A 72,089-nucleotide genomic window follows, 5' to 3' on the forward strand; every position below is an offset into this window, starting at 1 on the left:
CGGGAATGAGTGGGTTAACATATGATGAGCGTTTGACAGCACTAGCCCTGTACTAGCTGGAGTTTAGAAGGATGAGGGGGGGACTTTATTGAAAATTATCGAATAGTGAAAGGCCTGGTTAGAGGTGATGTAGAGGAAGTTTCCATTAGTGGGAGAGTCTAGGACCAGAGGTCATTGCCTCTGAATAAAAGGACATTCCTTTAGGAAGGAGACGAGGAGGAATTTCCTTAAGGGTGGTGAATCTGTGGAATTCATTGCCACAGAAGTCTGCAGAGGTCAAGTCAATGTATATGTTAAGGCAGAGATAGATGCATTCTTGTATAGTACAGGTGGTAGGGGTTATGGGGAGAAGACAGGAGGAAGGGGTTGGGATGGAGGGAGAGATAGATCAGCCATGACTAGACTTGATGGGCTGAATGGCCTCATTCTGCTGCTGTCATCTGTGGCCATGTGATTGTGTCGCGGCTTCGCTCACAATCGACCATTGTTCAATCAGCTGATCCGAGACAATCGGGGCCTCGCGCCGCTGTTGCTGCCCGAGCCACTGCCTGTGCTTTAACGCACCCTCGCCCGCCCGCTGTCTGTCCGCGGCTGTGCCGGCGGCTCCTCCCTCCCCCTCCCTCCCCCCCCCCCTCCCCCCGCTGTTGCTGCGCCGCTCGACGCGTGCGCGGGCGCGCGGGGTCCTGAGCAGCGGCTGGCGCGGTGAGTGAGGCCATGGAGGAGGAGCGGCGGCGGCGGCCGCGGCCATCGGCCCAGTGACCCACCCACCCGCTCCGCTCAGCACAGCAGCAGCAGCGGCGATCGGCTGCCCGGCAACATGATGCCCGGGGAATCGCGCTCGCAGGCGGCCGACACCGGGCCCGGCTCCGGGGACTCGGGTTCCGGGTCGGGCCCCGGCCCCTGTGGGAACTGTCAGAGCTTGCAGCAGGTAGCGGGGCCGAGCGGCCGGCGGGCGGGCGGGTCAGCGGGCGGGGATTGGGCCGGGCAGAGGGCACAGAGCGGGGGCCGGGCGGGCGAACAGGCGGAGAGGTGCCGGGGCTGCTGTGGTGTGAACCCACATTCGCATCGCCCGCCCTTCATGTCAGGTAACAGCACAGCACGTTCATCAGTTCGATCCTGTGATCAGTCTGAACATTTGATCAGTCTGAAGAAGGGTTCCGCCTGTCCATCTCCCTCCACAGATGCTGCCTGACCCGCTGAGATCCTCCAGCAATTTGTGTTTTGCTCATCTGCAGTTCCTTGTGTCGCTGTGAGCTTCCGCTATCCGCCCACTCCAGCAGGTTGTTTTGGTTGATGGTGCGGCGTCTTACAACGTCTTCGCCCTGTGTACAAACATTTTATTTTCTACACGGGATAGACAATAGGTGCAGGAGGACGCCATTCGGCCCTTCGAGCCAGCATTCAATGTGATCATGGCTGATCATTCTCAATCAGTACCCCGTTCCTGCCTTCTCCCCATACCCACTAACTCCGCTATCTTTAAGAGCTCTATCTAGCTCTCTCTTGAATACGTTCAGAGACTTGGCCTCCCCTGCCTTCTGAGGCAGAGAATTCCACAGATTCACAACTCTGAGTGAAAAAGTTTTTCCTCATCTCTGTTCTAAATGACCTACCCCATATTCTTAAACTGTGGCCCCTAGTTCTGGGCTCCCCCATCATTTGGGAACATGTTTCCTGCCTCTAACGTGTCCAATCCCTTAATAATCTTGTATGTTTCAATAAGATCCCCTCTCAACATACAACAGTCCCGCCATTCCGGGAATTAACCTAGTGAACCTCCGCTGCACGCCCTCAATAGCAAGAATATCCTTCCTCAAATGTGGAGACCAAAACTGCGCACAGTACTCCAGGTACTGTCTCACTAGGGCCCTGTACAACTGCAGAAGGATCTCTTTGCTCTTATACTCAACTCCTCTTGTCATAAAGGCCATTCATGTCGAGTAGGTGACTCAGTGGACCAAGGAGGACGTGAATAGGCGACGTATCCTTTTGGGACCTTCAGACTAAAATCCCATAACGACCATGTCCTTCAGAGATTCTGCCTGGCCCACTGAATTGCTCCAGCACTTTGTGTTCTCTACAGTCCTGAACTACTATCTACCTCATTGGAGACCCTTGGATTATCTTTGATTGGACTTTACTGGCTTTATCTTGCATTAAACGTTATTCACATTATTCCCTTTATCACGTCTCTTTACACTGTCTTTCTGCTGACTAGTTAGCATGGAACACAAGCTGCATTTGCAGTTCCTTGTATGGCCAAGCATGCAGCCTGTTTCTACCAACATCATTAATTAGCCCTGCGTGATCAACGGATGTGAGGATACTACATTCTTATGGTCAGGTCTCATCCCCTAAATCTGGAGCTGCATTAGATTGATCTCTGCCGTAGATTAGTCCAGCATTGTTTTTGAAGGCTGTCTTTGCAACTGCTGTTGAGGTAGCCCTGTTATTTCCATGTATAACAACACAGAGGCAATTTTGACAGTGTAGCTTTTGTTGTTCTTGATCATTTCATGGTATATCAACCTTGCTTTTTTTTTTGCTAATTTATCAAAAGTTGTGCAGCTAACAATTTCCCAATTGTTAACTTCCCAGATTGCCCCAAGCTCTATTTAAAATATAAAAGATTCACCTGCTGCCAAGACCAAATGGAATCTACTCCACAAAGAACAACAGATGCTGGTTTACAAAAAAAAGATACAAAGTGCTGGAGTAACTTAGAGGGTCAGGCGGCAGCATCTCTGTAGAACATGCGGGGACTGTGCGGGTCGGTCGGGGACGAGCTGTCTGTCCGTGGGCGTGGGGAAGAGAGTGGAAGTTTTGTTGCCTCCATCACAGTGAGGGGGTGTTTGGAATCACTGTGATGGACGTTTGTGTTGGGGTTATGTGTCTTGTGTTCTTTTTTTGTATGACTGCTATGTAGTTTCGTTCGGTACCTCGGTACCGAATGACAAATAAAGCTCTGTTATACTGTTATACTGTTATGTATAGGTGATGTTTCATACTGATTGTAGTGGGGGGGGGGGGGGGGGACATAAGGCCTGGTAAGAGAGGTGACAAGGATCTCGACCCGAAACATCACCCATTCCTTCTATCCAGAGTTGCTGCCTGTCCATCATTTTGTGTCTGTCTATCTTAAGTGAAAGGTGGGTACTGGTAGGGGGGGATCGATCAGCAGATTGTTGGACAAAGGCCACAGATGGTAAGATAAGGAGAAGAGGGTTGAAATGTGAATCCTGAGGAAGGGATATAGGTGGAAGGAGAGCACGATTGTGGGAGAAATGAGTGTGCATCCAAGTGAGACTCGGGGAAGAGGGGGAGGGGAGGCAGTCGCGTTGTTGGTTAGTTACTTAACATTGGAGATTGTAGTATTTATACTGTTGAGTTGTATGCAACCCAAGACGAATATGACATACCGTTCTTCCAGTTTGCATGTGGCCTCACTCTGGTAATGGAGGAGACACAGGGCAGAAAGGTTGTTATGGGAAGGGGAGGTTTTTTTTAAATTTTACTTGAGTACCAGCGGCCTCCCTCATGGGTTTGTTGCATTTGCTGACATGTCTCGTATTGGTCTGTTGGTCTAAAGTTCGTTCTTTGGCATAGTTAGTGTTTTTTGGTTTTTTTTTACTGTTAATTTCTCTATGGCTGGGGTGAGAGGGTCTGTCCCAGGATGAAAAGCTGATGTTTAACAAGTGGCTAAAGTTCTGAAGGGTCTCGACCCGAAACGTCACCCATTCCTTCTCTCCCGGGATGCTGCCTGACCTGCTGAGTTACTCCAGCATTTTGTGAATAAATACCTTCAATTTGTACCAGAATCTGCAGTTATTTTCTTATATATTATTTAACAAGTGGCTGATATATTGGGCCAACAGAAGGATCAGTCCATAGGAGAGATTCCATCAGTGCAGAGGCACGAGATCGTGATTTAGTTTATGCCATTCATCCATAGAAATAAAAAGTACAAACAAACCAAAACCTTTAAGTAAAGTTGTATTTTTGGATGAATTTAACTATTAAAGTATCAAAACCTTCAGTCAAGCCTGTAGCTCCTGGCAGTTTGACATTTCATCTAAGGCATGGTTTTATGGCTGCATTAAAATCCTGATATCAAGATGACTTTCATTGCAGTAAATCTGAACAATTGTGCAAAATGGTGGTTAGGCTGCACTAGGGATATTGTGCGTGTTCTGGATACCACTCTAAAGGAAGGATGTGCAGAAAAAGACGGGGCAGAAAAGGTTCACGAGGGTGGTGCCTGAACTGGAGAGCCTGACTTATTCGGAGAGATGGGACATGTTGGGATTGTTTTCCCTGCAGTGAAAGAAGCTGATGGGGTAATCTTAAAAGAGGTTTATAAATTTATAAGGGGAACAGTTTGGCTAGTCCGTTTATTTTCCCCACCGTAGGGGAATCGAAAACAAGAGGGCGTAGGTTTAAAGTGGGAGAGGAAAGAATAAAAGGAGACAGAAGGGGCAGGTTTTACAGAGTGTGGGTATATGGAACGAACTGCCAGTGGAGGTGGTAGACACAAGCCAGTTATCCAATTAAAAAAACCCATTTCAACAGGTACATGGATAGGGAAATATTTGAAGAGATAATAGGCCAAATTTAAGCAACTGTTCAGTTTAGTTTATTGTCACATGTAACGAGGTACAGTGAAACATTTTTGTGTGCTAACTGGTCAGCGGAAAGATAATACATGATTACAATTGATCCATTTACAGTGTAATGGGATTAGCTTAATAGGAATCTTGGGCAGTATGGGTGTTAAGACCGATGGGCCTGTTTCAATACCGTATAACTTGGACTATGAACTGAAATCATTAGAATGAGAGCCAAGGTTATGGAAAAGTATCAAAAACATTTTCCACTTTCTCCACCATTTAGTTGGCATTTTCTCCACCAGCTAGTTGGTATAAATAGGGTTTTTGTTTCTGAGAATGCAATTCTATAGTTGTAAGAACTCTGAATCAAAAATAGAAGCTACATCGTCTATTTTACTTCATGTTTCAAGTATCTGCAACGTTTTATTTCTAAATTACTTTCACTATTTTTTTTCAATTCTGTATATGGACATTGATTGTTAGTAAGCAGGGAGTAAGTTATCGAGCGTCTTGTACTTCCAACAGAGCTGACTGGATTGCACTGCTGATCTCTGGTGCATTTTCAGGAAGAGGAAAGATAAGTTTGGTTGAAGGGCTAGAGTTATCCCAATGTTTAAAATCTGATAGTCCCGTGAGAATGAGCTGCAGGAACAGTTTAAGAAATAACAATTAAGTAGTAACAATTACAGCATTTATCTGGGAGAAAGTCAGTTCGAGGGAAATATATAGGGGAATGGAAGTGATGGGAATGGTCCAAAATCCAGTATAAACTCAATGGCTGAATAATTTTAAAGCATGGATGTTATTGTGAATGGATTTTAGATAAAATATCAACAATGTCAGTTAGAAAACAGGGCATTTTGAGGAAAATTAGAGTTTAGTATGTTTTGACCTTGTTTACTTTCATGTGCCTGATCTTAAAGTATGAACATAATAAACCATTTCTGTATTTTCTGCATTTTGATCTATAGCTTTTGTTCTCTTACAGAATTTAAATGAATACGTAACTGCATTTATTGCACTGAAACAAAAAATTATTGATACAGAGTAAGTATATGAACTAACGGCTCAGATGATACTAAGATAGGTGGAGTAGTTGATAGTGAGGTAGATTTTCAAAGCCTGCAGAGAGACTTGGGCCTTTTGGAAGGGTGGGCTGAAAGATGGCAGATGGAGTTTAATGCTGATAAGTGTGAGGTGCTGCATTTTGGTAGGACAAATCAAAATAGGACGTACAGGGTAAATGGTAGGGAATTGAGGAATGCAGTGGAACAGAGGGATCTGGGAATAACTGTGCATTGTTCCCTGAAGGTGGAATCTCATGTGGATAGGGTGGTGAAGAAGGCGTTTGGTATGCTTGCCTTTATAAATCAGAGCATCGAGTATAGAAGTTGGGATGTAATGTTGAAATTGTACAGGGCATTGGTGAGGCCGAATCTGGAGTATGGTGTGCAGTTCTGGTCGCCAAATTATAGGAAGGATGTCGACAAAATGGAGAGGGTACAGAGGAGATTTACTAGAATGTTGCCTGGGTTTCAGCACTTAGGCTACAGAGAGAGGTTGAACAGGTTGGGTCTTTATTCTTTGGAGCGTAGAAGGTTGAGGGGGGACTTGATAGAGGTTTTTAAAATGTTGAGAGGGACGGACAGAGTTGACGTGGGTAGGCTTTTCCCTTTGAGAGTGGGGAAGATTCCAACAAGGGGACATAGCTTCAGAATTGAGGGACAAAGGTTTAGGGGTAACATGAGGGGGAACTTCTTTACTCAGAGGGTTGTGGCTGTATGGAATGGGCTTCCGGTGGAAGTGGTGGAGGCTGGCTCGATTTTATTATTTAAGAGTAAATTGGATAGGTATATGGATAGGAGGGGATTGGAGGGTTATGGTCTGAGTGCAGGTAGATGAGACTAGGTCAGGGAGAATGGTCGGCGTGGACTGGTAGGGCCAGACAGGCCTGTTTCCATGCTGTAGTTGTTATATGTTATATGTTATTATCAAATATTTCATTATTTTCATATCAAGAAAGAATATTTTAAAAGCCTCAATTATTTCCATTTCTACTTCTGCAATTGAGAATTGAAAGCTGCATCTTCAGTCTTCTGGCAGCTGTTCACTGATATATTTATGATATTGATGTACTTAAAATCTTATTTGCAATAGCACTGCGACTGCATGACTTCATCTCTACAACGCTGCCTAATTGCCTTCCACAGTAATCCACATCTTCCCCTTTGTTACCTTGTGCACTTGAGGCATTCTACTGGCTATTGATCACCTTTATCATCCATCCTACATAAACCTCAGCTCATTCAAAGCTCTGCGTGTATCTCATAGGTTGCAAAAAACATCCCATCAGTTTTAAAATTCTCACCTTTTAAATTCCTTCATAATCTTTTCATATTTATTTTTATTATTTTTTTTCAGATACAGCGCGGAAACAGGCCTTTTCGGCCCACCAAGTCCGCACCGCCCAGTGATCCCCGCACACTAACACTATCCTACACACACTGGGGACAATTTTTACATATACCCAGTCAATTAACCTACATACCTGTACGACTTTGGAGTGTGGGAAGAAACCAAAGATCTCGGAGAAAACCCACGCAGGTCACGGGGAGAACGTACAAACTCCTTACAGTACAGCACCCGTAGTCAGGATCGAACCTGAGTCCCCGGCGCTGCATTCGCTGTAAAGCAGCAACTCTACCGCTGCGCTACCGTGCCGCCACACACTATCTTGTCCCACACTATCTTCTAGACACACACACTTTTGAGAATTCTATCATTGTCCGATTCTGAATAGGTATGATGCAAATCAACTCTCATATTGAATGTTTCCTTTGAACGTACCTGTTTACCTCACAGTGGCGCAGCGTACAGTTGCTACGTTTCAGTGCCAGAGACTTGGGTTTGATCCTGTTTACAGGTGCTGTCTGTACAAGAGTTTGTACATTTTCCTGTGACCACGTGGGTGCTCTGGTATCCTCCTGCATTCCAAAGATGATCCTAAAAATGTTTGTAGGTTAATTGGCTTCAGTAAATAGTCCCTGGTGTGTAGGATAGAACCAGTGATCATTAGTTGGCACAGACTCGGTGGGCCAAAGGGCCTGTTTCAAGCTGTATCTCTAAAACTAAGAAAATGTGGTAATACCCCACTGAAACACCTTGAAACATTTTACTTTGTAAATGGCGCTGTCTCATATGCAAATTTTTCAGGTTTGTTTTGTGCAAATACGAAAATTTCTCTAACATGAAATATTTTTCTCTTTCCAGCCATGTTCTCACAGAATATCAGAAAAAATGTGACGATATCCTTTGTACATGCAGAAAAGGAGTAGTCAATTATTGCACTTTAATTTCAGAAATGGGAAAGTTGTCAGTTTCCTTCAGTAGGTTCTATTTTCTTAAAGGGACTTGCTTTATGAAATTCCCAATTTGCTGTTTGATTGTCCCAACTGTTGTAAGGGCACAACCTGCTCCACCAAACGGATCTAATGTAGCTTTTGAATTCTGATCTAGAAATGAGTTCCAATGCTTGTTTGCATGTTTTAAATGGTTTTAATAACATTCATTGCTCCTTTTAATGATTTACTTTTTATGCTTAAATACATGAATTGGGAAATAGCATTGATACTTCTGATTCAGAAAACTGGATTCAAATCTTACTGAGTTAATGTTTTGCACAAATTCTGCGCTGATATTCAAGTACAGTCCAGAGGGCATCACATCGACAACTGACAAGAACCTGAGAGTTTTCCAAGAAGTTTTGAGAAAAGCTTTCGTACTGCAGATGCACACTTTTCGAAATCAGGGCACTTATACCAATTGGAATCATTGCCTTCTAGCCTGAAATGCTATAGTTTGATGCACATATGCAGGTCCTAGTTTGGTACAAATGAAGTTCTTGTCCACAGACAAAAAGCTGGAGTAATTCAGCGTGTTTGGCAGCACCTCTGGTGAAAAGGAATAGGTGATTTTTCGGCTCTAGACCCTTCTTCAGACTGAGAGTCAGGACTCTCAGCCTGAAGAAAGGTCTTGACCCGAAACGTCACCGATTCCTTTTCTCCAGAGGTGCTGCCAGACCTGCTGAGTTACTCAAGCTTTTTGTGTCTATCTTCGGTTTAAACCAGCATTGCAGTTCCTCCCTACACAAAGTTCTTTCAAACTTTTTTTGCAATTATTGTTAATTTGCTGAACACTAAAAATGCAGATTAAGTTCATCAGCTGGTAAACATTTACCATTGCCAACAAATATATATTTAAATATCATAAACTCTAGGTGTGCATAAATACTAGCTGAATTTACAAAGCTGTTTGAGATAAGGCAACTTCATGCAGTCGTCAAGGTAGTTTGGCATTGTTTCATCTTGTTTTTTTTAGCAAAGAATGAATTAGAATTATATCATACCATAATCTTTGCTAAGTACCTTTTTGTCAGTTTATAGTGAAGTGGGGGGGGAGGTTATGTAATTTTGTTATTTAAGTATTGATTGAATTTCTTTTAAAAGGGCAGAAAATCAATATACCTGGAATCTTTGAACGCAGCACACATTCTTTCAAAGATAATATCGCTGAAAGTATAGCTGTTGGAATATCACATTTCCACAATGAAAATGTGAATGACTTAAACAACCAGAAATTTATGTTAGCTTGAGAATCATTTTTGTTTAGAAGGATATGGGATAGTTCAAGCAGAAAAAGGGATGGAAGCAGATTTAAGAGTAGTTTCCAAAAAGAAAGTTATAATTAGGATAAGGTTGTGTTTTTGTTTTGGAGAAACAAATATAAATGAATGCCTTTCAGGGGACCAAGTATCAGCTTCATATGTTCTAGCATTTTGTGAAGTGTCAGTACCTCAAGTTTCAACAAGTGAGGCTGAAAATGTGTTTAAATAGTGCATTTTTGTCAATGTTTATGGTTTGGAATTTTTTTGTAATTGATTTTACATTGTGTTCTTTACAGTAAAGTTTGCATAAACGGTGCCAAAGAACAACGAGGATATTTCGCATTGTATTAAAAATCACCTCAGTGTTCGTACTGTATTTAAAAAATAATTTAAAGTATGGCACAGAGTAAATCTACTGAATTAATCTTGTGATATTCAAACAACTAAAATAAAGTGTTGGTGGGTCAACTATAAATATTGTACATGCTTTGATATTTAGTAATTTAGTTTCTCATTCTTTTGCGTAAGTAAAAGATCTGTCTGAGATTTTCTTAACAGATTATTACAGCTCCAGAAAACTGAACGGTAAGGAATGTTTCCATTTTTTTGCAATACAATTGCATTATACAATTATCTCAGAACTGAGGATTTTTAGCACTAAAGTTATTTATTTATTGTTATTTATTGCCATTAATATTCTTTGTGGGTTCCTATTTTTATTTCTTTTCATACAAACATACCCTGGCCGGATTGTCAAAAGAGGAAAGGTTTTACTGGCTTGGCTTGCACCCACTGATGTTGAGAAGAGTGGGAGAGGATGTCACTCATTTTTTTTATCAGAGTATCACTCATCTCAAGTTGTCCCCAAGGAAGGTGGTGACAACTGACTGGTTTGCCAACCCATTTAAATGAACACTTTTTTATCGGAGTCAACACGGGGTTGATTTGAAGTAACTTAAAAGACTAGAGAACATTCCACTTAAAGAAGTACAGTGATTCTTGCCTTGATGAGATTTCACCGAAAGTAATTTGTGCATTTTAAATCTCTACCTTTTTAAAAGTTCATTGGCTGCATAGGCAGTACAATAAAAATGAATGACGCTGTATGCTGAGGTTCTAGGTTTGCTCTATAAGGAGAGGTTAACTAAACTTGGCCCATATTTTCTAAAGTTTTGAAGAATGAAAGGAAATCTCATTGAAAGGTACAAAGTTCTTCCATTGCACAATGGATTGAATGCTTGGAGGGTGTTTTGGCTGTCTAAAGGATCTAGGATTAGGGTCATGGTCTCAGAATAAGGAATAGGCCATTTAAAACTATGATCAGGAGAAATTTCTTCACTCAGACTTGAACCTTTGGAGACAAATGAGGTCTTAGCACTGATTTTATTCAGAATGGAATCAATAGATTTCTGGATATTAAGGACAGCAAAGGGAGTTGTGGCTACTTCAGGAAAGTAATGTTACAGTGGATCAGCCATGTTCTTGACAAATGCTGGGACAGGTTTGATATTTTTTATTACTGTTGTTTCTCTTTTCTGAAGTTCATTTCTCTCTGGAGGTTAGTTCTCGATGTGCCAGTTAGCTTCAGTAACATCCACAGGGAACGTTTATTATAATGTAAGTTTCAGTATCTTAAGTACAGGGTGCACTAGAGCCGAAACTAGTTCTATCCACATCTAATATGCACTTTCAGTAAGAGACAAGATAGTAATCAAACAAGATGAGGGATAATAATTTTCTCGCTTGTAGGCACTAAAGTGGAAATAAAATAAATAAAATAATTTAAATTAAACCATTAAGCCATTGTGATTACTTTTTAGAAAGAAAACACAAACTTTAAGATTTTTTTGGCAGAAAAGTCCACATTCGCATCCTTTTTTGGCAGAAAAGTCCAAGATCCACATCCTTTTTTTTCGTCTTCTGAGATGACTTTTAAGCAAATAGTTATGACCAAATCTTGCTAAGATTCTAAGTATATTTTTGTCTTTTTGCTTGCGGTGTGTTTGAATCCCATTTTGCATTGTCCCATTTCTCTTTTTTTCCCTTATGCAGAGATCGGGAAACACTCCGAGATCAACTGGATGAGTCGTTACAAAGATGTGTACCTCTGGAAAAATGCACGGAAGAAATGGATGCAATGCGGGTAGAACTGGAAGAAAAGAGGGTAATATGATTTAGGATAAAATTGTTATTGGACATCAAATTAGAAACGTGCTCTTTTGGTTTTTGATTAATATATCTAATTAAATCTGAAATATTTGAATGTTGTAAATTTAACAAAATGAATGTCTTGGGATAATGCCAAAATCTTACTTTAAAATAAAAGCACATCATGATCAAATATTAAAGAGTATTAACAACAACAAAAAAGACTTCCACCACCACCACCACCCTTCCCATTTCTGTTTCTAATAAATAGTTTTGTTCATTTTCAGAGTTCCATCAAGATGTATCAGCAGACACATTTAGAATTCAGCAAATTGGAACAAGAGCAGATAAAAAATGATGCGCTGTGAGTAGTTTTCTTAATTGGCTCTCCATAATTTATTTTGATATATTTTAGTTCTCTTACCTTTTATGTTTTCAACACTATTTTGTATTTCAGGAATAAGAAATTGGAAATGCGGATAAAAAAACTGGAAGGTAATTACTTTCAGAAGTTACTGTCAAAGTTTTGCAGGAATCTGTTATAAGTATACACACGGAATTCTATCATTGGTAAATGTCCATCCAGTCTTTGGTAAAAAGAAAGAAATGTATACAGTGGAATCCAATATACAACATTGTATTTATCACATTAAAGCAGATCCTACAGTATGAACTAAACCTTTCCCCCACTCCTTTAATCTACAGCAAGTGAAGATGTGAGAAATATTGGTAGCGCAAGCAGAAAATATTCAATGAAGAATCCGAGGTTTCAAATTAATCTAATCTAAGTGGATAAATTTCATTTTGATAAAAAGATATTGTGTTTCTGTTCAATTAAATAGAACAGTCAAGTATGACCAGAAGCATTCCTACAATTTGTCACATGTGAATAATTTGATTGTCTTGTTTGACTGCCCTGTGAATTAATTGCCACAATTTTTTTGGTTTAAAAAAAAAATCCATTCTAATGAAGAAACGACGACTAAACAAAATGGAGAAATAAAGCAGTTGAAAAAGGAGAAGACAAAGTTGGAAAGAAATTTAAAGAAAACTCAGGTAAACATAAAATATAATTTCAATTCCTCCAAACATCAAACTTTTTCAGGTTAAACTTCACTTGCTAAGCTTTTGCACACTTACCAAACATATCTCTAACCTGCTGCAGGATCATGATATACTCTTCAAACATGTTTCTGGAATTTGTCTGTACAAATGGGTTGTAGGATTTGCCTACATTTGAGAGTAAATGTGCCAACTCATCTGCCAGGTTAGACTTTGTGCAATCTGATGCTGTTTCCCTGCAGAGTCTAAACAACATAAGGTCATTGACACCCGACCCACTGGCATGCCTGGATCGCCCTTGATAACGGGGAACGTTTATGATTGTTAAGTGGGATTTAAAAACCAGACCTACCATAGGTTGAATGACCTGCGAAGGGATCTGCAAGCCAAAGGCCATTCAAGCCTGGAGAGGAATCCATCTCACTAACCCGCCCAAAGAATTTCCAAAAATAAAAGCAGCCAAAGGAACCTTGCATTTCAAGAACTTCTGTTTTAATCAATCACAAAGATGTGCTCACGGACACGGTGACTTGAGACTGACTAGATGAAGATATTTGGTAGTTAAGGAGCTACAATAAAACTCTAGTAATCTGACACGTTCACAACCTTACTGTATATAATAGTTTATGCACACAACAGCAAAAAGCAAAATCATAGTGTAGAGCTGTGGTGTATGATTTAATTTATCTGGCAGATGCTGGGAGATATTACACAAGGATGATAGGATGCCACAGCAATACATTTTTCCACCTTTACGTGAAATCTTTGTCATGAAGGTTTGTGCATTTTTTTGAGAATGATAATGTTTTTCAAAATCAACAGGAAAAACTGCTAGTTCGACAGAAGAATGGTGTAAAAGGTAAAACCACAATATATATTCTTAAATACATTTTCACCAATTTGGCATGTAAAAGCTTTTTCATATGGTATGTAGGTAAATTGGCTGGGTAAATGTAAAAATTGTACCTAGTGGGTGTAGGATAGTGTTAATTTACGGGGATCGCTGGGCGGCGCGGACTTGGTGGGTCGAAAAGGCCTGTTTCCGCGCTGTATATATATGATATGATATGTCTGCAATATGTTTTGCAGTTTTGAAAGATGCAGATTCAGAGAATCTCAGGCAGGAAGTACCAAGAATAGACAAAAGTAAGTAATTCAGTATTCACATAGACTTCACATTATTCATGGTTTGATTTTTAAATGGTTTTAATTATGATTAACATAAGTCACTATGGAAACAATTTGTATATTTGCTCATTAGTTAATAAGAATATATATTGTCATTGGGCTGTGAATAGCCAAATGTAAATACCAATTTCATATTTAATTGACAAGATGTGTGTATGCTGATTGTAAATACAGTTTATTTTAATAATACTAGCTTTGAAATGTTTCAATGATGTGCTAAGATGTGTGTAATTTACATTTGTTGAACTTTGGAGTGAATAATTGCATAATATTTGACATTGAGCCTAAATGACACAATACATGAGAAATTGTTTATAAAATCTCAACATAAACTGAGACACACAAGATTGCAAATACTCTAATCTGGAGCAAAAAAACAAACTGCTGGAGGAACTCTGGTGGAACATAAATTGTATTGGTGATCTCAAAAGTTCAAGTTATTTATTTGTGTACGATATTCACTAAGTCTTTTGCTTAAAAAAATAAAATGGACACTATTTAAATGGTCGTGCTAATTCCTTTTTTTTCTGCTCAAGACCCCTGTTCTCCAAGAGCATATTGAAATTTGAGGTATGCATTACTGTGATATTCGAACCATTATTTTAAAAGGTGAAAGACGGCCTACGTACCTGATCTTTCAACATGTGCTCTTGAGAGGAAAGGATTCATATAGGGAACGTGGCATCAAATAATTCTATTGTTTAATTAGCAAAGCTGAAATAGCGGAAGGGTGCATTAACTGCTTTTTGTATCAACAGATAAAGTGAAACTGTTACTTGATGAAATATGGATGTGCATTGAAAGGTCCAGTGTACAAGAGAAGCCAAGCATGGAAGCCATGTACAGTCCAGGTGTGCACAATTGTTTCATCCTTTCATTTGGTTATCAGCATTCCTTCTGTTCATCGTTAGAAATTGTGATTATGATGGTTGGTTGAGAGTGATAAGCTTGTTTTATTTAATACTAGCGAAGAGGGCCCGTTGGGCCCATTCCCACCCCCCCCCCCCCCCCATTCTCTCCTCCCCCAACCCCAATCTTACTCTCCCCACACCCCCCCTTTCCCCACGACCTCCCCTTTTCCCAGTACCCCTATTTCCCCCACCACCAAGCCCCCTCCGGACGACCAGTGTTGTCCCCCTCCCCAGTCTCAGACCCCGCCACCATTCTCTCTCCCCCAGACACACTCTTAAGGTCCGGGGGGGGGGGGGGGGGGATAGCGGGGAGGTTTGGGAGAGAGGAGAGAAGCAAGAGGAGAGGGGAGCCCATATGCACAGACGCACCACGCTGAAAGCCTTCAATAAATCAGTAGGAGGGGGGTTTTGCGAGCTCTTCTCACATTGGCATTTTGACGTCACACGCTGAAGGCCATGGAAAAAACGGTTGGCTTTAATTTTTTTTTTTTACTAAAACCTCTGTAACTTAAAAAATACACAACCGAATCAAATAAAAATATCATTTTCCAGCAGCGTTCAGCGTCGTGATTAAGGCGGTGCAAACATTGTGGCACTACGGTTCACCGTTTTGCCGAAATCACTGTTACAAACCTGTTACAAACATATATACTCTTCTGAGTTTTAGTATATTAGATGTTCGATTTGAAAAGCAATAACATTTTATTCAATGCATTGTAGATACAAAACCAAAATCATGGAAGAAATGCAAAGTTCTTAACAGAAATGGAATTAACCCACGTCACAGCAGTCCATCGAAAAAAGAGCCAACATCTTCATCATTGCAAAGGCTGAAATGTGACCAGGAAAATAATAATCAAAGTGAACTTGATAAGTGTCTGATTGATGAAGGACTGAAAAGCAATGGTGACAGCACTTTCTGTGATGAGAAAACTGTAGAAGTGATGAGACATCAAGATCCTGTTGACAGTTCAAGTACTGATACTGATGGTGACAATGGAAATGATGCTGAGCAAGATGCTTTAAGTCTACAGCTGCAAGAAATTCTTTTTTGGACACAACCTCTTCCACCTCAATTGTCTCCATTGCCATACTCGTCATCTTCTGGAAAGGCAAGTGTAAACAAATGTGTGTTATTAGAGAACAATTTTATACATTTTATCAAATAATTCCAATAGCTGTAACCTATAATTTGTTAGATCAATGGGGTCATGGTCATGCAGCAGAGAAGCAAGCCCTTCGGCCTAACTTGACTGTGCTTACTAAGACGAATCTCTAAGCTTGTTTCATTTGGCCCATGTCCCTCTTATTGTTTCCTGTCCATATATCTGCAAATAACTTTTGAATGCTATTGTACCTTTCTCAACTACTTCCTTTGTCAGATCCAAATACCCACAATCCTTTGTGTAGAAAAAAAGTTGTCCCTCAGGTTTCCCTCACCTTAAACCTATGCTTTCTATTTTCTAATTTCCCTTACCCTGGGGAAAAAAATCTGCACTTTCACTGTATGCCCTTCATGAGTTTATAGACCTCTCTAAAGTTTCTCCTCAGTCTTCTCTGCTACAAGGAATAAAGTCCTAACCTGCCCAACTCAAGCCCTCCAGTTCTGGCAACATACTCGTAAATCATTTCTGTAATGTCTAAAGCTTAATCGCATCAAATACTTTAAGTACCACCTTGTCACTGCCTTGTCCAACTGTAACAAAAAAGTCCCAACTTCTATAATCAATTCCCTGAATGATACAGACAACTGTTGCAAAAGCCACCTTCACCATCCTATTCACCTGCAATGCCACATTCAGGGGACTATGTTGTTGTATTCCTAGATTCCTCTACTCTTTAACGCTCCACCAGGAATCTGCCATTCATTGAGGTCCTGTCCTAATTTGACTTCCCTAAATGGATTTATCTAAATTGAACTCCATTAGCTTTTTGTCAACCCATTTGCTCAGCTGATCAAGATCTCGCTGTGAGGTAGTATAGAAAATTGCAGCTCAGTTTGTTCTCTGCAGTAATTAGGCAGCACGTGATTCTGTGCATAAATGTATTATCCTAACACTTTGGAAATCCCCCTGGATCAGACCCTATGGTTTTTGGTGGGGACATGTCCACCAGTTGGCCGATATCCTGCAACAGTCACAGGGGTTATGGCTTTGATAGTAAATGATGGAGATGATAAAATTGAGTTAAAATAGTTTTACCATATAAATGCTTCTGCAGTAGAATAAGGAAAAAAAAATCTACAGAACAATTCTTCAGCCTGACCCAACCCAGAAAATCTGACCCGCTGAGTTACTCCAGCATTTTGTGTCTATCCAAGATAAAGTGTCGGGGAGTTGTGAGAGAAAGAGGAGGGCAAATGTAAAAACTTATTACAGATGTAAAACATTGTGAAATGAGAAAAAAAATATTCGTCTGATGACCAACAGTCTTAAAAAAAAAAAAGGACACAAAGTGCTGGAGTAACTCAGTGGGCCAGGAAGCATCTCTGAAGAACAGAGAGGTGACTCTTCTGGGTTGTATCGTATTATACCATGCTGTTGCCATGTTTTCCTTTATACCATGCTGTTGCCATGTTTTGCATATAACAAGTTGTTGCCATGTTTTGCATTATACCAAGCTGTTGCCATGTTTCACGTTATTCCAAGCTGTTGCCATATTTCCATTCTTGTGCACGAGACTATCTCTGAATTTGACTGCACACCGTTCAATTAAGCAAAGGAGATTGATTCCCACTTTTAGAGCCCATATGTGCTAATTGGGGGGAAGAATTATTGATTGGTTTATTTTCTCAGTGTCACCTTTACTGATATGAACTCCCCATGTACGCACTCTGGCATAATTAGTAAATCAGATGGGCAGAATTTCCCATCTTTAGAACTCAAAATAAGTGGTAATCTTTTCACAATGGACCAGTGTAGATACAATGTTTGTATGCCTGATCATGCTTGGGAGTTCTCCAAGATTCACAAGAGGCAATCACCTTGTGTGTATTGTCAGCATGACTGAAGAATGTAAATTAATGGCATTTAATGTTTTGCTGATTGATGTGTGGAAGTTTTGCAGAGTAAAGCTAAATGATATTCACAAATAACTTTAGCCCAAGAACATTTCAAGTAAAAAGTGAGATCCGAAAGGAATTAAAATTCATTTGGTGTAATTTGGTAAAGGTGTAATTTGAATAGTGTAGGGGAATAATTTCTGGTGCTGCTTTTAAATAGCTACAATGATCTAAAATGAACAAATGTTATTTTATTTTAATAAATCCCATAAGTACTGAATTCCATCTCGAGGCAAACGCGATTTTATTGCCAGTCATGCCCACTACCTACCATGGTCTGAAACTCGTTAAACCTTTACTGAGATGTTGTCAAGGTCAGTGATCAGTCTCAAACTCCTGGCCTAATAATCAATGTGTGTATGGAAATCTTCACTGGGGCTAGGTAATTGCAAAATTTTCTGGTACAAATATTAGTTTGTCACTAAATCCATACTTGCACATCCAGTGCAAGTTCTCAATCTTAAGAACTTCTTTCTGCCTTGCACAACTATAAGACGCAATGCAAATTGCAGTATCCCATTATGCTTCAACTCGAGATAGAAATTCAGCATGGCCTGAAGATTGATCCCCCTTGACTTTGAAGCTCTGTTGCTGGGATATCAAGTGAACTAAGCCTGTGATATCCTCAGATCCTGAAAATCTGAAGCAAAAACTGCTGGAAACATTTGGCAGGTCAAGCAACATCTGTGCAAGAGAAACAAGTTAACATATCTAATGTTCTCCCAATTCTGATGAAGGGTCTTCAACCTGAAATGTTAACTCAGTTTCTGTTTTCACAGTTGATAGTATTTTCTGTTTTTAATCCCATGATGTACAAGTCTAGGTAAGTGGTTAATGTCATGTTGCTTTCAAATAAAAACAATTTGAATGTCAAATAAATATAATTTTATTTCCTTGTGCAGCAAAGCATATTTGGAAACATTACGGATTCAAGTGATGATGAAGGTGCTGCTCCTAGAAGAATCTGCAGCGAGGGTTTTTTGGAGACTGATTATCTTGATAGTTCTGCTTGCTCTGAGGCAGTGACCACTGATCAGTCATCCTTGACAGAAGCGGGCATTTCTGAAAATACACCCGAAGAGTCAACTGCTGAGAAAATGGATTGCACGAAGACAGAAACTGAAAACGTGAACATAGAGGGTTTGGCTGACACCAAATCAGAGGATGAAGTGTCGTACCCCTCTTTGATTGCTGGAGATGCTCAATGTAGAAGTGAGAACAATACTGAAGCACAGTCATCACTTGAGGAGACACAAAGGAACTCTGACACCCCAACCCCAGAAATTCCGTGTGTTCATACTCTTCTCACACCTAATGGTTTTCGTGAAGAGGATATAACATCTCCACTGCACAATTATCCCGAGGATTTGCAGGAGAATGACGACTCAAAAAATACTGCAGTTTTGGTTACACCTAAATGTAAAACAGTGGAACTGACAAGTTCAAATCCAAACAGCAAAAATGAAGTTAGAATAGACACACATACTAAGGAAGGGGACACTGAGGATCTTATTTTACAAGAAACTGATTCTTGTAGACAGCTAGTTACAACCTCTGAAGAAATGGAGGTGGAAGAAATCCACTACAAAACGTCTACATGTGACAGTCAAAACATTGAACGTACCAATGCTTCTGTGTTGGTTTCTGGTAATGAGCACACAAAATCAATGGATGTAGCAATGCGGCAAACAGATGTTAACACGATGGAAGTCGTAATTTCGCTTTTACAGCTTAACAATACTGTGATAAATGGTGTTAGTCGGGAACAATTCATTCCTGCAGAGGATATGGAGATGGGGGAGGTTAATTGCAGTAGTTTTATATCTGATAAACAGCATGCTGAATGCACTCGGACTTCACTGCAACCAGTTGATGTGGAGTTTCCGCAAGGAGAGTCACCATTGAAGGAGCAAACACCTAAAATGATGGACACACCGCCACAAGCGGAGGGCTATTCTTCTGTGGAAACTGGTGTTTTTCAAGGCAGTTTTAAGACTTTAATTTCTACAGAGTTAATGATGGAGGAAAATAATTCTGTTGATTCAATATCACAAAATGAAAAAGATAAATCACCACTAAATTCACTGCTGGCCTCAGAAATTGAGGAGACTTTTAATAAATTTGAAGTAAAAGAGCAAAGCAAGCTTGAAAAAATGAAGGAGATAGTACTGCCTGGACATTTGGACTGTTCGACAGAAACTGATCAATATCTGGATGAGTCAAATAAATATGTTTCTGTAGAGAATAAAGGGAAAGAGAATATTAATTCTGGTAACTTAATATCTAATGATCAAAAAAATAAATCAATAGTAGCTTCTACCCTACTTCATGCCACAGAAGCAGAGGAACAAAATAGGCTTGACGGATTGAAAGGAACGACTGTAATTATCACAACTGAGAGTTCAATCATTGCTGAGGGTGGATCCAAAGACTCTGTTTGTGCTGGAGATGTACTTGGTCTCACATATTTTAAGGATGAACTTGCAGTATCTTCAGAACAAAGATTTATTCAACAGAAACGATCAGACTCCTCAATAATGGAGACGAGCAGTTCTGCGGACATGGCTTCTCCGGATTTTGATGGTCCTCAGGTAACTGATGTCACCCGAAACAGTTCAAAATATGACGATCATATTAGCGATGTGGAATTAGATTCCATTGAGTCTGGATGTGACAGGCCGAAAGATGAATGCATAGCAACTTTAGTCCCATTCAATTCTCAAGTCAAGTCTGCGATAATGGATCAAGATTCTTTTGGCCAAGCAGAGGAAAGTTCTCCACATGTTGAGTCTGATAGTTCAGTGTTACAGGGTAACGAGGAGTGCAATTCAACTGAGGAGAAAGAGGAAGTTACATTGAAAATATCTACACCTTCTCAATGCGCGCTAATTTCAATTCAGTCCTGCACTGTTGAATCGCAAAGAAATTCTATGATAAAAGATGAGGATATTATTACCAAAAGAAAAGAAACATCTTTATTTCTTAGGCCTTCTGTGGTAACTGAACTTGCTCAGGCCAATTCCAGGCAGTGCACTTCTACTAAACAAATGGCCAACGAAAATGAAAATAATGATAAACTTTGCGTACATTTCAAAAGCTTTGAGGTTACTGAATGTGAAAGCCAAGCTGGTAAACAGAAAGATCAGTTAATGGAAAATAATGAAATGGAGAGAAGTGAAATGGGAGAGGTAAATCGTACCCTGAAACCATCTGGGGATTATTTATCATCTGACCAGACTTCCCCCCATTTTGATGCCTTCTCAGATGAATCTTCAAGACCAAATGTGGCACAGAATATTGCCAAGCAATGTCCTGCTCGTTTTGGGCAGGTCAAAGCCACTGATACTTCAAATAATACTGCTGTGGAATTTGAGGAATATTCCAGCATAGAAAAAAGTAAGGATGAAACTTTAGGAAAACCACTCCTTGGTAATGGGATCCATGAGCCAGTTCTGAAATCTTGTTCCCCTTCAACTCAAATTTCTCCGATGAATCAAGGCCCTCAGACCCATGAGACAGGAATCTCAACGCTGATTAAGAAAATCAAGAAAAGAAAGCAATGGCACAAAAAGAGTCCAAGATCCATTAAAGATACACAGACAACTATTCATCATGAATTGGATGATAAGGATATGACAACTGAAATTGCCACAGCAGAAAAAAAGAGGGTGCTTGAAGTTCAGGCTCAGAATATCAAAACTGAAGTTGGGCAGCACAGCCTCTCTGTTAATAAGCACGTTACTCTTCGTGGTATTGACTTCCCTTTTGATTCTGAAAGTGCATCAGCTTCTAGTGAAACTGATTGTAATAATAAAAGCACAACAAATGTTGCGGAAGAGTCAACAGCTAGCCATCCTGACTGGATTGAAAGTAAAACTAAACAGCTCACTTTAGATAAAGGGCTTTCACAAGGCCCCTGTCAAACTCCAGCACTTAACGTGCACAACAATACAAATGTAAATTATGAAGCTGCAGGAAATGGTGATAATGCTATGTCAGTAGAATGTGAAGCTTCAGATTTGGATAACCCTGCACAAAAGGTTTGTGACAATGAAACTTACTTGGAAACAAGCCCTAAGAGTGACTTGTTAGGCTGTACACAGATAGAAAATGAACATTTGGAAGGAAATGCTAGTAATCAAGATTATCCAGTGGATGTGGAGATATCGGAAAGCTCCTCTGAAATCTGTTCCTCTCACGATACTAGCATTTGTACGAATGAAAACCTTGGCATCGAAATCAACAGTAAGAGCAATGGAATTACGGAGAAAATGGCCAATTTCAAGGCGAGTATGAATAAAGTCAATAGTTCTACAAACACTACCATAGAAGAAGCTTCCAATTACATGCCGCCAGTACAAAAAGTAGATAATTCAACACAAACAGAGTTAATATGTAATGGTTCACAGGTTGTGCTTTTTACTAGGAATTCTTCGAATACTCTTACTCAGATCTGCATTAGGAGAGAAGATAAAGATGAATTTGCACAGGCGAAGAGCGTTTCTTCCCTTCCTGATGCTGCTTCAGGCCACCAGAGGACTAATAGATCAACATCAGTATATGAGAAAGAGGCATTATTTGAAAGCACAATTGATGGTACAGTGAGTTTGAAGTCATTTCGAACTTCAGTAGGTAATCAAACCTGCAAGACTGCAAGTGGCAGGAAAGAACATTTGAATAGGATTTTACCAAATGCTTTGATTGATGGAGATGTACAACATGATGCCGGTTTACAAAAATCAAAAATACAGTCTACCAACAAAAGGCGTGCAGCTTTAAGAAGAAAGAGCAAATGTTTGGATCCAAACAATCCACCGGTTGTGAATACCGAGGTTTCCACTCCAGTATTTTGCATGCAAGAAATCCATCAAGTGATGTTAGAAATGGGGCAACCTCTGCCACCGTTGTTACCACCACTTGTAGCCACACCTCCAAGAACCATAAGGTCTACAAGAGTACAATCCCCTCGTCTTGCATCATCCAATGCGTCATCTCTGTGTTCCCCTGAGGATGACTTGGTTTCTCCTTCAAAAGAGATCTCAAAGGCAGCTTCAGTTTCACCTCTGTTGGATTACCTACGACAAAAGTATCCTCCAACCCATTCCCCATCCCCTTTAGAACTTGCAAGAAATGAAAGAATCCAGTCTTCTCCATTACAGTTTTGCACTACAACCCCAAAGCATGCAGTTCCTGTGCCTGGGCGACTACCTCAGTCTGCATCAGCGTCGGCAGGTTCAGCTTTACCTCAGGAGAATTCTGTGAAAATTCTGGATGCTATGTATCCCAATCTCTCTGCCCGAGCACGAACTTTAAATATTCTCCGTGGTAATGTTCAACTTAGCATGCGTGGCTCTCTAGGTGGTGAGAACCAAGCCGGTCCAATGAACCAAATCATGGGGTTCAAAGCAATCAATTCAACCCCAACTGCATTTGTAAAAGCAGGAAGCAATTCCAGGTCTGAAGGGCGTGTTAAAGAATTGGAGCAACAGAAGCCAGTTAATGTTAGCACATCAGGTGCAGTGGACAAATCCAAACAAGACCAAAAGGCTACCAAAAGAGGTGCAGAAAATGATGTAGCAAGCAAAGCTAAAAAACTGAAAACTGAAAGCAATTGCCAGCATGAGGATTATACTTCTGATTTAATCACCCCAAAAGAGTCCTCCACTGTAGATGTTGTTCATCAAACCAAACCACTTTGCAATAGAACCATAGAGCCAAAAACAACAGATAAAACTGAAGTTCTCGCCCAGCCTTGTGAACCTGTTAATGCAAGTGAAGAGGCTGTAGCCAGTGCCTTAAAGAAAATTACTGAATCCTGCTTTGACCTACTCCCTGTTATACGCAGCCATGTGTTTGTAGGGAACATTCCTCAGCTCCCAGTAATGCGGGATGAAGAGAAAGAAGTGATTTGTGAATTAAGTGGCAATAAGGTAAGCATGTGGTTTGTTCTGTTACTCTGCTGAAGTAAGAGATGATTGCAATGTTCACTTGTTTTTTGTCAAATTAATTTTGTGGTCGTAATTGATATGTTATGGATGATGAAATATTGAACATTTCATATAATTCCAGAGAGCAAATAGTGTATTAAAGTTTCTTGTAATCATTGCTCTGAGGTTTAAGATGACTGAATAGACACAAGGGTAGGCCATTTCAAAATTTCAATACCATCCTCCTCTAATGTTCCTTTATTTCCTTAATATCCCAAAATATATTGATTTCAATTGAATATAATCAATAACTGAGGCTCCACGGTCCTCTTAGAGAATTCCAAAGATTCACTCATCGAGTACCAAAACAGCCCTTCGGCCCAACCTGTCGATTTTGACCAAAATGCCCAACTAAGCTGGTCCCACTTACGCATGTTTTCACCCATCCTCTGAGTAAAGACATTTATTCTCATCGCACTCTGAATGATCACCCCTCATTGTGAAACCTCGACCCTGTAAAACTTAATAAAGTCAGGAAGTATAGATCCAGTAACTCAGCAGGACAGGTAGCATCTCTGGATAGAAGGAATGGGTGACATTTCGGGTCACTCACCAAGACCCGAAACATCACCCATTCCTTCTATCCAGAGATGCTGCCTGTCCCGCTGTTACTCTGGCATTTTGTGTCTGTCTTCGGTGTAAACCAGCATCTGCAGTTCCCAACTACACAGTATAAATCCAATCAGCTTCTCCCCATACTTCAATACTCGCATTTCCAGCAATCATTCATGAACCTTTCAACTTTTATCGTACATATGTCCTTCCATAGGAAGGAGATTAGACTCCTATACAGTATAACAGATGCTGTTTCACCAGAGCTCTATTTATTTGCAATGTTTTTATATTCAAATCCGCTTGCAATAAAGGTCAACGTACCATTTATGTCTTAATTGCCTGCAAATTTACTGTCAGTTATTTATGTACAGGGCCATCTGGGTCCCTCTGAGCACCGACACCTTTCATTCTCTGACTATTTAAAAACAATTATTCCACATCTATTTTTCTTTCTAAGTGAATGGTCGCACAATTTTCCCACATTGCATTCCATATGTATATCCTCGCTTATTCGCATGGTTTGCACAGCCCCCCTATTGGTCTGACAGTGGCCTGAAACCTCTGGGTGTTTTTGCAACCCACACTGCCACCCAGCTTTGCATAAGGGAGAAAAACTGATTGATTGGGACAAAAGTGATTAGCACCATCTAATATCTTCAAGAGACATTTTGTACTGTTTAAAGAATGTCTGCTACTTGTACAAACCAATGGCACCTACATTTCAACATGTGCTATTGTGAAGTGGGAAAGAACTGCAGATGCTGGTTTAAATCGAAGGTAGACACAAATTGCTGAAGTAACTAAGCGGGATAGGCAGCATCTCTGGAGAGAAGGAATGGGTGATGTTTCCGGTCGAGACCCTTCAGACTGAAGAAAGGTCTCGACCCAAAACGTCACCCATTCCTTCTCTCCAGAGATGCTGCCTGTCCCCGCTGAGTTACTCCAACATTTCGTGTCTACCTGCTATTGTGAAGTGTTTTGGTTTGTCATGATAAAGTGCTGTTTGTGGCATGCTTTGATTTGCCATGAGAAAGTGAAAAGTTATTAATCAAATGCAGGTATTGTCTCATTTGTTCTGCTTCCCATTCCTTCCACGTCTCTCAAAAAATAAGCTCTGGAATGAAAGCTTCTGAAAAAAGGCAGTATATAACCGATATATGCAAAACCACATATCTGTATTTTTATTGAGAAATTATTCAAGGGTTATTATGGAGAAGTTAGAAAAAAGTAAAACTTAGTTGGAGAAGAAAAAGGTAATGATGCAATGGGCATTAAATGAACAAAAAATCTGAAACCTGTTCTCATCCATTGAACTGTGCAGGATGTTTGAATTTTACCAGTTCATATGTTATTTTTGTAATTACATTGCTCAGCACTGGAGAGAAAATTCACTTTTAAAAATGCAATGATTAGTAACTTCAGCTGTGGCCGATTGTTTGATGTGCAAATGTTTAATGTTGGGGAGATTACAGCAAAGTTTGAAAGCAAAACCTTCCTGCAAGAATTCCACAATGGTAGAATAATTAAGGGTAACAGGATGTGTGGGCTTTTTTATGGTTTCTCTGTAGATATCCAAGACTGCCAAGTATTCCTTCATCATCATACATAAATAAACCTGAACACATTTATAAATATTTTCTAGAATGGTAAACCTGGGAATTATAGACCATCTAATCTAACAGCTGTCATTCGCTAATTACTCGAGTGTATTTAAGATCAACTGACTGAAAACCTGAAATTTTCAGATGATGGAGAACCAGCATGAATTTCTAAAGCATGGGTCAGTGTTGGCAGTCTTGATTTTGAATTATCTGGAATGATTGAATTAGTGTACGGGGAATATAATGGATGTTATTTATCAACTTCCAAAAATAATTTTGTAAGAATCTCCTAATGGTCTTTTTGCTAAAATTTAAACTCATGAGATTGAAGACAATTTATAGATCGAGCACAGGCATTTGCTGAGTTGCAGGAGACCAAGGAGGGATAATAAGCAAACAACTTCCTCGTGTGTAGGATAGTGTTAATAGTGTTAGTGTGCGGGGATCACTGGGCGGCGCGGACTTGGTGGGCCGAAAAGGCCTGTTTCCGCGCTGTATATATATGATATGATATGAACTTGCATCATTAAGATGTGGCCACAGGGGATCCACAAGAATTCCTCTTGAATGTCAGAAGTAGGCATTAGCTATTTTTAGCTCTTATTATTATTAGCTCTTGAATGTCAAAAAAACTAAGGAGCTGATTGTGGACTTTAGAAGGGCTCAACATCCAAGGACATACACGCCACTGGAAATAAATGGGTCTACTGTGGATAGGGTGAGCAGCTTTAAATACCTGGGAGTCCACATCAAAGAGGATCTGACATGGACAACACACATTGCCGCACTGGTGGGTAAGGCAAGGCAGCTCCTTTACCACCTTAGACAGCTGAGGAAATTCAGAGTGTCTCTGAGGATCCTTCAATGCTTCTGGGGCTGTAGAGAGCATCCTGTCCGGCAACATTACAGTCTGGTTTGGGAACAGCTCTGCCCAGGACAGGAAGGCCCTGCAGAGAGTAGTGCGTTCGGCAGAACGCACCATGGGAACTACACTCGCCCCCCTGCAGGACTTGTACATCAGGAGGTGCAGATCAAGAACAAGCAAGATTATGAGGGACCCCTACCACCCCAGCAACGGACTGTTCCAGCTTCTACGGTCAGGCAAACGCCTCCGCTGTCATTCTGTGAAAACGGAGAGGATGAGACGGAGTTTCTTCCCACAGGCCATCAGGACTGTTAACTATTATAACTCCAGGGACTAAATTTTCTTTTCTGTATTAATTTTAATTTATATGCTGTAATTTTTTAAAAAATTGCACAATCCGCAGGCATTGCCACTTTCATTTCACTGCACATTGTGTATGTGTATGTGACAAATAAACTTTACTTGACTTGAATTCTGTGGGGCTTCAATTATTCACCTTATTTGGTAATGATGTGGATATGTAGCTTTCTAATATCCAAGTGTTCCAATGATACAAATTCCAACTGTTAATATCCACCTGCAATTTAATGCTGCCATCCATATTCCTAAAAATGCTACTAACCAACTTAAATTGCAGATGGATATTAACAGTTGGAATAAAAAGGCAAAAAGGTAGCAAATAGATTCCAATTCAGGTAAATTTAAATCTGATTGCACTTTGGCTGGAAAAAGTGTGCCTTTTGAAGACGGTGTAAACCAACTTTCAAAGAGTCCCAAGAAATTAAAGGCCATAAAAATGCTACAAAGAAGTTCTGCAAATAGTGTGAAAGGGTAATGGAATGTTAGCACCTTAATTTGGAGCATTGGCGAAGAGGTGGTAAAAGAATTGTACAACTATGCAGAGACTTGGTTTGATCACACCTGTGCCGCAAGTATTTCCAGACTCTAGTCCTTCAGAGGAATATATTAGCATCGGAAGGAAAATTATTGTCTGAAATCCAGAGATTAAACCATGAAGAAAGAAACAGCAATAATATGTCTGTTGGAATTTGGAAGACTACGGAGGAAGTATATTTAAGTTTTAAAGATATTAAGGGAAAGAAAAGGATAGTCAAGATAAAGATCAAGGGACACGGTACTAAATATTATTACTGGACCAATTGCTAACCTCTTCTCTAAGGAAGAGGAAGGACATCCTTGTAATTGAGGCAGTGCAGCGTAGGTTCACGAGATTGATCCCTGGGATGGAGGGACTGTCATATGAGGAAAGATTGAAAAGGCTAGGCTTGTATTCACTGGAGTTTAGAAGGATGAGAGGGGATCTTATAGAGACAAATAAAATTATAAAAGGACTGGATAAGCTAGATGCAGGAGTAACTCAGCGGGTCAGGCAGCATCTCTGGAGAGAAGGAATGGGTGATGTTTCGGGTCAAGACCCTTCTTCAGACTGATGTCAGGGGAGGGGGTGAGACAAAGATAGAATATAGTCGGAGACAGTAAGACTAGTGGGAGAACTGGGAAAGGGGAGGGGCTGGAGAGAGAAAGCAAGGGCTATCTGAAGGTAGGAAGTCAATGTTCATACTGCTGGGGTGTAAACTACACAAGTGAAATATGAGGTGCTGTTCCTCCAATTTGTGCTGGGCCTCTGACAATGGAGGAGGCCCAGGACAGAAAGGTCAGATTCAGAATGGGAGGGGAGATGAAGTGCTGAGCCACCGGGATATCAGGTTGGTTAAGATGGACTGAGCGGAGGTGTTCAGCGAAATGATCGCCGAGCCTGCGCTTGGTCTCGCCGATGTAGAGAAGTTGACACCTGGAACAGCAGATATAGTAGATGAGGTTGGAGGAGGTGCAAGTGAACGCTGAACACCTCCGCTCAGTCCGTCTTAACCTAACTGATCTCCCAGTGGCTCAGCACTTCAACTCCCCCTCCCAATCTGACCTTTCTGTCCTGGGCCTCCTCCTTTGTCAGAGTGAAGCCCAGCGCAAATTGGAGGAACTGCACCTCATATTTCACTTGGATAGTTTACACCCCAGCGGTATAAATATTAACATCTCTAACTTCAGATAGCCCTTGCTTTCTCTCGCCATCCCCTCCCCCCCCCCCCCCCCCCCCTTCCCAGTTCTCCCACTAGTCTTGCTGTCTCCGACTACATTCTATCTTTGTCCTGCCCCCTCCCCTGACATCAGTGTAAAGAAGGGTCTCGACCCGAAATGTCACACATTCCTTCTATCCATAGATGCTGCCTGACCCGCTGAGTTACTCCAGCATTTTGTGTCTACCTTCGATTTAAACCAGTATCTGCAGTTCTTTCCCACATAAAGATTGATTGAGTGTAACCTTCTCAGTTTCTCTTTGTAGCTGTTTGGATTTCAATAGGCCTGGCAGAGTTAAGCTTCACAGAATTGGCACTCATCATCTTTTCCTGTTTCATTTGCAAAGAATTGATAATATTATTAGAGTTCAGTAATATACAGTGCCCTCCATAATGTGTGGGACAAAGACCCATCATTTATTTGCCTCTGTACTCCACAAGTTGAGATTTGTAATAGAAAAAATCACATGTGGTTAAAGTGCACATTGTCAGATGTTATTAAAGGCCATTTTTATACATTTTGGTTTCACCGTGTAGAAATCGCAGCTGTGTTTATACATAGTCCCCCCATTTCAGGGCACCATAATGTTTGGGAAACATGGCTTCATAGGTGTTTGTAATTTCTCAGGTGTGTCGAATTGCCTCCTTAATGCAGGTATAAGAGAGCTCTCAGCAGCTAGTCTTTCTTCCAGTCTTTCCATCACCTTTGGAGACTTTTATTGCTAATTATCAACGAGGATCAAAGTTGTGTCAATGAAAGTCAAAGAAGCCATTATGAGACTGAGAAACAAGAATAAAACTGTTAGAGACATCAGCCAAACCAAATCAACTGTTTGGAGCATCATTAAGAAGAAAGCACTGGTGAGCTTACTAATCGCAAAGGGTCTGGCAGGCCAAGGAAGACCTCCACAGCTGATGACAGAAGAATTCTCTGTAATAAAGAAAAATCCCCAAACACCTGTCCGACAGATCAGAAACACTCTTCAGGAGTCAGATGTTGATTTGTCAATGACCACTGTCTGCAGAAGACTTCATGAACAGAAATACAGACGCTACACTGCAAGATGCAAACCACTTGTTAGCTGCAAAAATAGGATAGCCAGGTTACAGTTTGCCAAGAAGTACTTAAAAGAGCAACCACAGTTCTGGAAAAAGGTCTTGTGGACAGATGAGATGAAGATTAACTTGTATCAGAGTGATGGCAAGAGCAAAGTATGGAGGAGAGAAGAAACTGCCCAAGATCCAAAACATGCCACCTCATCTGTGAAACACAGTGGTGGGGGTGTTATGGCCTGGGCATGTATGGCTGCTGAAGGTACTGGCTCACTTATCTTCATTGATTATACAACCGCTAATGGTAGTAGCATATTGAATTCTGAAGTGTATAGACACATCCTATCTGCTCAAGTTCAAACAAATGCCTCAAAACTCATTGGCCGGCGGTTCATTCTACAGCAAGACAATGATCCCAAACATACTGCTAAAGCAACAAAGGAGTTTTTCAAAACTAAAAAATGGTCAATTATTGAGTGGCCAAGTCTATCACCAGATCTGAACCCAATTGAGCATGCCTTTTATATGCTGAAGAGAAAACTGAAGGGGACTAGCCCCCAAAACAAGCATAAGCTAAAGATGGCTGCAATACAAGCCTGGCAGAGCATCACCAGAGAAGACACCCAGCAACTGGTGATGTCCATGAATCGCAGACTTCAAGCAGTCATTGCATGCAAAGGATATGCAACAAAATACTAAACATGACTACTTTCATTTACATGACATTGCTGTGTCCCAAACATTATGGTGCCCTGAAATGAGGGGGCTGTGTATAAACACTGCTGTAATTTCTATATGGTGAAACCAAAATGTATAAAAATGGCCTTTATTAAAATCTGACAATGTGCACTTTAACCACTTGTGATTTTTTTCTATGACAAATCTCAAATTGTGGAGTACAGAGGCAAATAAATAAATGATGGGTCTTTTTCCCAAACATTATGGAGGGCACTTTAATAGTAATTATTCATTCTAGGTTTTTTTCATATAAATATTATAAACAAAAAATATATAGTTTTTGAGGAGAAAGCCACAACTGTCGTGAATTTATTTCTTCAGATTAACAAATTGAATATATATTGATCTCTGAACCATCAGGAAGGTGTAAGATTCAGTCCTTGATCCCTGCTGAGACTTTTTTTTAATCTCTGCTTGGTTGTGTGATATGGCCAGTACAATTGGCCTCAAAGCTCCAGATTTCTGTTTCTAATTATTGCCCACCAATTCCTGTTTCAGTACAGGAAAAAGTGCCTCTTGAGTTAGGTGTCAGGCGATGAGAATCAACAGATTCTTGAGCTTCAGAAGTGAAGGAAGGGTGACTTTGATATAGATGAAATAGATCTATAAAGATGGCTGCAATACAAGCCTGGCAGAGCATCATCAGAGAAGACACCCAGCAACTGGTGATGTCCATGAATCGCAGACTTGATCTGTTTCAACCATACTTTTATACTGGCAGAAATTATTGTTACTTGTTGAATTGCCTGGCATTGCACCGTTGGAATAGACTACAGTATTCAAGAAAAACACTATTACAGCATAGTGTGCGTGAGAGGGATTGGTGGGAAGATGGAGGATGCATGCATGAGGGCAGCACAGTGGCGCAGTTGGTAGAGCTGCTGCCTCTCAGTGCCAGAGATCCAGGTGCGACCTGACCTTGGGTACTGTCTGTGTGGCGTTTGCATGTTCTCCTTCTGACCGCGTGGCTTTCCTCCGGATGCTCTGGTTTTCTCCCACATCCCAAAGACTTGTGGGTTTGTAGGTTCATTGGCTCTGTAAATCACCCCAAGTGTATAGGAAGTGGATGCGGAAGTGGGATAACATAGAACCAGTGTGAATGTTGATCAATGGTTGGTGTGGACTCAGTGGGCCAAAGGGCCTGTTTACATGCTTTATCTCATAACTAAAATAAAGTAGAAAGGAGGAAATGAGGGCTATAGAAGGGATACAGTGAAAAAGGGGAACATCAGTGTGAGGGTCACATGGCTGAGCTAGGTTAGGGAGGGAGATGGACAAGGATGAGTGGAGAAACCAGAGGCAGGAGAATCACAACTTAATGTCCATGGTTGAGAATGTGCACATGAGGAGAAGAAAATTGAGGCAGAGTAAAATAGTGATCCCTGCCCAATCATAGATACAGGTATATTGTCCTAATTTTTATCAGTGTCAGTGAAGGTTGTCTTTTGGTAACGACGAAAGACTAAAACAGTTTTTTGTGTATGCGTACAAAGGGAAGAGGTTAAAAGTTGAAGATTTCCACAAAAAGCCGGAGTAACTCAGCAGGTCAGGCAGCATCTCTGGAGAAAAGGAATAGGTGACATTGTGGGTTGAGACCCTTCAGGTCTGGAAAAAGTTCTCAACCTTAAATGTCACCTATTCCATCTATCCAGACATGCTATCTGATCCGCTGAGCTACTCCAGCTTTTTGTGTCTCTCTTTGGTTTAAACCAGCAGCTGCAGTTCCATCCTACACAGGTTAAAAGTCAAGTTGTTCAGTTCTACAACATGGATATTTTTTGGGGGTTGCTAATAGTCAGTGGATTACAGTTATAGAAACATAGAAAATAGGTGCAGGAGTAGGCCATTGGCTCTTCGAGCCAGCGCTGCATTCAATATGATCATGGCCGATCATCTAAAATCAGTACCCTGTTCTGGCTTTTTCCCCATATCCCTTAGCCCTAAGAGCTAAATCTAACTATCTTGAAACACTCTTGTAGTGAGGTTAAGATTTCCTATTTTGAAGGAAAGCTGGGCTTCTGTTTAAACTGTAGCAGAAGAGATGTTGTGATTTTAAGTTAATTGCTAATTTTATTGTATGGGATTGGATTGTTTTTTATTCTAATCTGGAACTAATTGAAATTAAAATCTCTTCTGAAATATCAGTAGGGCTGAATGGCTTATTCCTGCACATGGGTTCTGTGTAAAATAAATCAGAGATGTTGCAGTTTGTTGTTAATTGTTACTGCAAAAATAACTTCATTTGTTTCTTTCATGTCAGGACTTAATAGAAGCTTTGCTCTTGGCTATCATTAAGAAGCTGAAGGTTGAGCAAACTGCCCTGGATGGTAACGATCTTCAAGCACTTTCTCGAGTTTATGTTGCAATCTGCCGACACCAAGGAGATCTTGAAAGAGCTCGTCTTCTTTCCTACAGTATTTTAAAAGAAGGTAAGAAAATGTGATACAAATTGCCTAACTAAACCAATGGAACCTCTCAATTTGGATAATCCTGTGAAATGGCACTGGACATTAATCAGATGTCCTCAGTAAGTAAAGTTTCCCTGAATATTGACCATTGAATTGATCATACTTATTCCTAGTCACAATTATTAGGGCAATTCAATAGAGTTTAATTTATATTGGGGTTTATACAATATTCCTAGACATGTGTAAAGAATGGCAAGAGTGAGTTCAAAACAGTTCTCCCTTTACATTTTCCAACCACAGTTAAATGCAGATTTTTTTTTAATCACCCAGGGAAAGAGGGAGAAGGCTGTAGTTGGTTTGCAAAGCCCACAGATCTGATGTTTTTATTCCTTGTATCCCTCCACTGAGATATGTCTGCTTTCCTTGCACCCAGTGCACTAAATAAAGGCGTGTTACGAGAAAGAAGAGATTGTAGAAGTGTTGTAATCAGATATAGAAGTGCTTTGTGTTCAGTGTATATTTCGGAAATTGGATGCAGAACTTGGTAGGAGTTCATAAATGGACAATAATTCAACTCTGTTTTCCTTTTAAAGATAAAGTAGGATTAATTTCATTGCCCTGATTTAGAACAGTAGTGCTCAACTCTTTTTGCAGAGCTATTCATAAGATCCTATTTTTGGTTTTAATTACATATAATCAGTGATATTTTTAATCCTTTTTCAAAGACACCAGTACCACAGTTTATGAAGCTCCAATCACTGCTCGTTCACAGCCTTGCTCACTGACCCTTCACTGTCAACAACTACCCTCAGTTGGTCCACTCACAAAATCTTTGGTTCTCCTCTCCACTTTACTAGAACTGTGCCTAGCGGGCCTGAATTCTGTTGTTATATGAGCAGACCATTAACCACCAGTTCTGTACCTGTCCCAGAAGATCAGTCCAAGCCTAACATGGACCTGGTTTCTGCTGCCTGATATCTCATCTTTGGATACCCGGTACCGTGTTGGGTGCATCCTCCCCAGTGTCCTTCCTGGTGTCCGCATACCTCCTCCCATGATATCATGGGCCACTCCTTTTAAGGCAGACTGACTTACAAGTGGGCTGATGGACCAAAGATGGGACTGCAGGAAATACAAGCACAGCTTGGATATATACATTCCCTGACCCGGCGTAAAAAATACTGTATCTATCAGTTCGGTCATGTCTTGATGGAGACATGTGCATGTTGCTGGCCATGTCTTATGATTAAGTCTTAAGTATGTTGTGGCCATGATTTTGTATCCTAAAACAAAAAATTGCAGATGTTGGAAATCTGAAATAAAAACAGAAAAATGCTAGATCTACTCAGTCAAGTGGCATCTGTGAAATGAGAAGGAGTTATTTAAGATTGGGGATCTTGCATCAAGACTGAAATTTGCTTTTCGGCCCACCACGTGAAAGATGCCTATTTGCCTATATATACCAATCCCATTTGCCGACAATAGGTCCACATCCTTCTAGGCTTTGCCATTTTAAGTGCTTATCTGAATGTCTCTTAAAGTTGGTCTGTATCTAACTCCACCGCCACTTCTTCTGGCAATAAGTTTCGGGTATCAACTGTTTTCTGTGGGGGATTCCATGTTCTCTTCAAATCCTCTTTAAAACTCCATCCTCTCACTTTAAAACTAAGCCAATTTGTTTTTGATACCATCATCCTGGAAAAACATTGACGGTCCACCTTTTGTATACCTCTATTAGTTCACTCCACAACCTCCATTGCTCCAAGGAAAACAAAGTAGGCTTATCCAAATTCTCCCCGCAGAATCAGAGAGTGGAGGATGGGATATTTTATTTAGGAAGGAACTGCAAATGCTGGTTTAAATCAAAGATAGACACAAAATGCTGGAGTAACTCAGCGGGACAGGCAGCATCTCTGGAGAGAAGGAATGGGTGACGTTTGACATCAAGACCCTTCTTCAGACTGATGTCAGGAGGTACATACATAAGGAAGTGCATAGATGAAGTGTAAGGTGTGAAAACAGGGCACTGGTAATGGAGATCAAGGGAAATGTAGAATAGATCATTATTAGTGGGAGAAACTAACGAAGCAAACAGATAAAATGTAGTCGGACAGTAAGACTGGTTGGAGAACTGGGAAGGGGAAGGGGAGGGGATGGAGAGAGGGGGAAAGCAACGGTTACTTGAAGTTAGAGAAGTCAATGTTCATACCGCTGGGGTGTAAGCTGCCCAGCGAAATATGAAGTGCTGTTTCTCCAATTTACGCTGGGCCTCACTCTGACAATGGAGGAGACCCAGGCAGAAAGGTCAGTGTGGGAATGGGAGGGGGAGTAACCCTCCCATTAGCAACCGGGGGATCAAGTAGGTTTGGGTGGACTGAGCAGAGGTGTTCGGCAAAACGATCACCGAGCTTGTGCTTGGTCTCGCCAATATACAGGAGTCCACTAAAATTTGAATTATATTATTTTGTAGGTTATGGAGTGAGTATCTAAAATTCTGCTTCGCTAAGTATCTTATGTTGAATTTTGGTTGGTTTTGTGTTTTCTTTCTATTCCATCTTGCATATGAAATGTTTTTTGTTGTAATTGTTCATGAAGCTGAAGTGTGGAGGTCACAGGTGTAAATTGTTCACTAACTTTGCACTTTGGTTTGGTTTGTTTTTCAGACTTTCCAGACTCGAGCAAACTCCTGTTGCTCATCTTAAGTGTTTGGCAAAATATTTTTTCTATGCAAGGACCAGTTAATAAAGCTATGCAAGCTGTTGCAAAGCAACGTGCCAAAGGAGATATTCTGGATTGTTTGAGTGCATACCTCAACTGGGAGAAGGTAATGTCTATTACATTTACAGGGACATTGCCTTCTGTGCCATTAGTAGTTGAATAAGTGGGCATATAACATTTAGAGTTTTGATATAAGGAAGATATCCTGCTGTTAGCACTTGCTGCTGCTAAGTTGCAGTTTTGCTGCCATCCTTATCAGCAATGAAGTTAGTCACTACATAACTTTTGGGTATCTTGCTCCCAGTGCATAATAGAATTAAACTTTATTTGAAAGATTATTATTATATTTTGCTAAGACATTTCTTTAAAGTAAAAGTACAAATATTCCAGATTCATTATTTAAAATTATAGCCGTGAAAGATGTTTAAAAAGCCAATCTTAAAGTCATAAGTGATAGGAGTAGAATTAGGCCATTCGGCCCATCAAGTCTATTCCGCCATTCAATCATAGCTGATCTATCTCACCCTCCTAGCCCCATTCTCCTGCCTTCTCCCCATAACCTCTGACATCCGTACTAATTAAGAATCAATCTCTGCCTTAAATATATCCAATGACTTTGCCTCCACATCCTTCTGTGGCAAAGAATTCCACATATTCACTGCCTTCTGACTAAAGAAAGTCCAGTCGGTCCACTTGTGGTCTGAGATCTCAGTGCACTTTGCTGCTAATTTAATGTGCTCAACTGCTTTCAGGGGTTATGTAGATAAATTTACACTGTTGTGGTACCTGTTAGCTCCTGTGGTTAATCAGGCACTAGTTGTTACTGTTTATAAATATTGATGTGGTTGAAGTCCCCCACTGTAACTGTATCAGTTGTTGATCCTTCTTGCATTTTTTCCTGTATTTGTCTTCAGCAATAATGTCACCCCATTGTAACTGGAAAAACCTGTAATCAGCAAAGTATATTCTGCCAAGTCATTTTGTTTCAGTATCTGCAATGGTGGTGTTCCGTATGTATATTTATGCCTTCATCTCATTTTGTTTATTCAACTTGAAGGAAAGGTTTCCATTTATTTGGTACCTTTAATAATACCCGAAGGACATGTAGTGAATAAAATACTTCTGTTGTACTGGAGGGAGATTTAGGCCATTTTTCACAGAGCAAGTTCCACAAAACAACATGGTTATGATTTTTTTCTTATAATGGTCGATTGATAAATACATTTTTCCTCGATCACAAGAAATGTCTTCCCTCAGCTACTTCACATAATGCGAAGGGGTGTTTTATGCACACTTGTGAGAATAGGCAACCTTTTAGTTTAAAATCCCAGCGAAAAGACGGGGTAGCTGTCCTTCGTACCTCTATTGATGTCATATCCCATATTTTTGTGCGCAGGATTCTGGAGTGAGAACTGAACCCAGAGCCTTCTGATTCAGGGGTATGAGTGCTTCCAGCTGATCCACAGCTTGACACATAACAGATCATATCATTTCTCATCTGGGCACTCCCCCATTTCTTTTGCTCAAGCTTTCTCTGTCCCATCTGAATCTATGCTCAGGTACCTATCATCCAGTCAGTACAAAACCACATCCGACAGTCCTATCAATTAAATAGGTCCTGTTGAGATGCAACCCATTCAGTTGGTACACTTCCCATCCACCCCCCCCCCCCCCCCCAAGACCTGGATACAGTGCCCCGGAAATCTAAGGAATCTCCCTTCTGCACCTTGTCTCAGGCCGCAAATTAACCTGCACCATCCTTCGATTCTGTTACTACTGGATCACCGAATTCCTTGTGGAATCGCAAATAATCCGGTGATCATTAATTTTTGCTTTAAATCTCTTCACTCCAAATAATCTGCCCGTTGACCCCCCCCCCCCCCCCAGTCCTGTTCCACATGACATTGATACAAATATGGGCCATGGGCCTCAGCTGCTCACCCATCCACTTCCCAAATATTCTGCATCCTTTTCAAGATATCCCATATCCTAAGATTCAGGAGGGGGGGGGGGGGGGGTTGAGAGCTGGGAGTGGGCGACATACCAATTTAAATTCACAATTGTACTTAGGAGAACGTTTGGCTGGTTCCCAATCTGTAACCCAAATGCAGGAGTCTCCTTCAACCTCCCACTCTGTGCTACCATGAGATATTGGATATTGTAAGGCAGGTATAGATGGATTCTTGATTTGTACGGATGTCAGGGGTTATGTGGAGAGGTCAGGAGAATGAAGTTGAGAGGGAGAGATAGATCAGCCATAATTGATGGTGGAGCAGACTTGATGGGCTGAATGGCCTAATTCTGCTCCTATCACCTATGAACATGAATTGTAGAGCAAGGTTGGGTTAGGGAGAAGGGTGTTGCAGAGAAAAGGGAAGTGAGGAAGCCAAACTGAGTCTGGGAAGCAGGGCACGTGATTTGGATATGTGATACATTTGGATACTGAGAATTATTTTGGCAAGATTGGAAAAGGTGTTGATACCATATTAAAATGCTAAATATTAGGCTGTTGCATTGGCATACGAGGCTATTATGCATAGGATAGTTATTTTACAAAAGGGAGAATAGATTTTGAGCAAGAGACAAACTGCTGGAGGAAATCAGCGAGTCAATCAGCATCGGTGAAGATGAAGACTGAAGAAGGGTCCCGACCCAAAATTCCACAGATGCTACCTGAACTGCAGAGTTCCTCCAGTGCCTTGTTTATTGCTCAAGATTCCAGCATCTGCAGCCTCTTGTGCTTCTGGGAGATTAAATTTGTTGTGTGTGAAATTTATGAACTTCTGAAGGAAATGGGAGTATTATGTGACAAGGGGGAATGGAATGGATTGGGGGCGTGGGGTCTGTGCACCTGCGGTTGTACTTCAATCCCAGTGGGGTTGAGTGATTGGCAGGTCAGGGCTAGTGTCGGGAGGTTATGCATGTCTACACAAAGAGACGACGTTATATTCAATTCATACAGAAGAGATTATGTGTGGGTGTGAGATTGCCAAACATGTTAGGGACATGTTCTGCTATAATATCCTTTAGCATATCCATGCCTACATTGGACATAGTTAAGCATGTGGTAGGCATGTTTAGAAGGGTAGCAAGCATCAGAGATATTTAATTAGAGGAATATAGAGGGATATATTACTGTTTAAATATCTGATATGTTTCTGGACTGAGTGCAGTGGTCAAAGTGTTACTGATCAGCCATTGTAAGCAATGTTTGTTTCATTTTACAAATCTTTTATATTTAATCTTCAAAAACCATTGAGAATCTTAAATGTTTCTATTAATTACTGCCTCCTGTAAGGAGAACAAAGTTAGCGGCTTCAGTCTCCATGTATCTTGACGTTAAATCCCTGATATCATTCTAGACTGAAAGAACAATCATTCTGATCTTTAGATTATCATCAACACAGAGAGAGGATTTTCTTTTCCTAATGTTTATATTGTATGTAATAAACACGATTGGGAATAGGTCCATCACAGTGCTAATTCAGTCTTGGTCTCACACAACTTCTCTCCTCTCCCTTCATACCCCTTGACTTTATAGTAATTCAAATGTCTCAATCTTGCCTTGAATATATTTAATGACTCTCCCTCTACAGCTCTTAAGGGTAGAGATTTTCAAAAAGTCATGATGCTCAGTGAGAAGAAATCCCTTCTCATCTCCATCTCAAATGGTCTGCTCTTAATTCTGAAACCATGCAACCTAGGTTAAGATATATTTGTCTCTAGCTTTAAATATCCCCACTAAGGAAAACATTGACGCTGTCAGATCCCCTTCAGATTATTGCAATAAGATTAGCACTGGCACTTCTAAACTATAATGAGTGTAGGTTCATCCTTTCTTCATCAATCCCATTATCCTTAAATGTGAAGAGCAAACCAGTAGCAATATTCCAGATACAGTTTTATCAGCATATTGAAAAGTTATGTCAAAACTATCTTGTTTTCCTAACAAAAAGAGAAAATACTGGAAATACTCAACAGGGCAGATATAAGTGTTTCCAGTATTTTCTGTTTTTATTTCAGATTTTCAGTATTGCAATTATTTTGATTTTTCCTCACTTTATTTCCCATCCCTTGCAAAAAAAAAATGCCGACCTTTAATTTGCCTGAATGATAATGACTAAAACTGCAAACCGCCTTTGTAACTTCAAGTGGGTAAGGTGGGCCAAAGTGCCTGTTTTCCCTGCTGTATGATTCTGACTATGACTCTGACTCTGACTTCAGTTTTATAACAGTGTGTCTCTCATTTTAATACCATTCATTTCATATATATAGCCCCTTTATCCATTTACTTAACAATTTTGTTTATTCTAAATAAATTGAAAATTAATAAGGGTTAACTGGTGCCAAACGATGCAAATATTTTAAACTAAATTTGCAGATGATTTCAAGATTTCTATAGCCCCTTGATTACTTTTAAGATTGGTGTTTTTTACTGTGAAGATCAATCCTCAATAATTATTTAGAATTCCTACCATTTTTCTATTTCCTTGTAGTAATTCCCCAATATTATTCTTCATTTAGTTTAGCTGTACTTTCTTTTTATATACTTGTAGAAATGTTTCCTATGTTTTTATATGATTTGCTAGTTTACTCTCAGATGCTATTTTCTCCCTCTTAATAATCTATTATTTATTGGATTCATTCGCAAGCTGCAAAGGTGAAAGAATATTGAGCTATTCCATTGGCACTGTCCAGTAAATATCATATAGAAGGCTGTATTTTCAAAGGATTGGAAATGTTTTATTTATTATTTTTGTATATTTTATAGAATCCACCTCTGGACATAAGTAGCTTGGTTTCAAGTTTCCTTGTGGCAATGCAGCAGAGTCCTAAAGTAAGATTCCAAACAAGTAGCGAATATGGAATGGATTTCAATGGTGATATGTGGGAGTTGATATCTGCCATTGATCTGCTATGCTCTCAACAGCAGTGGACATGGACACATGACTGTTTCATAAGGTACTACTTTCATTCTATTTAGTCCAAGTACTAAGCATGGAAAGTGAACAAAATACTACTTTTCAAATAACAGTAGGACTATTGCACCAATTTTAATTTTAATATACCCCGATATATGTATTCAATGTCTTCCATTTATAATGGAAAAACAAAGGCTGCATGAAACATCTCATCCACTGTTCAATTTCTAGTAGCCTTATGAGCTGCCTCGTTAAGAAGCGCTGCCATTAGTCTTGGATCCCCAGACAAGCAGGATGCAATCTGCAGGGTTTATATTCATAACTGCTTCTCGAAAATGTGTACCATACATAACGTATGCAGGCGATATGGTCTCCTGAGTGGAAACCAAGAACCTCGAAGGACTGTATTGGTACACTCAGCATTGGCCTATTTAAATAAGGATTTTAAAATTTTGGAACATTTTCAATTTATAATCACACAGCACCAGTGTGAGAGCTATAAGTCCTGAAATGCAATTGTAGAAATGCCTTGCTCTTAAAATCATTGTTCTATAGGATTCCACTAAAGCAAATTTTAATAGTTGTTGATAAATATCATTTAAATGGTTTTACAGTGTCTATATATATATTTATTTAATATACATATAACCATGAGCTTGTAAAACAATTGCAGAGAAATTAATAAACGATGATGAGCAGTATGCTGTAAAATTGTTCTTTGCCGGATATAATTTCTCCCCTTTGGAACTTCGCAAAATGTCAAATACATAAGTTATGTGTTTTACTTTGATAATATTTTACTGAATAGTCCAGTTCCTGGTTTAGCTTATGGTGTGTATTTTACCTTAAGAATGGTGGGTGACTTCCCTTCTCTGCTCTGGTTTTGTTTTCCTTAGGAAGGAAGTGTGGCCTGTGATGGATAAATGGATGAAACGCAGAAAAGGACACAGAAATGTGCTGCATATTCAGGACGTCACAGTAGCAGGCGTCATGAGGCTTGTTGGTAATTAATTTGATTGCTAATAACTATTGGGTTATTTGTTTAATTTCGGCTCAGTTTAGTTTATTGTCATGTGTACCGAGATACAGTGAAAAGCTTGCTGCCGCATGCTAACCAGTCAGAGGAAAGACGATACATCATAAGGAAATAACATTTAGTGCAAGGTAAAGCCAGTAAATTTCAAGATGAAATATTTCAATTAAATCCTCTGCAGATGACACATTTTGCCATTATTTTTCTTTAATGTTATTTTAAAAAGTGATAAGACATATATATGAATGCAAACATTCACAGAAGGGATCTCTTTAAAAAACTCAGTTATGAATGTTATCCATAACAAATATTGAGATTATTGCCTTTATAAATGTGCCATTTAAATGCAAAGGTTTGCAAAAGGAGGTTATCAAATTAGATTAGGCATTTTTTTGCAAAGTGTTCCTGGTGGATTTTACAGCAATTAAGGCCATTAATGTCGTTAAAAATTTGTGTCGTCAACCATAGGGAAAATTTAGTTGAAATGATGGAGGAAATCAATGATTGACAGCACTTTAGTACCCATATCAACCAATTTTAAGGCTATCCAATGATTTCATGTTAAATTACTGAAATTGAACTTGTATGTCTAAAATGAAATTTAGCAATTAGCCAATAATAATTTGGCAGCTACAATGTTTGAAAAGGTCTCTGGTGTATCAAGGTACAAGTGGCCTTTGCTTTTTAAACTCCATTGTCTTCTACACTGTACAACAAGGTCCAATGTAATCTAATGGAAGCTTGAAGGAAAACACTCCAGCTTCCAGTTTGGCATGTACCAGTCTGAAGGATTTGAATCAATTCTCACTCCAGCACTTTCTGTTTTTATTGCAGATTCCTGGCATCTGCAATTCCTTGATTTTCAGTTGCTGATGAGGGGTTCTCTTCTGTCTTACATTAGCAACACATTACAGACAGAAAGGCTTAATCTGATCTTAACTGTCACATTACATCATCTGGTCATACCCATTCAGAGAAATACCCTTTGTTCCAGCCATCCCACTCCTCGGCATTCTCTGCTACCTAAAACTCAACTAACTTGACAGAGTTCCAGGTCTGAATAGTTTTGTTTGCCACAGATGCTCCAGATCTGCTGAGTGTTTCCAGCATTTTGTTTTTTATTTCAGATTTCCGGCATCTACAGTGTTTTGATTTTGATTTGAAATGAGTGTTTCACTGTTTGCCTTGCTCTGTTTGTGTCCACTGTAAAGCGGGTGATAATACTTTTGCATCAGTCACAAGGTCGAGAGTCCCACACAGAGGTCGGAGTAAGAAAATCTATGATGTTACTGCTGTGCTGCACTAAGGAAGTGCTGCACTATTACCGTCAGCTAGTCCAAGACCATTCACTGCATGAGGGATAGGAGTTTCAGTAGACTAAAGCTGAACTGGTATTGGCATGTCAACAAGAAAAAAATCTGAAACAGGATATTCATGCAATGAACACATTAACTCCCCAAAGATTTTCCATCATTCCTCAGGCAAGTTAAGAGTGTGATCGAGTTGGCCTGGATGAGTACACCTTCAAGATCGCCCTAATAATTGATTGCTTAAAAATTGGGCAATAGAACATAGAAAAGTACAGCACAGGAACAGGGCCTTCATCCTACAATGTAAAAATTGCCTGAAATCCTCTGCCGGGATGGTAGTGAAGGCAGATATGATGTGCAGGAAATGGAGGGATATGGATTGTGTGCAGGGAGATCAGATTTGGTCTTAACATCATGTTGACACTGTAGGCTATAGGCCCTGTTCCTGTGCTGTACTTTTCTATGTTCTATTGCCCATCGTTAACTCCCATTTCTCTTCCCACAGGTGTTTCTAACCTGCTGAGAATTCCCAGCAGTTTGAGATTTCATTTTATATTTCTAACATCTGCATCAGATCTTTTTTGATTTTTCAATCAAATATTTCAGATATTTTGCAAAATCTAATAGCTAGCTTGAATTGTTTTCTGCAACATTTGGTTTTAACTGAGCTCCATTTAATTATCAGGACGCCTGGGTCAGCAAGGACTGAAGAAAAGTTCTACAATGGCTGTACAAAATATTGCAGCAGTAATCAACAAGTTCCTCCAACAGGCTTTTCAAGAAGGTATGTTTCCCTGGACATATCACTCTGTCTTCTCAAATAATGCCTTGCTTAAACTTTCAAGCTTTTTTAATACCAGATCAGATAACTTCAAGAACTGCTATTATTTTACCCTGAAACTCCATTTGCTAAATTATCAACAAATGAAACTGACAATTACTTCATTGTTAAAGTAAAGATTTTAAAAGTTTGCAGCATATTTAAAAGTGTCCTTGATCACTAATTTCATTAACTTGTAAAATAAATGTAAAATGCCACATATACAACTTTGGATACATATAAAATGAATGTAAAATACAACTTTTTAATTTAAACAAATGCTGATTTCTTTTGCAAGTTTCTGTGCATGAAAATATTAATTTTAAACATTCCTTTTTATTTATTTCCATCAGTGGGTTGTGGTTTAACTGTGTGATAAACCTGTGAACTCCTAAGTCGAACTTAATGCCAGAAAGAAAAAAAATTTGGTGGTTGCAGGAATATTTTTTTCCTTTGATTAAATCAATTTGACGTTGAACAAGACAGGAACCAGCTCTTGTTTTGAAGGGGAATTCAAACCCTCTACTAATGGGAATACTTCTTGCTTGCCTGTCATGGATATTCCTCATATGGAGACTGTGATATTATTTCAGTCCCCTAATATCACAGTACCTTTATAGATAAGTGCTAAAAAAAAAGTCACTACTTCTGTTTGTAAATAGTACAAAATGTTTATCTTTTGAGCTGACTAAATAATATATTCCTTTATTTGTCCCACACCGGGGAAATTTACAGTGTTACAGCAGCAAAGTGGATAGCAAGAGAGCAAGAGATCATTCATTATTTTTTTTAAAAGATACATAAATTGTCATCAGTTTTCTGTGTGTTCTTAGCTGTTATTGTTGACTCGTCTGCTGGGAGCAGTGCTGGTTGTGCAGTCTCACAGCAGCGAGAAGGACCTCCTATATCTCTCCACGCACTCAGGGTGAAGGAGTCTGTCACTGAAGGAGCTACTCAGTGCAGTAACAGTGTCCTGCATGGGGTGGGAGTCGTCGTCCAGCAGCGATGTTAGCTTTGCCATCCTCCTCCTCTCTTCTACCACTTGTACTGAGTCAAGGGGGCAACCCAGGACAAAGCTGGCCTTCCTGACCAGCTTGTCGAGTCTCTTCCCTTCCGCCGCTGAGATGCTGCTGCTCCAGCAGACCATTCCATAAAAAATGGCCGATGCCACCACAGTGTTGTAGAAGGTCCTTACGCGTACCCCCTGCACTTGTATGTTGTACAGAATGTAATTGTGATTTCTGATCTGCCACTTCAGGTGTACCATGGCCTGTACAGTTATCAGCAGCTTATGCCGTTTATGACCTGGCACCTAGTAACCCAAACGGAGCTCTGGAGTCCCTTCAGAAGTGGAAAGCATCTGTCACTGAACCAATCCCTCCTGTGGCAAGCAACTGTCTTATGGAACTGGAGACTTTGTGTGAAAGATTAAACTTTGAAAATCAGAACCCGTGAAAATCGCATCCAACAAGCTGCTGAAATGAAAGATAGATGAAAGGCAACTAATTTATTTCCCCCACTTAAAGATGATAATTTGAACTGCTGTAAAATATTTGAAATAAATCAGTATTAGTATTTACAATTTTGAACTTGGGGTAAGTACTGAGATCCACCTCAACACATTCCCTCCTCTATCGTCGCCCAAATTCCTTTCTTCATGTAGAGATGTGAAGTAAGCGATGATACATTCAGGAATTGCAATTGTGTGACATGCCTGAATGGAGTGTGATTGCAGCATCAATTTTCAGAGACCACCAAAAAGAGCTTTTTGATAAACTTGTTCTATCCTTTTTTTTAAAAATATGACTTTACATAATTGAAAAATTCTGTTTTAAATAAACAGTTGAAATAATTTTGTAAAGTACCAAGATTTAAGCAAACGCTAGATTGTTTTTATTTCTTTTAATTATTTACCAATCGAGTGCTTGTAGAAGGCCAGGATTCCAAAGTAAACCTCACTGATTATAATCCTATCCCTGAAATGATCTGGAAATGCTCGTACATGGAAAGGTGTTTTCCAAATGCTAAAGAGCTTTAGTCACCCACCATCTGAAGTTGTTTTAAGAATCAGTCATTTTTGCAACATAATTAGTTCAGTAGGGCCCCAATTTGCATTGTTCATGTACCTCAGGCTGAACCGTGATGAGGACAATGTTCTACAGCATCACATTGTTCATTCCATAGCTCAATTCGAATGCTTTTGAGTGGCAGCAGAATACTCTGCTCTTTTTCACCAATCCTTTCCTATTTTGTTATTGATTATATATCTTCTCTCAAAATTATACAACACAAGCATACAGTTGGAGTCTTATCACACTGAAGGCAGCAGTCATGCCTGCTCTTTACAAAGTTAATTCAATAATTCCACTTTCTGCCTCTTTTCCCAATTCTGAAACAAAGTTGATACAAAGTTACTGGGCTCAGAAATCCAGACTTTAAGATTAGAAATGGGCTCAGAAATCCATACTTTAAGATAAGATTAGAAAATAGTTAAAACAACAAAGATTATATTAATTGAGTAATAGTAAATATGGTTTACTTCATTTTGAACCCTATTATTAATTTCCTTTCAAGTAATATCTCCTCCTATTTCATCCTAATCAAAGGTTTGATAAAGACAAGACACCATGGTTTGAAATAACACTTTCCCCTCCTGGAAGGTGGGGTGGGGAAATATTATAGACAATAGGTGCAGGAGGAGGCCATTCGGCCCTTTGAACCAGCACCACCATTCAATGTGATCATGGCTGATCATTCTCAATCAGTACCCCGTTCCTGCCTTCTCCCCATACCCCCTGACTCCGCTATCCTTAAGAGCTCTATTTAGCTCTCTCTTGAATTAGGTCCTGATTGTGCCACTTAAACCCATCCACTGACCCTGCAATAAAAAAGTGTGCATCAGAACAGGTAATGGGAATATATTCAAGGTATTTTTCAGACTAGTTGGTACTTTTATTTCTGAACTCCTACATTGTGCAGAGATTACAGCGTGGCCCAGGGAGAATGATTGAGGAATCATAGTTAAAGTGAATTACATTTTCTCAAAAGTATTTGACCATGTTACAGCGTGGTGATTATTTCCTTTTTTTATATCATCAGTTGAGTTGATTAAAATCAAAAATTGGAATAGCACATACTTGAAAGTGTCACAGAAGATTACTAATTTTGAATACTTGAACACAGGCTATAATGAAGCTATGAGTTAATTATATCTTGGCCTCATTAGAGTAATGACAGTATTTCACCTTTTTAGTCTTAAAACTTTAATGCTGTCAAACTCTGCAATGAAAGATTTCAGGATGTGAAGAGATACTGCAAGCTTTTCTGTTATATCAAGGTAGCTTACTAATTTCAAAAAACTAGTAAGTATTAGCATTAATGTTCCTCACCAGTTAATAAGTTTGTCGACTATAAGTTTTAAAATTTTGCATACATGGTCAATATGTTATTTAGATGTATAGGAAGGCAAAGGTGAGAGTACTGAGAGTGAGATAAAAGAATATTTCATCATCAGCCGTACCTTTGAAGAAAACATAAATTTTCAGGGGGGAAATGTTGGAGGTCCAGCATCGTGGGATGGGGAAAGGAAGGAAGAGGAACAAGTATTTAATTAGCCTTTGAGCTGCTCTGAAATTTTTTCCGTATTTTTCTTTAACCGCATTCTTTACCACCTTCCATCTATCTCGAGCTGTACTGCCATTTAGTGATTATTTTGTGAATTGATTTAACTTCTCCATTTTGGATTTTGTAGAGCAATTGCAGGTTGGAAATAGGGAGATGTCCACATTTATGCACTGCAGGATGGGGTGGAGGTATTACCAGCAAGAGAACAGGAGAGAGTAATTTAAGTTCTGTTCATACCACACCTTAAATTATTCCCAGTGAGCCAACATCCAAAGTGGTCTTTCTATTACACTGTACTTACAAATTCCATGTACTTGGATTCCATGCAATAGGATGTATGGTACAATAATAAAAATCTGGAATTTCGATTAGAAAAAATGACCACACAATTCCAAATTTAGTAAGTTTGCCATTTTTCCATTTCACTTCAGACCATATGATCTAATATTTGTACCTGTGTGCCATGGTAAGTTGGTATATTTGTTTTTAAGCAGTTGGATAAGAGAGTACAGATTTAAACAATGATATCTGTATATAATGTGTTGGTTGTTGCTTTTAATTGAGTTTCCCAAGTCTCTGGATCAGCAGAACTTAGATTAATATGTCTTGCTTATAGCTATGTACATACGATTATTCATAGTGGAAAAACAATGTTTTTTTCTGTGAATGCATGTAATTAGATGAAACTTTGTTTCTGAATATTTTTGTTCCATTTAGGAATGTTTTATGTATAAAGTCACAGGTGCAATGTAGGTTTTGGGTTCTGTACAAAGATTACTAAGTAAATATGTATAACACTTGCGAGAATTTTTTTTTACTTTTTATACAAACTCTTGAATTTTTGTGTGCAACACTTTTTATATTAAAGTAAAATATGGAATCACATTTCTTGTCTGTTTAAGTTTTTTAATGCTTAGATGGGCTGTAATATAAATTGTAATAAAAAAGCCATTTAACTTAAGTTTTTTAAAAATACAAACACTTAAAAGTTTATGTCTCATTTCCAACCTCTACCATTTTCCATTTTACTGAACTATCCAGAGCTAGAATAAATCTCTTTTCAACATTTACTTGTACAATAATTATCGTGCTCCCTGGAAAGTCACAAAAGGAATGTAGTCATCATTTCAGATGTAACACCTAATTTAACATTAGCTTGACTGGGGGTTGCCTGCACAGCCACAAATATTCCCTGATGTATCTTTGTGTTGATTCTCCAATTTGGATTATTTCTCAAAAACATTCTTCATGGGGCAGCACAACGCGATCAAGCAAAAATATTTAAAACACAAGGTCCACCAAGAGTCTTCATCAGCTTTTGCAAATCTCACCAACTTCTTACTATTTGTGAAGAAGGGTCTTGACCCAGAAAGTAAGCAGTCTGATCTGCGGAGTTCTTCAGCACTTTGTTTTTTGCTCGATTCCAGCATCTGCAGATTCTTGTCTCTCTTATATTTATCTGAAGTTCATCGGGTTTTATTATTTAGTGCCAGATATTCAATTTTTTTAAAGGATTATTTCCCTCTTTAGTTTTTAAGATAATGCAAGCATCCTGTAAGAGCCATTTTGTGTTTATTAGTTATTTTGCATATTATATCACTTTGTATCCTGCTGTATTTTTGTGACACTAAGAGGTTAATACTATGTTTATGTATATGGACTGGGAGGTGCCATGGGCGGGACCAGATCATTAGTATAACTTGTCCAACACTGACGTAACGCTTCAGCGTGCCAACAGGAGCTGCTGACAAAGGGTTTAGCAGCCATACGATGGAAGCCTGCTAAGATAATAAGATTTTTCGGTGAGAAACTAAGTTTTTACTAGAACAAACAAGTTAATGACAAGAGATATGTCAATATGTTTTTATTGCAACTTCAAATAAACGACTAATTAGCTGCAATGTCGTGAAGATCTCTCTTATTATTTGAGTCAAGAACTCCTTCAAACGGTAAGCTTAGGGGCTTTAAGGAAGCATTAAGCTGGCCACTACAAGGGTAAAAACATATCTTTGCCGGAGCGCATTGTAATAAATTATCTTCATGAGCGATAAGCTGTAAGTGCTTGCTCAGCCAGAGTGAATAGATCAAGAGCTATCCTCGGTGAGAGATAAAGGTAATCCGTCTCTGAGTCATTTAAAAGGAACTGGCTTTAGTAGTGGAGACTGAAGTTTGCAGCAACTAACAAAATTAGGAATATTTTGTCGCAAAACTGAAGTTGAAACACTGTGTTAATCGACTTTGGAGAAAGGAAAAACTTCGAAAGCCGTTATTGCAGTAAGCTTATTGGAAACCTGTTTTTTCAGAAGTTGTATAAGAAAACTACAACTGAAAAATGTTGAGAACAAAGAAAGGACCTTGAACAACACAAGTTATCAGCTTGTTTTGAATTCCAAAGATATGACTTTGCGTTAATACGTCTTAAAGGGATATTGACGTACAAGTATGCTTGTACGTAAATCTGATGTTCGGCCAGTAAGCGGTGCCATCAGAATGGATTCCCAAAGGGAAAATTATTTTTCTTCAATAAATGAATCTTCAAAGTTCTCTTACGTCTTTGAGTGGGTTGCCTCCCTGAAAAGCCAGCATGAGATAGAAGAACAAGAAAAAAAAAAACTCAAGATATAAACAAGCTACCAAGTTAATAGAAATGATGGAAGAGAACATGGAATCAGGTGAAAATGTTAATGGAGTACAATCTAACCTGATTCATTTAATCAAGGAAGCACTGGTAAAGTTGCCACTGCCTGAAGATGAGCTTGAAAAGCAAAATCAGTGGATTCACCAAACAGTGGAAACTTTTATCGGGTTTACACACGGTACTAAGGATGGTCATCAAACTACACACTCCATTGCTGAGAGTGCTACTCAACAGAGTCGTGTAGACTTAGATTTCATCAGACCTGAAAGCAGTGCTTCAAATGTCTCAAATTTTTAATTGATCTTCAAATCTCGTTCTTCATCTCGTGCATCTTGGACGCACTCTGCAGTTATTTTCTTATACTTATTTTACAGCACCAGAGCCCAGGTTCGATCCTGACCACTGATGCTCTCTGTACAATGTTTGTATGTTCTCCCTGTGAGTTTTTCCTGGGTTCCAGTTTAATTAATAGCAGAATTTAACAATAATATAAGTAATTACACACTCCGAATATAGAAGCATTAGCAAAGGAACTATGGATCAGAGTCTGAGACTTTAAGGGCTCATTTCTTGCTGGCTGGCTTGTTGCTGAATAAGCAGTGATATAGTATTAAGGGTTATAATTAAGGCTTTTAAACAATCTGAACCATGTTTCAAGATAATGATTTAAATAGTTAAATGATGATTTAAGTAGCGTATGAAGTCAGGGGGAATGTTTTCACCCAAAATGGAGGTCACAGTGTACATTATAAAGTCTGACTTCATCCATCAGCACACTATCAATTACATTCTCACTGCCAGGATGTCTCAGCAAAAAATTGTAACGGATGCCCACCAAAGTGGAACAAGCCCTATGGAGCAGACAAAATCCTAATTTGTCCTAAAACATAGAAACATAGAAAATAGGTGCAGGAGGAGGCCATTTGGCTCTCCAAGCCAGCACCACCATTCATTGTGATTATCTACAATCAGTAACCTGTGCCTGCCTTCTCCCCATATCCCTTGATTCCACTAGCCCCTAGAGCTCTATCTAACTCTCTTTTAAATTCATCCAGTGAATTGGCCTCCACTGCCTTCTGTGGCAGAGAATTCTACAAATTCACAAATCTCTGGGTGAAAAAGTTTCTTCTCACCTCAGTTTTAAATGGCCTCTCCTTTATTCTTAGACTGCTTCCCCTGGTTCTGGACTCCCCCAACATTGGGAACATTTTTCTTGCATCTAGCTTGTCTAGTCCTTTTATAATTTTATACATCTCTTTAAAGATCCCCTCTCATACTTCTAAATTCCAGTGAATACAAGCCTAGTCTTTCCCATCTTTCCTCATATGACAGTCCCACCATCCCAGGGATTAACCTCGTGAACCAACACTGCACTGCCTCAATAGCGTGGACGTCCTTCCTCAAATTAGGAGACCAAAACTGCACACAATACTCCAGATGTGGTCTCTCCATACAACCGCAGAAGGACTTCTTTGCTCCTGTACTCAAATCCTCTCGTTATGAAGGCCAACATGCCATTAGCTTTCTTCACTGCCTGCTGTACCTGCACGCTTACTTTCAGTGACTGGTGTACAAGGACACCAAGGTCTCATTGCACTTCCCCTTTACCTAATCTGACACCATTGAGATAATAATCTGCCCCCTTATTTTTGCCGTCAAAGTGGATAACCTCACATTTATCTACATTATACTGCATCTGCCATGCATCTGCCCACTCACTGAACCTGTCCAAGTCACCCTGCAACCTCCTAACATCTTCTTCGCAGTTCACACTGCCACCCAGCTTTGTGTCATCCGCAAACTTGCTGCTGTTACTTCTAATTCCATCATCCAAATCATTAATATATATTGTAAATAGTTGCGGCCCCAGCTCCGAGCCTTGCGGCACTCCACTCTCCACTGCCTGCCATTCTGAAAAGGACCTGTTTATTCCTACTCTTTGCTTCCTGTCTGCCAACCAATTCTCTATACATGTCAATACCCTACCCCCAATACCATGGGTTCTAATTTTGCTCACCAACCTCCCATGTGGTACCTTATTAAAGGCTTTCTGAAAGCCTACATCCACTGCTGGTACAAATCGAAGGTATTTATTCACAAAATGCTGGAGTGACTCAGCGGGTCAGGCAGCATCTCTGGTGCTGTAAGGCAGCAACTCTCCTAAGGCAGCACTGTGCCACCCCTTACACCACCATGCTGCTCCTCAGATGAGTGGGGCAACTATAAATTGGAGTTTGGTTCCATAAGTGCACAAGCTTCATTGTACACTGTAGATTGATGCCTGATGTTAGGTCGCCGTCAGTGCTGGGGGTGGAGCGGTACAAAGTATTAGCAGTTTCTCATTTATACTGTACATTAGCTCCATTCTAACATGAATCATGATGGAAGGTGATCAAGGATGCAGCAAGAAAAAGAGGAGAATTCATGTAATGACTCATCTTCATCCAACCCCCAGTCTTTTCTGTGATCTGGCTCTGAGATACATCTATTAGAGTCTTGGTTTGTGTGTCAGATACCAGATGTCGGACGATAATGAACTTCTGAGCCAATGTTTGGAAGGATGCTCCACAGTCCCTCTCAGTTGTCAAAGTCAAGAGAGGTTGTGAAATGTCTAGGAGGGAACTGCAGATGCTGGTTTAAACCTAGGATAGACACACAATGCTGGAGTAACTCGGCAGGACAGGCAGCATCTATGGAGAGAAGGAATGGGTGTCGTTTCGGGTCGAGACCCTTCAGACTGAAGAAGGGTCACGACCCGAGCATCCTTCTCTCCAGAATTGCTGCCTGTCCAGCATTTTGTGTGTATCTGAGGTGATTGATGTTCCTCTCCATGCCTATTCGGGATTCAATCTGCCATGAACATCTTTGTCCATTATATCTCTTGATTCCTGTGCGGATTTAACATTGCACCTTTGGATATAATTCTGCAACTACTTAGAGGAGATAGCAGAGTAGGATCCTTGCAATAATTTTCCCTGTGGCAGACAAATGAAAGACCCAACCATCCTCTACTGTGGAAGTCTGGCTGAGGCCAGGCGACAACACTCAGACCTCCTACTTATCCTTAGACCATGACCCCACAGATGAGTACCAGGCCATAATTTCAGAGACCATTTCTGATTTTATCACTTCCAGCTGAAAGTTTCCACTTCCCTCTAAAGTTTCCAACCTTATCTTACCCCAGCCCCGCACGGCCCGGTTTTATCTTCTCCCCAAAATCTGTAAACAGAACTGCCTTGGCAGATCCATTGTTTTTGCTTGTTCCTGTCTCACTGAATTAATTTCCACATACCTAGACTCCATCCTTTCCCCCCCCGGTCCAATCCCTCCCTACCTTTGTCCAAGACACCACACACCCCTTCGTCTCTTCCATGACTTCCATTTTCCAGGCCCCCACTCCCTCATCTTTACTATGGATGTTCAGTCACTCTACACATCCATCCCCCACCAGGAACGTCTTAAAGCCCTCCGTTTCTTCCTCGACTGCAGAACCAGCCAATTTCCCTCTACCAACACTCTCCTCTGCCTAGCAGAGCTGGTCCTTACTCTTGACAACTTCTCCTTCGACTCCTTTGACCGGGGTTCCCTTCTTCCATCATAGAAGAGGCCCTCACTAGGGTCTCCTCCATATCCCGCAGCTCCACTCTTGCTTCCCATCCCCCTAGTTGCAACAGGGACAGAGTCCCCCTAGTCCTCAACTTTCACCCTATCAGCTGTAGCATACAACATATAATCCTCCGACATTTTCGGCACCTCCAACGGGATCCCACCACTGGCCACATCTTCCCATCTACACCCCTTTCCGCTTTACAGAGACAGTTCCCTCCACAACTCCATGGTGAACTCATCCCTTCCCACCCAAACCACCCCCTCCCCAGGTACTTTCACCTGCAACCGCAGGAGATGCAACACCTGTCCCTATACCTCCCCCCTCGACTCTGTCCAAGGACCCCAATAGTCTTTTCAGGTCAGGCAGAGATTCACTTGTACCTCCTCGAACCTCATCTACTGTATCCGCTGTTCCAGGTGTGGACTCCTATATATCGATGAGACCAAGTGCAGGCTCAACGCTCATTTTGCTGAACACCTCCGCTCAGTCCACCTAAACCTACCTGATCTCCCGGTTGCTAAACACTTTAACTCCCCCTCCCATTCCCACACTGACCTTTCTGTCCTGGGCCGCCTCCATTGTCAGACTGAGGCCCAGTGCAAATTGGAGGAACAGCACCTCATATTTCACTTGGGCAGCTTGCACCCCAGCGGTATGAATATTGACTTCTCCTACTTCAAGTCACGTTTGCCTTCCCTCTCTCTCCATCCCTCCCCCCTTCCCTCTTCCTAGTTCTCCGACTAGTCTGTCTTCGTTTACATTTTAACTCTGTTTGCTTTGTTGTTACCTTCTCATATCTAACTGATCTAATCTACGTTTTCCTTGATCTCATCCCTGTTGTCTCATTTTCACACCTTACGCTTCCTTATCTCTGTATCTCCCTTTCCCCTGACTTTAGTCTGAAGAAAGGTTTCGACCCGAAATGTCACCCAATCCTTCTATCCAGAGATGCTGCCTGTCCCGCTGAGTTACTCCAGCATTTTGTGTCCATCTTGAGATTTTATAATGTCCACTGTGAGTTACATTTTGTGTGAAAACATTCCTCCTTATTTCACAGGCTTTGGTTTAGGAACAAATATCATTACCTTGAAACCTGTTTCAGATTATTGAAAAGCCTTAATTATAATCCTTAATAATATTTCACCACTTATTCGGACACAAGCCAGAAATGAGCCCTTAAAGTCTCTGAATCTGATCCACAGTTCCTTTGCTAATGCTTCTGTTCGGAGTGTGTAATTACTTATATTATTTATGTATTCTGCAGTTAATTAAATTTCAAACAAGCAGTTACACCTGACATATTCAAGTAGCATCGCAGGAAGAACAAATAACCCATGAGCTCTCACCATAAAACTAAAGGATGTTTCAGTAAATTCAATTATTTTCAATTACTTTCCACTATGCTCTTACTTACCCTGAATGCATTCTCACACTTAGCACGTCACTGATACATTCTAATTTATTTCACTTCATCCAATTTTTAAAAACCGATAAAAACAAAGCAGTAGTAGTAGTATTAATTCTGCATGACAGCCAATAAACCTAAAGACTTAACTGTAAAGAAACGCAAAAGTCAGCTTGTGTCAGTCAGTACATGAGTTCAGGTGGGACCAATAGTCTGTTTTATTTAGACAGACATGTTTGAAATAAACTGGAACAATCTTTTGCAGAGTTTCTTGAAATGACAACCTTTATACCCCACTCTGCCTCGGCAAGACCAGCAGCATAACCAAGGACGAGTCACACCCTGGCCACTCACTCTTCTCCCCTCTCCCATCGGGCAAAAGGTATAGAAGTGTGAAAATGTACACCTCCAGATTCAGGGACAGTTTCTTCCCAGCTGTTACCAAGTAACTGACCCTAACTAGAGCACAGTCCTGAACTACTATGTACCTCATTGGAGACATTCGGACTATATTTGGTCAGACTTTACTGTTTTTTCTTGCTCTGAATGTTATTCACGTTATTGCCGTTACGTATCTGTACACTGAATGGCTCGATTGTAATCATGTATTGATTTTCCACTGACTGGTTAGCACGCAACAAAATCTTTTCACTGTACCTCACTCAGTACATGTGACAATAAACTAAACTATATATCCGTCAAGCCTACAATGGTGTAAATGCCATTTTTCAGGACTGAATTCACAAACAATCCAGGAGCAGCATTATAGAAGCTGCCCGTTAAAGCAAGCTGCAGAAACCTGTGTGTTGGCATCCATTTCCACTAACTTCCCTCTGAGCATAATTTAAAAGTAAAGAAGGTAGGATTGCTAAATAAGTAGAGCTTCTCAGAGAGAAATTAGTCACCATACAATTAATCTTGTCTTGATTTAATTCAATTCTGGCTTATTTATTCCTACATAATTATTCTAACCTATTTTAATTAGCATCAAATTACTCAAAGAACGTGGTTCCAGGCCTTTTTTCTATGATCACAGTTTGATTTAAGCATTCAGCCAGCATGCTGGTTATGAAATTGAAGCTTTCTAAATAGGCCCACTAGAGCTTTCAAGTCATCATGAATTAAACAATTTAGAAGGGATCTGATAAAGAAGCGATCAGTGGAGAGTAAATGCAATATTTACTGATTATTATCGTTTTATAAAGGTGTCTAAAAAATTTAATTTGATGTGCAAGGGAGAGCAATTAATCAGGGTAAAAACAAGTAACTAAGAGGTAATTGGCATAGTAACAAAGAGCCTTCTTCCAATCTAGAGTGTTCCATTTAGTACTCACAAGTTGTATCCTCCACACTGAAGACATGTAATGTCGAGCGGGTTACTGTTTTAAGAATATCTTTGTTCAGTCCCCAACAATGAGCTTGAGCTTTCAATTACCCACAATGTTAATTCTTCATCCCTTTGCCACTCTGACCCACTACCATTGGCTTCCTATGATTTTCCACTGTAGCCCAATACAAGTTCAAGTACAGAAGATCATCTAGTATCTGGTTATGCTACAGTCCTCTGGATTCGTTTTTAATCCAACAATCTCAGTTAACTCTAAAAATGTTGACTCTTCTCTTCCATGAAAAATATATGTATATATCTTCATGCCCAATTTCCAAATGGTTTAAATTGCAAATGTGGAACAATTATGCATTTTACTAGTATGGTTTATGGGAGAAAAAGGCCAGGCTTGATTCACAAGGAATGGAATCACACAAGTCAGTCAGCCCCAAAATTCATACTCAGCAGTTTAATAGCATTTCATTAATTTCAGGCACACATTTTCCGGAAATTGTTTTGGTGCATTGGTTTTTGTGCAAGATGAAAAATGATTACGAATTTGAATTCATTCCTCTTTGCCATTCATGAGCTCAGTACATCAATTATTCATTACAGAGGTGTTAATAACTGATCTGTTGCTGATAGATGTGTTTTGATTGATTGAATTCCTGATTTCAGGATACTGTGAATACTGTAAGCAGACCTCTGATTTTCTAAGCGTAGATGGGAAAGATCTAAATTTTCAATTACTTTGAGAACTCATTGGTAAAATCCACTCAGCGATTATTCATGTTCTGCTCTTGATCTGTTCAAGAGCTCCAGCCCAATATTTTTTTTCTCTGCAGCGCAATGATTCAAGTTCATTCAAATAGTGCAGTAAATTCAAGAGCTGGGAAAGTACAGCAAAGGGCAACAGAGAAATATTAAAGCTTCTCCATGGCACATCAATGCACAAAACAGTCTCTGTTTCCAGTCTATGTAAATTTCAAGCTGATAAAAGATTTACATTAAGTTATTGGCCTCAGTTTGGCAGAGACTTTAGAAGATTTTTCTATCAGGCAAAATAACTTTCTTAATGACCTTCCCAAAGTTTAATGCCAAAACTAATACTTAAATTGGTTAAAATTTGGAGCACCAGCATTTAATTGTGATATCCTTACAACTGTGACCATGAACAGTGAAAGTTCAATATTTAGCAAAAGAATAGTCCATTATATCCAAATTCTCTAGATTCAAATGATATTGGAGTTATTATCTATTGTGAATGTGTCCTTTTACAAAAATAGCTGATGTTTAAACCACTTATTACCATTTCTTCAAATGACTACCATTGCAAATGCCATAAATTTTGATCACCACTTTCTTTTATTCAAAGCTGAACATTTTAATTCATGCATTTGATGGGTTTTACAGCATATAACTGAACTACTTTGATGCATCAAGTATTGTGTCAGGAGTGGTTTAGGTTATTTGAGAACTGAATGTCACTGTACTGGGTTTTATGCCCTTCGCTGAAGAAAACAGTCACATGCAGCTTCAGTTTGAATATTATCAGGACAGCCACTGTATTAATGCTGAGGGATTTATGTATTATGTAATGTTATCCATACCCCAGTGTGAGGCTAAGGGAATGTAAATGTTTTCAATTATTAGCTTAAAATGGGAGGCAGGATAGATAAATATTCAAACATTTTACATTGCATTACACATACTGTGTTATACATACATACATACATACATACATACATACATATACATACAATGTGTTGCTTAGTTTAGTTACCATATATTAAAGTACAGGAACTCAGATTTGCTGCCTTGGATCAATCAATAAACCTTTAAAAAGATATATTCGCTTGAAGAATTCATTAAGTCTTTGAACACTAAAGTATTACAAAACAATTCTGAGTCCTTATTCTCAAAACAGTTTAATTCCTTCCCTCCCTGTATAATTAACAATAGCATTCATCTATCTGGGATATTAAATCAGATATTTCATATATGTGTTAAAGTTGTCATTAGCATAAGAACTAAAGAATTTAATAGACACACATTGAATATCACAGCGTGATTTCAATGTACTCATTTCTTTTAAGTGATTTTTGCTCAAGGGTACACTTTGATGCTGATAAACGGTTTGATATCATTGAATCATGTAAGGTGCAGGCAGAATTAAAGAATAATTCTGAACTATTTAAAGTTTGCTAAAAATGAGGAATTCGAGAAGACATACTGTGCAACTCTATTCTCTGCATCGTGTTCACAGTATACATCCTGAACTCAATTCATTTTAGGAATGTTGTTTGAAACCATTCTGTGATGTGTGGGTGGATGTCAGAGGGGGTGCATATGTGTGTTTCATGCTCAAATTGCTCTTTGGTTGCTTCTATTCCCTAGCTACTCTGATGAAGTGTGATTCTAAGACAGTGTGAAGTTTTACATCAAAAGGAGAGCTCTGCTCCAGGGATGCTGCCTGGCCCACTCTGATACTCCAGCATTTTGTGTCTATCTCTGGTTTCAGGTTTAGTTTATTGTCACGTGTACCGAGGTACAGTGAAAAGCTTTCGTTGAGCGCTAACCAGACAGTGGAAAGACAAAACATGATTACAATTGAGCCATTCACAGTGTACAGATGCATGATAAGGGAATAATGTTTAGTGCAAGTTAAAGCCAGGAAAGTCTGATCAAAGATAGCCCGAGGGTCCCCGGTGAGGTAGATAGTAGGTCAGGACTGCTCTCTAGCTGCAGTAGGATGGTTCTGTTCAGTTGGTACAAACTAGCATCTGCAGCTCCTTCCTAAACATCTTTGTGAACCTCTTCTGCACCCTCTATAAAGCCTTCACATCCTTCCCATAATGCAGTGACCAGAAATTGTAAACCAAAAATTGAATACAGATGGGTAGAGGTCATCTGGTCAAAGGTTTAATTGGGACAGTTAGAGAGAGAAAATTGAATAACAGCTATGAGATGAGATACATTGGAGAGTAAGAATACGCACAAACATAGAAAAATCTAAAAGCCAGGTAAATGGGACATGGCCAGAAGGTTAGGAAATGCAAATTGGGAGATCGAGAAACTGTTCCAGTGTTATAGAAAGATGAGTTACGGATGAATCCGCCAAATCTGATGCAGACAAAGAAAGCACTTTACCTCAAGTAATGAAAGCACTTTACCTCCACCTCCCCCCCCTCACTCCCCACCCCCCTCTACCCCCTCTCCCCCCCTCCCCCTCCACCTCACCCTCTCCCCCTCCCCCCTCCCTCCCCCTCTCCTCCCTCCCCCTCCCCCTCTCCTCCCTCCCACTCCATCTCCCTCAACCCCCCTTATCCTCCCTCCTCCCCCATCCCCCTCCCTCCCTAGGAGATAGATTTAAACTTTAAAATGTGAATAACTTTAAATATATAACACCGATTTCAATGAAACTTCTTCCATTAGCATCAAAGTGACGACGGTGAGTAAGGTGGGCTTAAAATTATCGTGAACCCTTTTGGCTGTAGTTCAGGAACAAACAAACAAACAAACGAAAGTTTTACTATAAAGATAGAGGTAACAAGAAGCTCAGAATTGCCCTTGTGATCTGAACGCATGTGCTCTGCAAAGTGGGCACCAAATCCATGTTTGTTTTCCCCAACATTGAGTAGACCAATTTGTGGACAACAAATGTGACACACCGGATAATGCATTTGGTCACTTATACAAGCATCTACCATGTGCTATCTCAATGGGGATTATAGCTATCAGTGCATGATACTAGCAAATGAATCCAAAATCACCAAAGATTCACTGTATGACATTTTTCTCCCATGGCAATCCATAGTGTTTCTAAAAAAAAGGCCAAGTTCAAAGCAAAAATCATATTTGAAGTCAATAAAACAGAAAATCGAAAAGTACAGCACGTGACAGGCCCTTTGTCCCACAATGTCTGTGCCGAACATGATGCCAGGATAAATTAATCTCACCTGTCTGTACATGATCCACAATCCACCGCTCCATTCCCTGCATATGTGTGTCTGTCTTAAAGCCTCTTAAATGCTATTATCATATCTATCTCTACCGCCACCACTAACCAAGCGTTCCAGGCACCCATCACGTTCTCCGTAAAAAAAAGGCGTCCCACGCATCTCTGCATCTCTAAACTAAACTAAATTAAGTCCATCTATTGCATTTAGTGGGTTCTTAGTGCATCATGTTATAAAATATTTATTAGCTACTTCTCAGACTGCAATACGGTTAACCATCTTCTCAATATCCTCTGACCTCAGAAGCTCAGTGCTTGCAATTGTTGTACTACAATGAAATTGCACTAGATGGTGCTACATCTCACTCTCAAACCGACGTTCTTCCCTTTCATCAGTGATGTAACATTGTATAGAGTCTTGAGAGTCACTCCAGTGGAAATACCCTGTTTAGCTAACTTTAGGTATTATTCAACATTCCACTTTATGCATCTATAATCTAACTCTGGAATTCTTTAAATTGAAACTGAATTTTCTTTACGCAATGAAAATGTGTTGGTGCTAATTTACCAGGCTGTTAGTCAGAATTAAAATTAGCTTCTCTCTTAAATGTCTATGAGACATTCTGGTAAAAATAACAATATCCCGAGAAGGGGGATATTTAGGGCACATAGTGGCACAGTGGTAGAGTTGCTGCCTTACAGCGCCAGAGACCCAGGTTCGATCCTAGCTGCGGGTACTGTCTGTATGGAGTTTGTACGTTTTCCCTGGGACCACATGAGTTTTCTCTGGGTGCTCCGGTTTCCTCCCACATTCAAAAGGCATGCAGGTTTGTAGGTAAATTGGCTTCTGTAATTGTCCCTAGGGTGTAGGGCAGAACTGGTGCATGGGTAACTGTTGATTGGCACAGACATGGTAGGCCGAAGGGCCTTTTCCCACGCTGTATCTCCAAACTAAAGGATTGGTGTAAAGTCAAATGAGATCATCAGAGAGCACACCAGCACATCTGGTTTTTTTACTTATGCAGAAAGAGGCCATTGGGTCCACACTGGCTCCCAGTAGAGCAATGCCATCAGACCCTTTCCCACTCACCTTACTTCCCTGTGGCCCTGCCACTTAATATCTCTCTCAAGGACCTGGCAACTCCCTCTTGATTCAGGAATGAAATTGGCAACACCTGCACCAAAACTCTCTTTTGTTCATGATTCCCAGAAATTCACTTGATATCATCAATAATAGAAATTCAGATTTTGCCTCACCATGAAAGACGCAGTAAGAATAATTTACCATCAACTTTCAGTGAGGCGCTGTGATCACCCAAGTCCTTATTACTGTTATTTTTACTCCCTAATATAATTTGCAAATAGTTCAGTGGAATACTGCATATCTTGAAGAATTGGCAACTCAGAGGTTGGTGGGTATATGGAACGAGCAGCCAGAGGAAGTAATTGAGGCAGGTATTATAACAGCATTTAAAAGACACCGACAGGTACATGGATAGGAAAGGTTTAGCGGCATCTGGGCCAAATGGGATTAGCTCAGATGGGGCATCTTGGTCAGCATGGAAAAGTTGTGCCGATAGACGTGATTCTATGGTGTATCATTTTATATTGCAACCTAAACCCCAAAAATCGACATATAACACACACAAAAAGTCACAAGTGTATAGCATCAGTTGGTTTATATTCACACTTTGTAAAATGAAATTGGAATAATATTAGATCGGTTGCGCTCAATCTATTTGAATGAACTAGGTCGTTCCTGATCAAATATGTGCACAGCCTCCATCATACTACTATCTGATCTGATGACATCATAGGCAACTCCTTTTAAAGATTTGGGGCTGTTCTAACAATGCCCAGAAGCTGCTAACGGCAACTCGTATAGCAAGTACATGCACATTATTAAAACCACACAGACCCACTGTAGTCACTAGCAGCCATTACCGACTCCAAGGGGGATGTGCACTGATACTCGGAAACAACACTTGATCGCTGTTTTTTTAAGTTGAAAACTGAAAGATTCACATGCATTTGTGATTTTAATTTATTTTTGTAACAAATGTCATGTTGAATATGAGTGTATACAAGATGATGTATAAAATCATTCCATATATTAATGAACAACAATTGGCCCTGTACCTACGAGAGAGCATTTGCCTTATTGTATTAGAGTGAACAAAGTTTAAAGGTATAAATCCCAAATTTGGTTTAAAGGTGTAAATCCCAAATTAAAATCAGCAGTCTTTCACCAGACCCCATATGCATTATAAATGCAAAGCAGGCATCATTTAAGGTAGGGCCTAATTAATGTTTAAACAAATTGAATCCATCTTGTTAAGATTCAAATATTATTTTCGCTATGCTGCTTTCTTACCCCGTTTGACTACACCATGTATTGTTTTGTTGTTTGCTACACATCACTGGTCAAGTCAGTTTAGTAATAGACACCAGTAATTTCCGCCTTCTGCAGATACCGTTTCCTCCACAGCTCCCTGGTTAACTCATCTCTTCCCATCCAAACCACAGGTACCTTCCCCTGCAACCACAGAAAATGCAACACCTGTCGCTATACCTTCCTCGACTCTGTGCAGGGACCCTGACAGTCCTTTCAGGTTAGGCAGAGGTTCACTTGCACCTCCTACAACCTCATCTACTGTATCCGTTGTTCAAGATGTGGACTCTTATACATCGGCGAGACCAAATGTAGACTAGGTGATCGTTTTGCTGAACACCTTAGCTTAGTCTGCCTGGGCATACCTGATCTCCCAGTTGCCAAACACTTTAATTCCCCTTTGCATTCCCACACTGACCTTTCTGTCCTCGGCCTCTTCCATTGTCATGGTGAGGCCAAACACAAATTGGAGGAACAGCGTCTCATATTTCTCTTGGGCAGCTTACAAGCCAGTGATATGAATATTGATTTCTCCAACTTCAAGTAACCCTTGCATTCCCTCTCTCTCCATCCCTCCTTCACCCTAGTCGCACCAGCTTCAAAGTTGGCTTGCTGAGTCTCATTGTCTGTGCGTGTTCAAACAGCCAACAATAGCCTGTTTCCTTTATGATTGTTACTTTTTTGCATCTTTCATTCATTTGTTCTATATCTCTCTACATCACCATCTATTTCTCTTGTTTACCTTTCCTCTGACTCTCAGTCTGAAGAAGGGTCTTGACCCAAAACATCACATATTCCTTTTCTCCAGAATCGTTTACTGGCCCCCTGAGATGCTCCAGCATTTTATGTCGATCTTCAGTTTAAACCAGCATCTGCAGTTCCTTCCTACACATAGTTTAGTAATAAGTGTAGAGACACAAAAAGCTGGAGTAACTCAGCGGGGACAGGCAGGCAGCATCTCTGGAGAGAAGGAATGGGTGACGTTTTGGGTCAAGACCCTTCTTCAGTAATAAGTGCACAAGACTGCTAAGCTATAAACATTGGTTTTTCAACACCTTTTAGGGGTTGCATTTTTTTAAACTTTTACACACCAGGTTACATGCAACATCAGATTTCATTGGCTGTTGCTTTGCCTAGAAGTTATACAAGAACATATGAAAGAGCAGGAGTAGACCAGTTGAAACAACAGATTTCAGTTTGCTTTCAATTTGGCAAGGCTGCTGATGCACCCAGAATATTAATGTGCACAAACATCAGCTTTCTCAAGATACGCTGCCATTTGAAGTCCAAACCTGAATGTCTCTGACAGAACTGGTATTCAACGTGCTCTCAGGAGGACTGGCACCTAACCTTCCTTTTCCCTTTGCTCTTGCTCAAAGTCATGAGCCCAGTGACATGAAATTCCCACCTCTAAGCAAACCCAATACTTAAAATGAAGCCTCTTGTATATGTAGCCAGAGGATTGGAATGTTTTTAAAGAACAACAAAAGGCAACTAAAAGAACAATATGGAGTGGAGAGATGAAGTACGAATGTAAGCTTGCCAATAATATAAAAGAGGATAGCAAGTGTTTCTACAGATATATAAAGGGTACAAAAGATGCAAGAATGGACTTTGGGCTGCTGGAAAATGATGTAGGAGAAGTGATAATGGGAAATCAAGAAATGGCTGAGGAATTGAATAACCTTTTTGTCTCAGTCTTCACAGTGGATGACACCAGCAGTGTGCCTGCAATCCTAGAGAGTCAGGGGGTGGAAGTTAGTGGAGTGGTGATTACTCAGGAGAAGGTACTAGGAAAACTGTAAGGTCTGAGGGTGGATACGTCACCTGGACCACATGGACTGCACCCCAGGGTTCTGAAGGAAGTAGCCTCAGAGATTGGGAGGCATTAGTTGGGATATTTCAAGAATCACTAGACGTAGGAGTCGTTCCTGAAGATTGTAAAATTGCGAATATCATCCCGCTGTACAAGAAGAGAGCAAAGCAGAAGAACGGAAACTATAGGCCGGTTAGCCTGTCTTTGGTGGTTGGTAAGATTTTAGAGTCAATTATTATAAATGATGAGGTTACGCAGTACTTAGAAGTTCATGATAAAATGGATCGAAGTCAGCATGGTTTTGTGAAGGAAAGAATTTGCCTGACAAATCTACTGGAGTTTTTTGAGGAAGTTAATAGCAGGAGGTTAATAGCAGCAATCTGAGGGGTAACCTTTTCCACACAAAGTGTGGTGGGTGTACGGAACAAGCTGCCAGAGGAGGTAGTTGAGGCTAGGACTATCCCAACGTTTAAGAAACAGTTAGACAGGTACATGGATGGACAAGTTTGGAGGGATATGGACCAAACGCATGCAAGTGGGACTAATGCAGCTGGGACAAGTTGGGTCGATGGGCCTGTTTCCACACTGTGTCAATCTATGACAGACGGACGGGAGGCTGTAGATGTTGTTTACCTAGATTTTCAGAAGGCCTTTGATAATGTGCTGCTTGGGAAGATGAGAACCCATGGTATTAAAGGGAATTTACTAGCATGGATAGTGGGTTGGCTGGATGACAGAAGGCAAAGAGTTGCAATAAAAGGCTCTTTTTCAGGTTGGCTGCCAGTGACTAGTGGAGTTTCGCAAGGGTCGGTGCTGGGGCCGTTTCTCTTCACGTTGTATGTTAATGATTTGGATAAGGGGATTGAAGGCTTTGTTGCCAGGTTTGCAGATGATGCTAAGATAGGTGGAGGGGCAGGCCATGTAGAGGAAACAAGGACTTTGCAGAAGGACTTGGACAGGTTAGGAGAGGTGGCAGAGAAGTGGCAGATGAAATTCAGTATAGCAAAGTGTGGAGTCATGCATTTTGGTAATAAGAATAAAGGCATAGATTATTTTCTAAATGGAGAGACAATCCAGAAATCGGAGGTGCAAAGGGACTTGGGAGTGCTGGTGCAGGACTCCCAAAATTTTCATTTGCAAGTCGAATCGGTAGTAAGGAAGGCAAATTCAATGCTAGCATTTATATCAAAAGGACTGGAATACAAAAACAAAGATGTAATGCTGTGCCTCTATGAGGCGCTGGTCAGACAGCATTTGGAGTACTGTGAGCAAAGTTGGGCCCCATATCTGAGGAAGAATGTGCTGGCACTGGAGAGGGTCCAGAGGAGGTTTACAAGAATGATTCCAGGAATGAGTGGTTTAGCATATGATGAACATTTGACAGCACTGGGCCTCTACATGTTGGAGTTTAGAAGGTTGAGGAGGGACCTCATTGAAACTTACAGACTGAAAGGCATAGATAGGGTGAATGTGGAAAGGATGTTTTCACTGGTGGGAGAATCTAGGACCAGACATCATAGCCTCAGGATTAAAAGGCACTCTTTTAGAAAGGAGGTGAGGAGGAACTTCTTTAGTCAGAGGGTAGTTAATCTGTGGAAGTCATTGCCACAGAGGGCTGTGGAAGCCAAGTCAGTGAATACTTTTAAGGCAGAGATAGACAAATTCTTGATTAGAATGGGTGTCAAGGGTTATGGGGAGAAGGCAGGAAAATGGGATTAGAAGGCAGAGATTAACCATGATTGAATGACGGAATTGACTCAGTGGGCCGAATGGCCTAATTCTACTCCTATAACTTGTGAGCATTAACCTTCATAATTTTCTGATGGTGGGCATATACAGGTTACATTGTCAGGGAGCAGAAGCCCTCACTTATAGGTACATGAATGGCTCCTAGGTGCTGATGGGTTCCCTGGGAACACTCCTACTCATTGATGTTGCTGGCTTCTCTACTCTTGACTTCTCCACTCCCCTCGCCCAATCCAAACTCCTAGCCCTTCACTCAGTTAGCAACAATATCAACATTATTCTTAAAACCGCCAACAAGGGAACACACAAACACAAATACACACATGAACACACGCACATATACATACACACATGCAAGGGGAACATATAAGACCCTTAACAGCATTGATATGAAGAGGGATCTTGGTAACCAAGCCCACTGGGCCCTGAAAGTGGCAACACAAGTAGAGAGAGTGGTAAGAAGGCATACGGTATGCTTGCCTTCATCAGTTGAGGCATTGAGTACAAGAATCAAAACATTATGTTGTAGCTGTATTAAACATTGGTTAAGTCACATTTGGAGATTTGTATGTAGTTTTGGTTGCCACATTTAAGAGGCTCTTAGATAGGCACAGGGCTATGCAGGGAATAGAGGGATATGGATCATCTACAGGTAGAGGAGATTAACTTGGCATTATGTTCGGCACAGACATTGTGGGCTGAAGGGCCTGGGCTTGTGCTGTATTTTCTCGTTCTATGTTAGAATTTCCCTCTCTGAATAGGAAGCAAATCACGTTCACATCCAACAGACGATTTTTTTTGTAAATAAAAAAATGTAGAAACCCAAGCTCCAATTATGCTCCATGTAAAATTGCTGTTGCAATGACGAATTATCCTGAAATGTTACTCCTACAATATATCAGGGAACATATATAAATAGCAGTTTGTGCAAGGAAATGTTTGATCTCTGTTACTAAATTTTCCAACTAAAGTATATTCATTTTATGTAGGAAGGTGTCACCATGCCAACCAGATGTCACTAATGTGGGTTTGTTGTCATGGCAAAGGACTTCTGATTTCTTAAAATTGCATTTTACCAGTCATTTGTTTCTAACTATAAGCCGTTAGAAGGAAAAGGAATTTCTTTAGCCAGGGGTTGGCGAATCTGTGGAATTCATTGCCACAGACAGCTGTGAAAGCGAACATTGAGTATTTTAAAGCAGAGATTGCTAGATACTTGATTAGCAAGGGTGTCAATGGTTACGGGGAGAAGGCAGAGTAGAATTGAGAGGGAAAAATTGATCAGCCATTATCGAATGGCAAAATTCTGCTCCTATGTCTTATGATAAAGGAAAATATTCAGCATTAACAGATTTCTGGCTGCCATGTGTGCAGGAGTTAACTGTAAAATTTTCAATAGTTTAAATGAGCTTCTGATGAGATCTTGGATTACATTCAGCCCAAGCAATGGGTTAAAAGTGGTTCTCCAAGTGTAACAAGACAAATAGACAAGCTTGTTTGATATGAAGATAAAATGCAGGAAATGTTCAACAGGTTTGTTTGTGGGTAGAGAAATAGTTTATATCTTTCAGGTCAAAGACAGAGGATCTGATGAAAGGTCTTCGGCCTCAAATATTAGGTTTGTTCTCTTCACACGGTTGCAGCCTGACCTGCTGAGTGCTTCCAGCATTTTCTGTTTTTATTTTGTATTTCCAGCATGTGCAGATTTGTGAATGCCAGGAGCATTTTTGATGATTTTTCTTTTATAATACATATTGCCTTTGGTTGCTTTAACAACATCTATTTGTAGAGCGGCTAAAAGGCAAAAATAAAATATCCAGAAGTGGTTTACGGAAGCTTAAATGAAGTGGACATACTCTCTCCAGAGATTTTAAGGTCCTGCTGGTTGCAAATGGAGTTTAGGCAAAGACCGGTAGAAATGTTATTCCCAGTATAATATAGATAAATGTGAGGTTATCCACTTTGGCGGCAGAAACAAGGAGGCAGATTATTATCTCAATGGAGTTAGGTTAGGTAAGGGGGAGATGCAGCGAGACCTGGGTGTCCTTGTACACCAGTCACTGAAAGTTGGCGTGCAGGTACAGCAGGCAGTGAAGAAAGCTAATGGAATGTTGGCCTTCATAACAAGAGGATTTCAGTATAGGAGTAAAGAGGTTCTTCTGCAGTTGTATAGGGCCCTGGTAAGACCACATCTGGAGTATTGTGTACAATTTTGGTCTCCTAATTTGAGGAAGGCCATCCTTGGAATTGAGGCAGTGCAGCGTACGTTCACGAGATTGATCCCTGGGATGGCGGGACTGACATATGAGGAAAGATTGAAAAGACTAGGCTTGTATTCACTGGAGTTTAGAAGGATGAGAGGGGATCTTATAGAAACATATAAAATTATAAAAGGACTGGACAAGCTAGATGCAGGAATTTTTTTCCCAATGTTGGGCGAGTCCAGAACCAGGGGCCACAGTCTTAGAATAAAGGGGAGGCCATTTAAAACTGAGGTGAGAAAAAACATTTTCACCCAGAGAGTTGTGAATTTGTGGAATTCTCTGCCGCAAAGGGCAGTGGAAGCCAAATCACTGGATGGATTTAAGAGAGAGTTAGATAGAGCTCTAGGGGCTAGTGGAATCAAGGGATATGGGGAGAAGGCAGGCACGGGTTATTGATTGTGGACGATCAGCCATGATCACAATGAATGGCAGTGCTGGCTCGAAGGGCCGAATGGCCTCCTCCTGCACCTATTTTCTATGTTCAATGTTCTATGTTCTGAACTTAGGGCATTCATTCCTCTATATTTAGCAGCATCTGGCAATGTAATTGATTGTAGCCCTTCACTGCGAACATCTTTACTGTTGAGACAACTACAGACAATGGTGAACAATACATATTTAAATACAGGCCTGACCAGTGAGGATTTACTATGGCTCACAGGTATAATTCCCATTCCACTCCATTTCCATTTGTTAAATGAACCTCACTGGGAATTCAACCTTTAGAGAATGACTGTGAATATATTTTTGACGAGCTATTTTTCAATCACGCTCTAGTATCACTCTCAAAAGAATTCCACCAGGAAAAGATATTTCACTGCGAACAAAATAAAATATCTGATCAAAATTCACTGTCATGGATAATGATCATGCCTGGGCTACTTGTCCTTTCTGATACCTTTGTTTTCTGCTCCACGTCTGCAAAGAGTGAAGAATGACATAATGTTGTTGAGAGCAGCCATTCAAAAAAAAGTTTAGGTTTTAATCAATGTACATTTACTACACTTTAAACAACAAAAAAACATATTTTTCAAAGCAATGCTGCTAAGATCGCAGAGTAACAACGGCCTAGGTGGGACATTGTAGGCGGAGATCTGGAAGATGTCTTAAGTTGCAAGGCTATTAGGAAATTGCTGAAAGCACATCATTCAGAGCAATTGGCTTCACCTGATATGTTTTACTATTGCCAGCTTTGACACCAGACAAGATCACTTGGCTAAGTCAGAAAATAACATTTTAGAGGGTCTATACGTTCTCATTTGTGGAATAGGACTTGACTTCTTGGGATCATACAGCACATTTCACCTATTGGGCCTATGTTAATTCTTTTAATTAACTCACCAGTTAATCTGTCTGCTCATTTCCTGTAGCCCGGCAAACATTTTCTTTTTAAGAATATATCTGACTTTCAATTGGAAGACTTCTCTTAGAGCTTCACAGCCATTTATCACCACAGTGCGGTGTATGATTAAAACATGTATCAGGTTTGGTCCATCACCAAGTGCATATCTCATAAACTAAACTCTGTCCTCTGATTTTAAAATGATTTATCTACAAATCTGTAAGAAGTAAAATGTTCTGCCTGGAATGCTGATACCTTCAAACTCAATAACAATTTTCAAAGGGAATTAGATATATATTTGAAAAGGAAGGATTTGCAGAGCCATGGGGAAAGGTTGGGCAAGTGGAACTAATTGGACAGTTCTTTGAAGGAGCAAACATGATTTGCTGAATTGCCTCCTTCTGTGCTCCATGATTCAACTAAGGAGCAGAGGATAATTTCAACCTATTTATAGTTGTGCATCAATTAAACAAATGTTATTTTCCTCCTCACAGTTAGTAACGCATATCTCTGACTGCAGGGCATGAAGGAAGAATATTTTGTTGCAAGCTTGGAGGAAGCGAAGATGGGAGGAATAGATCAGGTAGATGCAGAGTCTCTTGCCCAGAGTAGGTGAATCGAGTACTAGAGGACATAGGTTTAAAGTGAAGGGGAAAAGATTTAATAGGAATCTGAGGGGTAACTTTTTCACACAAAGGTTAGAGGGTGAATGGAACAAGCTGCCAGAGGAGGTAGTTGAGGCAGGGACTATCCCAACATTTAAAAAACAGCTAGACAGATACATGGATAGGACAGGTTTGGAGGAATATGGGCCAAATGTGGGCAGGTGGGACTAGTGTAGTTGGGACATGTTGGCTGGCGTGGGCAAGTTGGGCCGGAGAGTCTGTTTCCACACAGTATCACAGTATGACTCTGTGTCTGTTCAAACCACAGAACCTGACTTGATGTAGGAAATAGGGGAACCAGAACAAAATGCCAGAAAGGACCAAATGCTGCACTGTGGAAGAAGAGGCAGAATCTTCCAGAGGTTTCTCCTGCTCATCCACTGTAACATTGGGGAAAGAGGTGGGAAATTAGCTGAAAGCTGCAATTTAAATTCAGACCATACTTATTGGTTTCCACAGCACTTCTACTGAAGTTACTGTATATTGGAAAAGTGGAAGAAACTAGTTAAGGTTTGTTCCTAAGATACTGAATTGTGATTCCACCAATTTAAGGTCAGAAAACCAAAGCAAACAAAGGAAAAAGACTTGAAAGTAGCCACTTTTCCTCTAGTTCCCAAAGCTGGTTCTATCTTTCTCAAATTCATGCAGATCAATAATGTATCCAAAGACAAGTCTTCTGGCTACATTTGTACACCTTAATTACTAAATTAATTGAATGAAATGAGAAGGGTACTCCAGATACACATTTATATTTATTATAGGAGGAAACTTTCATAAACCTCTTTGTATTAATTATGCATCAAAGCCATACCAGTACACTATCCTGCATTATGTATATAATTATTCTCATTGTCATGTTTAACTGCCAAGGTCTCAGAGCGTGGTGTATGATTAAAACATATATAAGGTTTGCTCTTGCCCTGCCCTGCTCCAGTAATAAGCATTTTCTGAGAAAATTCAGTTAGTGAGAGGCCAGAGGTTTGGCAGACTACAAGCAGGCAGCATCTGGCCGAGCAATACAGTGTGGAAACAGCCCTTTGGCTCAACTTGTTCATGCTGACCAGGTTATATAGCTAAACTAGTTCAGCATTTGGCGCATAAGCCTCTCTTTCCTATCCATACACCTGTCCTACCCCCTAATCCCTCCTCCAACTCCCCCTTCCCCTCCCCCCCTCCTTCATCCCCTCTGACCCATCCGGACTGGGAACTATTTGTCCCTGCCCCCTCCCCTTCCACCTCTGTCCCACCTTTCTCCGGCTTCACAATCAGAACTCTTCAATCATATTGTCTCAATCATTTTGTCTCCTTTTCATCTCTGGCCTTTGTTCATCATCTGCCAATGAAAAAAACCCTCTGTTTCAACCTGTTGCCTGCCAGGCTTTGTCCTGCCCTATTCTCAACCAGGTTTCTCCCCTTCCTCCAACCCCCCACCCCCCGCCCCCCCCCCCCCCAACAGTCTAAAGAAGATTGCCGACTTGAAATGTCACCTATCCATGCTCTCGCGAGATCCTGCCTGAACCACTGAGTTACTCCCACACCTTACGACTTTTTTTGTA

At 40.2% G+C, this 72,089-nt stretch overlaps 1 protein-coding gene across 1 annotated transcript; it reads left to right on the top strand.

The window, feature by feature from the left end:
• Positions 1 to 704: 704 nt before the first annotated feature.
• Positions 705 to 48,239, top strand: ice1 (KIAA0947-like (H. sapiens)). The gene is made up of 19 exons (XM_078420152.1): positions 705 to 928; positions 5,596 to 5,654; positions 7,878 to 7,912; positions 9,837 to 9,855; positions 11,323 to 11,434; positions 11,706 to 11,782; positions 11,876 to 11,913; positions 12,392 to 12,474; positions 13,303 to 13,339; positions 13,570 to 13,626; positions 14,427 to 14,519; positions 15,300 to 15,691; positions 18,543 to 23,570; positions 32,796 to 32,964; positions 35,607 to 35,767; positions 40,433 to 40,623; positions 41,480 to 41,586; positions 43,612 to 43,710; positions 45,005 to 48,239. Exons 1-19 carry the CDS (start codon positions 818 to 820, stop codon positions 45,199 to 45,201), a joined length of 7,065 nt encoding a protein of 2,354 aa, XP_078276278.1. The 5' UTR covers positions 705 to 817; the 3' UTR covers positions 45,202 to 48,239.
• Positions 48,240 to 72,089: the final 23,850 nt, after the last annotated feature.

Source organism: Rhinoraja longicauda, chromosome 2, assembly GCF_053455715.1.
Source record: "Rhinoraja longicauda isolate Sanriku21f chromosome 2, sRhiLon1.1, whole genome shotgun sequence".
NCBI lineage: Eukaryota > Metazoa > Chordata > Chondrichthyes > Rajiformes > Arhynchobatidae > Rhinoraja > Rhinoraja longicauda.

What these genes read in the sequence shown, in the direction of transcription:
- ice1 (XM_078420152.1), top strand. Translation starts at nt 818, where the DNA reads ATGATGCCCGGGGAATCGCGCTCGCAGGCGGCCGACACCGGGCCCGGC. An exon ending in GGAAGCCATGTACAGTCCAG is followed by an intron (nt 14,520 to 15,299) that starts GTGTGCACAATT and finishes AATGCATTGTAG; the next exon opens with ATACAAAACCAAAATCATGG. An exon ending in GTGAATTAAGTGGCAATAAG is followed by an intron (nt 23,571 to 32,795) that starts GTAAGCATGTGG and finishes CTTTCATGTCAG; the next exon opens with GACTTAATAGAAGCTTTGCT.